General features: G+C 46.6%; 4 protein-coding genes across 5 annotated transcripts; 2 read left to right on the top strand and 2 right to left on the bottom strand.

Moving 5' to 3' along the window:
* The first annotated feature begins 41,048 nt into the window (after positions 1-41,048).
* On the top strand, positions 41,049-44,887 carry LOC109779295 (probable protein S-acyltransferase 7). Its single transcript, XM_020337892.4, has 5 exons — positions 41,049-41,533; positions 42,867-43,049; positions 43,279-43,569; positions 43,737-43,970; positions 44,055-44,887. Exons 1-5 carry the CDS (start codon positions 41,447-41,449, stop codon positions 44,607-44,609), a joined length of 1,350 nt encoding a protein of 449 aa, XP_020193481.1. The 5' UTR covers positions 41,049-41,446; the 3' UTR covers positions 44,610-44,887.
* Positions 44,888-47,003: 2,116 nt separating this feature from the next.
* Positions 47,004-51,864, bottom strand: LOC141027073 (uncharacterized). Its single transcript, XM_073503993.1, has 7 exons — positions 51,830-51,864; positions 50,376-51,723; positions 48,957-49,086; positions 48,178-48,887; positions 47,855-47,998; positions 47,538-47,762; positions 47,004-47,435 (listed from the first exon to the last, which is right to left on the bottom strand). The coding sequence occupies exons 1-7, from the start codon at positions 51,862-51,864 to the stop codon at positions 47,004-47,006; spliced, it is 3,024 nt and encodes a 1,007-aa protein (XP_073360094.1).
* An 8,929-nt stretch (positions 51,865-60,793) lies between these two features.
* LOC109779292 (bidirectional sugar transporter SWEET11) lies at positions 60,794-63,174 on the top strand. The gene is made up of 5 exons (XM_020337888.4): positions 60,794-61,041; positions 61,624-61,660; positions 61,782-62,154; positions 62,259-62,378; positions 62,478-63,174. Exons 1-5 carry the CDS (start codon positions 60,984-60,986, stop codon positions 62,808-62,810), a joined length of 921 nt encoding a protein of 306 aa, XP_020193477.1. The 5' UTR covers positions 60,794-60,983; the 3' UTR covers positions 62,811-63,174.
* Positions 63,175-66,556: 3,382 nt separating this feature from the next.
* On the bottom strand, positions 66,557-70,141 carry LOC109779294 (uncharacterized). 2 transcript variants are annotated; one of them, XM_020337891.4, is made up of 8 exons: positions 69,937-70,141; positions 69,218-69,317; positions 68,862-68,929; positions 67,937-68,009; positions 67,689-67,804; positions 67,506-67,610; positions 67,136-67,235; positions 66,557-67,023 (listed from the first exon to the last, which is right to left on the bottom strand). In XM_020337891.4, the coding sequence occupies exons 2-8, from the start codon at positions 69,299-69,301 to the stop codon at positions 66,847-66,849; spliced, it is 723 nt and encodes a 240-aa protein (XP_020193480.1). In that variant the 5' UTR covers positions 69,302-69,317; positions 69,937-70,141; the 3' UTR covers positions 66,557-66,846. The 2 variants fall into 2 exon arrangements, with proteins under 2 accessions (XP_020193480.1, XP_020193479.1); XM_020337890.3 differs by having other exon boundaries at positions 69,218-69,314; positions 69,937-70,074.
* Positions 70,142-71,183: the final 1,042 nt, after the last annotated feature.

Here is a 71,183-nt window from a genome sequence, read left to right as displayed (position 1 = left end):
ACTTTTTGGAGATTTTTTATGGGCCAGAAGGAAGAAGATGGGCCCTGGTGGCACCTAGGGGGAGTCCCGAGGAGGGGACAACCCACTAGGGCGCGCCATGAGGCCCAGGCGCACCCTAGTGGGTTGTGCCCACCTCGGGCACCCCCCGGACCGCCTCTTTGCTCGATAAATACCCCAAAAATACCAGAACCCTAAAAGCATTGCAAAATATTCATCCAGCCACCGCAGAGTCCAGAACCACCAGATCCAATCTAGACACCATCACGGAGGGGTTCACCACTTCCATTGGTGCCTCTCCGATGATGCGTGAGTAGTTCTTTGTAGATCTTCGGGTCGGTAGTTAGTAGCTAGATGGCTTTCTCTCTCTCGCTGAATTCTCAATACAATGGTCTTTTGGAGATCCATATGATGTAACTCTTTTTGCGGTGTGTTTGTTGGGATCTGATGAACTTCGAGTTTATGATCAGTTATATATTTTTATATCCATGAAAGTTATTTGAGTTTCTTTGATCTATTATATGCATGATCTCTTATAGCCTCGTATTTCTTCTCTGATATTTGGGTTTTGTTTGGCCAACTTGATTTATTTATATTGCAATGGGAAGCGGTGCCCGGTAGTGGGTTCGATCTTACGGTGCTTGATCCCAGTGACAGAAAGGGAACCGACACGTATGTATCGTTGCTACTAAGGATAAAAAGACGAGATCTAATATCAGCCGCAATAGATAGATGGATCTTGTCTACATCATGTCATCATTCTTATTGCATTACTCCGTTTTTCCATGAACTTAATACACTAGATGCATGCTGGATAGCGGTCGATGTGTGGAGTAATAGTAGTAGATGCAGGCAGTAGTCGGTCTACTAATCTTGGATGTGATGCCTATGTAATGATCATTGCCTGGATATCGTCATGATTATTTGAAGTTCTATCAATTGCCCAAAAGTAATTTGTTTACCCACCGTTTGCTATTTTTCTCGAGAGAAGCCACTAGTGAAACCTACGGCCCCCGGATCTTCTTTCTCATATATTTGCCTTGCGATCTACTTTTCCTTTGCGTTTTTATTCAGATCTATTAAACCAAAAAATACAAAAATACCTTGCTGCACTTTATTTTATTTGCGATCTATTATTTCAATATATTACAATTTTCTCCCAACTCCTAGCCATTTCTGGCGCCGTTACCCGAAAGGGATTGATAACCCCTTTAACACGTCGGTTGCCAGTGGATGTTATTTGTGTGCAGGGGATGTTTACGTTTTGTTGCTTGGTTCTCCTACTGGTTCGATACCTTGGTTTCATTACTGAGGGAAATACCTACCGTCGATGTGCTACATCATCCTCTCCTCTTGGGGGAAATACCAACATAGTCCTAGCAGACATCATCAAGGGCCACTAGATCCTTTGGTGAATTATTACCCGACCATTCTTGCATATTCTAAAACATTGAGTTCTTCTCTTGATACAAATTTCCCGTGTCCAGTCGTATCATCTACTTTGGTAATCTGCTTTCGAACATGTATCCCTTGCTTCTGCTATCTATTGTATATGTTCGTATAATGCCCCGATGGGTTGTATATATGCTTCTGCCATCTGTGTGAACCCAGAAACTTCTACGGATCATACTCTACTGGTATTAGGCCAGATAAAATTTCAACACTACAACTTCATCGAAAGCGAGAAGTGAATGGAAGGTTATTCATTGGAGAAGTGGGAGTCGACCTTGAACTTTGTGTTCATGCCCATGGACACGATGTAGACCTTATCATGGAAGCTTCTTGTGAAAATAATTTTCCCCTTGTTATAAGTTCATCTTGTATATGTGATCTGATCATTTGCAATCGTGGTTCCGACCATATTATTCTCCTTTGATTCCATTTCTCAAACAAGTTAAAGAACTTGTCTTATGCATATCAATATGCATGTCCAACTTCTATTGTGAACTACCTTCGAGTATTACCCTTGGTATCTCAAGAATATTACAGAACTGCATTATTACTTATGATTTCTTCATCAAATATTGCTTCTCACCAATTTTAGTTTTTCCCCGGGTTCTGAGTTGTTTGTCATTCGTGGACATCGATAAGTGAATCGAATCCACACTACAATGAAATACCCCTAATAAGTTTTGTTGATGGGAAATTTAAACTCAATCATGTCATTCCTAACCTGATCGGCAACATCGTTATTGTGCAAATTTTAATGTGCTACCTGGTCCTTCTTTCCGGAGCACAATTTTTTGATGATGAGCTAAGCTTATGTCGAGCTTCTTTGTCATATCGTTTCGCCTTGAAGAGCAAGATTGATTCTGAGTTTATGTCGTATTCGTGGTTCCAATAACCTTTCACTTCATCACTCCTTTTTCTTGATGCTATCGCTGATCAATTACATCTTCATGGAACCTCTCGACAAAGTTTGTCGTGATCATCGTCAACCTTTTGACTTCTTCCTATATGTGAATCAAATTCATGATGAGAAATACCATCCTTGCCACTCGATAATTTGTGTTGTCATCGACAACATCCTTGCTTTCCTTCCAACACAGTCTTGGTCATGTTTTGGTTATACACCGAGTTCCCTACTATTCTTGAGATTGTTCCTTGAGTATTTCTTGTGGCCTTCCAATCCAGTCTTTACTTGAAACACCATATCGTTCCTACCCCGAAGCATGACTGCGGTATTTCGAACATCATCGAGAACATTGGATGCGCAATGCTAAATGTTTCTTGATCAATTATCCAAACACCATTGTATGGGTAAACATCGTAAATTTCCTCGCCCCTTTACCTAAATGGTTATTTACTTGTTATCCTGCCATTGATATCCTCCTCTATTTCTTCTTGGAAAGGATATACTCCTAATACTTGTGAATAATCACATTTTCCTTTCCATTGATCTGTTTAATCTGATAAACAATATTTTCCTTTCCATTGGTTTGTTTAACCTTTCTTATAATTTATGTGATCTAAGCAATAATAGTTCCCTGCTTATGTAAACACCTCGTTGTACAACTCTGTCAGTAAGACCTTGTTACTGTTGTTGATGACATTCCGGTAACCCCGGTGGACGAGAAATTTGCCTATTGGTCCGCCTCGTCTTACCGAGCAGGAAAATGGTTCTCTTCGTCCCCCGCCCTTGGTATCGACATTGTTGCCAATATAGCATCCTAATGATTCGAAAAGGCTTGAGTTCATAAATACATACTCGTGCATCATACCTTACCTATTGGTAGTACTTGCAATTGTACCTTCCAGTTACCCATGTAATCATCTAACATTCTACCTTGAGTCTATCATTCTTCGGAATTCCTTACGGAAACTCTCTCATTAAGTATGAAGTTTCATGTAAATTACTATGTGATCCTTGTATCCAAAATACCCTTGCATTTGGCCTCATGTGTATTTCACGAGCCACCTTCCCTCACTTGTTGTATTCCATTCTCAGACGCAATACTTATTCCTGTTGCTCTTAACCCCATTCACACTCTGGGTTGGGCATTGAATGATTGCATACCCGCTTAAAACTTCTTATTGCACCTTCTTACTTTGCTCTCAATGCTTTTCTTGAATATCAAATCGAGAGATACCTCTATGCCTCATTCACTAAGATAGCCCCCAGGTACGTAACATGTGTTGAGCTCCGTCCTTCTCGAGTTTTTCCCCTTATCCTTTTCGTAAGTATGGTAAAGATCCCGAAGGAAGAATGACAACTTCTCGTGATGACCTGAAGCAAAGAAATGAAGACATCAACGCAATGGTCCGACCTCTTCGTGAAGAGCAACCAAGGCTGACAAGACTCATTAGAATTTTGTATCCAAACCTTTCCCCCTTACTCTACCTCTTAAATCTCGAGACAAGATTTCTTTTCGTGGAGGAGATTTGTAACACCCCAATAATTAAGCTACATTGATATTCCACTAATTATGCCATGTCCTCATGTTTTACTAAGACAAATTGCCACTTGATAAAAGTCAAATTCAAATTGCAAGTCAAAATAATATTTCTTCAAACAGGAAAACAAAATTTTGGGCGGTGTTGCAAATATTCCTAAGTAATTTTCGTGATGAAACCAACATCATTGGGATTCCCAAAATGCCCCTGGAATTATTTAAGTGGTTCAACAACAACTAATTGGACCATTACAAAATAAACAAATATTTTAACATTTCAAATGACTTATAACTTTGCGTGCTAGCTCATAATATTGCCTATTATTTATGTGCTAAACTTCATGTGCAACAAACAATATTTGGTACTAAATAAAATGAAAAACAAAAAAGGAACTATAAAATGGGAAAAGATAAAAGAAAAAGGAAAACATGCCCTGTGCACTAGGGCCAGCCACATCTACAGTGCAGCCCAGTCCATCCCACCTGGCCTTTCCCCTACCTCCTGGTACAGAGAGGACAGTGTGGCACACATCCTACCACCGTGGCCGCAGATGTCGTCGTGTCGATCATCCAACGAGCCCCCGAGGTAGATAAGATCACCTCGAGCCCAAGGACAAACCCTAGGCTCACCATTAGTTCCCTTCACATCGCCATCGCCACGTTCGCCTCCACCCGAATCTGCAACCGCCATGACCATCACCGTCATCACGGCCACTTACCTCCCCATTCCCTGAGAGGACGTCCAGAAGCTCCGCCATCATCATCTTCTTCACCCTCGCCTATGGGTTCGAGCTAGGAGGCGTTGTACGCTCGCCATCACCGGTCTTCTTCATCACGGCCGTCGCATCTCGTCGTAGAGCTCCCTGCTTCCGGCCATCCCCGCACTCTCTAACATCGTCCATGAGCTCCATGGTGAGCTCCTCTTTCGATTCCCCTTGACCTTAGCTTCGATACGTATTATTTTCGGCGCTACTCCCCTTGGACAGTGCTCGGCCGGAGCTCCGCTCCCGTGCCCGCTGATGACCCACAAGTATAGGGGATCTATCGTAGACCTTTTGATAAGTAAGAGTGTCGAACCCAAGGAGGAGCAGAAGGAAATGACAAGCGGTTTTCAGCAAGGTATTCTCTGCAAGCACTGAAATTATCGGTAACAGATAGTTGTGTGATAAGGTAATTCGTAATGGTAACAAGTAACAAAAGTAAACAAGGTGCAGCAAGGTGTCCCAATCCTTTTTGTAGCAAAGGACAAGCATGGACGAACTCTTATATAAAGCAAAGCGCTCTCGAGGACACACGGGAATTGTTGTCAAGTTAGTTTTCATCATGCTCATATGATTCGCGTTCGGTACTTTGATAATTTGATATATGGATGGACCAGCGATTGGGTGCTGCCCTTCCTTGGACAAGCCTCCCACTTATGATTAACCCCTCTCGCAAGCATTCGCAACTACGAAAGAAGAATTAAGATAAATCTAACCATAGCATGAAACATATGGATCCAAATCAGCCCCTTACGAAGCAACGCATAAACTAGGGTTTAAGCTTCTGTCACTCTAGCAACCCATCATCTACTTATTACTTCCCAATGCCTCCCCCTAGGCCCAAACAATGTTGAAGTGTCATGTAGTCGACGTTCACATAACACCACTAGAGGAAAGACAATATACCTCTCATCAAAATACCGAACGAATACCAAATTCACATGATTACTTATAACAAGATTTCTCCCATGTCCTCAGGAACAAACGTAACTACTCACAACGCTTATTCATGTTCATAATCAGAGGAGTATTAATTATCATTAAGGATCTGAACATATGATCTTCCACCGAATAAACCAACTAGCATCAACTACAAGGAGTAATCAACACTACTAGCAACCCACAGGTACCAATCTGAGGTTTTGAGACAAAGATCGGATACAAGAGATGAACTAGGGTTTGAGAGGACATGGTGCTGGTGAAGATGTTGATGGATATTGACCCCCTCTTGATGAGAGAATCGTTGGTGATGACGATGGCGATGATTTCCCCCTCCCGGAGGGATGTTTCCCCGGCAGAACAGCTCCGCCGAAGCCCTAGATTGGTTCTACCCAAGTTCCGCCTCGAGACGGCGACGCTTCGTTGCAAAAGCTTCCTTCTGATTTTTTCCAGATCAAAACACACCATATAGCAGAAGATGGGTGTCGGGGGCCTGCCAGGAGGCCCACAAGGACGGGGGGCGCGCCCAGAGGGTAGGGCGCGCCCTCGACCCTTGTGGCTGGCTGGTGGCCCCCTTTGGTACTTTCTTCGCCCAATTTTTTTAATATATTTTAGAAATATTCTCCGTGAAGTTCCAGGACTTTTGGAGTTGTGCAAAATAGGTCTCTAATATTTGTTCCTTTTCCAGTCCAAAATTGCAGCTGCCGGCATTCTCCCTCTTCATGTAAACCTTATAAAATAAGAGAGAAAAGGCATAAGTATTGTGATATAATGTGTAATAACAACCCATAATGCAATAAATATCAATATAAAAGCATGATGCAAAATGGACGTATCAACTCCCCCAAGCTTAGACCTTGCTTGTCCTCAAGGGAAAGCCGATATCAAAAAATATGTCCGCATGTTTAGAGACAGAGGTGTCGATAAAATAAAATACGGACATGAGGGCATCATGATCATCTTTAGAACAGCAACATATAATGCCATATAATTTCTTATGCTAAAGTAACAATTCGTTCACAAGATAAAGCATGAATCAGAAACTTCATTGAAAACTAACAAACCATGATCTCAATCATTGTGGCAATTGCAATTTATCATAACATCGGAAATAGTCAATATAAGAGCCTTTCAGCAAGTCCACATACTCAACTATCATTTAATATTTCACAATTGCTAACACTCACGCGATACTTATGGGTTCAAAGCTTTAATCAGACACAGAGAAAGATGGGGGCTTATAGTTTCGCCTCCCAACCTTTTTCCTCAAGGGTAATGTGAACAATAATACTTTATGACAACCTACATCCGAGTGGATATATATATATATCCGGATTTCTCCAACACATAGTGCTTGCCAAAGGAAAAGGTGTAAAAAGGAAAGGTGATGATCACCATGACTCTTGTATAAGGGTAGAAGATAAAAGTAAAAGATAGGCCTTCGCAGAGGGAAGCAGAGGTTGTCATGCACTTTTATGGTTGGATGCACAAAATCTTAATGCAAAAGAACGTCACTTTATATTGCCGCTTGTTATAAAGACCTTTATTATGCAGTTCGTCGCTTTTATTTCTTCCATATCACAAGTTCGTATAAAGCTTATTCTCTTCGCACTAATACATCATACATATTTATAGAGCAATTTTTATTGCTTGCATTGATGACAACTTACTTGAAGGATCTTACTCAATCCATAGGTAGGTATGGTGGACTCTCATGGCAAAAATGGGTTTAGGGATGTTTGGATGCACAAGTAGTATCTCTACTTGGTGCAGGAGATTTGGCTAGCATAAGAGAGGAAAGCAAGCTCAAAATGTTGGAGGATCCATGACAATATAACTTCTATTTGGATATAAGAAAGCATAACTCATTATGTTGTCTTCCTTGTCCAACATCAACTTTTTAGCATGTCATATTTTAATGAGTGCTCACAATTACAAAAGATGTCAAAGATAGTATATTCATATGTGAAGCATCTCTTTCTTTATTACTTCCTATTAATTGCACAATGACCAAAACTATGTTTGTCAACTCTCAACAAATTTTATTCATCATACTCTTTATATGTGAAGTCATTACTCTCCATAAGTCCAATATATGATCTTTTTATTTCTTTTTATTCCCTCAAGATCATAGCAAGAAAGCAAATCCCTCAACTCAAAACTATTCTTTATTATATATCTCTCGGACTCGATTACATAGATAGAACAAAAAGCAAAACTCAAAGCTAGATCATACTAAAACTTTATTCTACTAGATCAGGATATAACCAAAAGGATCGAACTAAGAAAAAAAATGATAAAGATAAAGATGTGATGGTGATACGATACCGGGGCACCTCCCCCAAGCTTGGCAGTTGCCAAGGGTAGTGCCCATACCCATGTGTTTATATCTCTTTCTTCAGAGGTGGTGATGATGGAGTTGTTGATGTAGCTGTTAGCTTCATTAATGCACCTTTCAGAACTTGCAGTTCTTGGAGCACACGCTGGAGCATATTTGCATTCTTCTAAAAATTGGAGCATGAGTAGAACACTGTCTCCAATTTTCCAATATGGATGCATTGCCACGAGAAGCGAGAACTTGTTAATTTGAATGGTTCCATTTATGCGGGAAATGCAGTACCTTGCAATCACTTTGGCATTATTAGCAGGCACAAGTGTAATTCGACCACGCCAGGAAATCGATCCAGGAACTGCTACAGGGGGCAATTTCTGTTGACATGTAGAATAAAAACCAATTGTAACATATCGTTGAAGATATATATATTTTATGAGCGTCAACATTAAAATAAGACTTTTTACCAGCATTTTGTGCACACAATTGGTCTTGTTCAGTGTGTGCACCATAGGTCTAATTAATCCCATCCAAAATCCAGCGTGCATACGTTGTGCTATCTCTGTCAGATTATCAACATAGTTTATGACATGCTTCAAGTCCTTCCAGTGAAATTTGGTACGCTTAGTAACATACAGATCGTTCACTATGCATCCAACATATCCTGCTTAAAAGGTGGAAAGGTATTATTTATTTAGAACATGGCAGAATAATATATAGTGTGCATAAATTGGTAAATAGAATTTGTTACTGCCTAGGAACGGAGTCAGAATATGGTATCACAATTGGTTGCTTAAATAGTGATCAATTAGTCAGAACAAATACCTCGATTTTGCTAAGTAATATGACAGCATGGAGAAAGTTGAAAGGACACTAACCTCGATCAGACTTTGATCGGCTGATGACGTTGGGGAAGTAAACATCCATGTTAATTAGACCAGGCTGTGGTGCACGCACTAGAATTTTATTGCCAGCTTTCAGTTCATAACACTTCGACATTTTTCTCCAAAGGTCCGCATTAAATTAGGAGTGACCATCTTTATCAAGTTTTACGCTAACCGTCATTGTAAATCCATGTTGTGTTGTCAATATGACATCCTTGGAGTCATCAACAAAGTAAAGCCCAAGATTTCCTTCTACTCCTGTTCTTGCAAAGCAAGGGATGTACTGCTTGAAATGAAAATTAAGATCATAAATTAGATATATTGAAATAACAGAGCAAGATGCAAATATGGGAGTAACTAACAGAACAGATCAATATATAGATGAAAGCAAAGTACAAAAATATAGAATTAAAAATAGATAATGTAACAAAGATTTTATGCAAATATATAGATAATGTAGCAACAGACGGTATATGTTCACAAATATAGGCCATGCCGACCGTGGTAGGTTGAGATTGAACATACCGAGCGCTCCATGAAGTCATCCGAAATGGTGAGATAGAACTTCGTTTCCGACTGGCCACGACCACAGTTGCCCGATTTGTGCTCGCACCGTGGACACATGAATGAACACCCATGAATCAGCTAGAACAAAAATGATTCCACGGCGATTTCCACCGGTTGATTAACAGCGATGGACGGACTGCGATAAGAGATGAGTGAATATTTTGCTAAGTTGATTACCTTCTCCATGAGAAAAATCCCTGGCCCAATCCCGCAGAAAACCTCGGTCGACCAGAGTCTAGAATGTCGGTGCAGATAGGCGGCTGAAAACGGTAGGGGCGAAATCCCGTGCCATTTGGAGCATGACCTACGCCCGCCGCCAACAGTCGTCGAGCTTAGGGTGCAGAGTGGCGGAGGAGTCCGTGGCGAGTGAGTGGGGACAAAGTGGGCGAGGGTTTTCTTTTTTCCTTTTGCATGTGTGAGTAAACACACACGGTTTGCAGAGGCGACGGAGATGAATCGTGTGCGATAGTAAATCACCAAAATTGAATGGGAATCCAAATTTCCTTTGTCCTTCATCCATGAGTTTTTTTCTATGATGAACATAAACCCAGCTAATCACCGTGTTCAAACTTGACACTTTTCCGAGTTCATTTACAATATTTAGGGGATTGTTGAGGATATAGACCTGGGAGTCACCCGCCAGGTGGGCCAGGTTACACTAAGGGTCATTGCCAGAAGCCCGGAGCTAAGTTTCAAGATAATGGGCCAGAGATGGGCTGAGACCCGGCGATGGCTTATTGCCCATAGTTATCATCATTGTTATAGTAGAACTTGTAGTATAAGGCAAGTATTGTTTAGAGTCCGAGCCGGACACTCTTATGAGCCGGCCGGGACTCTACGGGCCGCTGGGTGTCAACCTCCCTATATAAAGGGACGACCCGGCAGCGGTTTAGGGACGACAACAATCTGATCGAGAGCCGGGCATAGCTGTTTAGCTCCCTGGTTATCGAAACCCTGATTAATACCAGGCTTTTACCTTCACCGTAAGGGGCCGAACCAGTATAAACCCTCGTGTTCCTTGTCCCACTTAACCCCTTCAAGCTTCCCAATTGCGATGGCTCCACGACTAAGTCCTAACCCGAGGACATCTGCCGTGACAATTCCACGACAGTTGGCGCCCACCGTGGGGCTGGCGCACGGTGGATTTGAGTTCTTGAAGGGCAGCTTCGAAGGGCTCAAGGGATACGCTGTGGACCGGATGACCAAGAGTCGTCGCGGCAAGCTCTACATCGACGATGCGGACTGGGGCCCCGACGCCGGCTCAGTGGAGTACGGGTACCGGGTCCCCTTCGGTGGAATTCATGTCTTCATCGGCAAGATTGGAGAGCCGGGCCCCGAGCCGGATCTCCGCGCCGGTCTCATCGAAACGGCTCAGCGCGCACGACCCGCCCGGGCCCGGCCTGCCTTAAAGCGCGCTTTTGTGGGATGCATCCACGGAGGGCCCTCTGATCCATCTGGGTCTGGGGATGAGGTGGCCGCCGGCTCTAACGGCGAGTCGGCCGCTGATGAGTCAAACTCGTTGTACCAACTTCAAGATGGCAGGCTCATGAGTTATTCCGATGGCAGCAGTATTCCGGACCTTTTTGAGCCGCCAAGTCAGGTTGGAGTTTTTATGGCTGGTGCGCAGCTTGTTCAGAACCCCGCTTCCGGATCGGAAAACCCGGTGCCTTCCCCGGCTCAGGTGCTGATGGATCTCACGGATAAGATGACGGCCCTGTTAACCGGAATGGTCGACCCGGCGGATCAAGTTCAGCATGATGCGGCGGTGGCACAACTAAAATTGGATCTGATAAAAGCTAAAGAGGACCTTGCAGCGGAAGGGATCAGACTGGCTGCGGAGCGGGCGGCTCTCGATGCCCGGACTCAGCTGATTCAGGCGCAGTCCTTCCAACTCATGATGGATCAGAACGCGGCCAATGAGGTCATGAGAAGGAGGCATCAAAAGGCTCAATCTCGACTCCCGCCGGTTTACGATCCGCGCAACCTCTTCAACACACCGGGTGCAGGGTCTAGTCACCCGCCGGGGGTCGTAGCACCCGGATCTGGACCCCTTATTCAACCACGAGTGATGGGGCCTCCCCAGGGGCCCCCCGCCCCGCCTCAGTATGTGCCAATACCCCCGGGCCATTATAATAACCCGCTGGAGAACATGGTCGCCGCAGCGGCACGGCTGGCGGCTCTGCCCGTTGATGGCGACTCTCCGACGGCTATTGAGACCCGCCGGGTCAGAGAACTCCTCCAGACAGCGCCGACGCAGCAAGAGGCGTACTCCTACAGCCGGGATAGGATCCATTCAACCCCTCGTCTAGGGCAGAGCGCGAGTTACAGCCGGCACATGGTCTCGGCGACCGGCTCAAGTAATGTCCGACGCCATGACCCGCCCCCTGGTCATGGCCCGGCTCATAATGGAGCCTTCTACGTAGCAGACCAAGCACGCCAGGAGGCGGAGCAGGCGCCTCAAGTGGTGGCTTACCAGACCCCCCCGGCTTATCCGACGATGTCCGTTGATGCGGGTATCCCTACTAGAACCGGGGGTGTCCCGTGTTTGATGCCAGCTATCCGTAATGAACGTCTACCCAAGGACTTCAAAGGACCTAGGAAGGTGCCTAACTATACAGCAGACTTACAGCCGGCAGCCTGGATCGAGAGTTATGAGATGGCTATGGAATTGCTGGAAGTCAGCGAGGCGGCCATGGCCAAATATTTCACCATGATGTTAGATGGAACTGCCCGCACGTGGTTGAAAGGGTTACCGCCGAACTCCATCGGGTCTTGGGCTGAGCTGAAAGCCCGGTTCATTCAAAACTTCAAAGATACCTGCAGGCAATCTATGTCAATCGTGGATCTGACTAACTGTAAGCAGCAGGAGGGTGAATCCACGACCCATTGGGTTCGCCGGGTCAAGGAGATCATACATTCATCGGATAAGATGGATGCCGGCTCTGCAGTCTTAATGTTGGAACAAAACTGTCGCTTTGTGCCCCTAAAGATGAAACTCGGGCGGCTTAAGCGTGACTGTACTGATATGGGTACACTGATGGCAGCTCTTGTCAAGTACGCCGATTCCGATGGTACCAAGGATCCCCCTTCAGATGATGAAAGGGCAGGGAAAGGAAAGAAGAACGGCAACGGCAAGGGTCCTCAGTTTAGCTCGGGGAACCAAGGAGGAGGCAAGCGCAAGGCCGATGGCAGCCTAGAGTTTGTAGCCAACACCAACTCTCAAGGTAATAACCAGCGACGCAAGGGGAGGCCCCCTCCCCGAGGCGGCGGGTCAGGACCTTCTCTGGAACAGCTGTTGAATGAACCTTGTCCGAGACACGGTTCTAGAGAGAAGCCAGCGACTCATCTGTGGAAGGATTGTGCTATCATGAAGGCCTTTAAAAACTACAATGGTCCGGGTGGCGGCTCAGGCGCCGGCGGCTTTCATGGCCCGGGCGGCGGGTCAAATTCCGGTCCTCAGAACGGTCAAGGGGGCTTTAATCAACAGTCTGGTCAGGGTCATCAACAGCAACAGGGGGGCTATCAGACCAACCCAAAGCAGCTTAGCGGTGGACAGTATCACGTGTTCACCACTAGTTTGTGCAAACGAGACGAGAAGCTTCACAAGAGGGCTGTTAATGCTGTTGAGCCGGCGGTTCCACGCTACTTACGGTGGTCGGAGCAGCCCATAGTGTGGAGTAGGGAGGATCACCCTCCCCGGGTGGATAACCCGGGTCACCTGGCCTTAGTGGTGGCTCCTCAAGTGGGAGGCTATAAGTTCACAAAGGTACTCATGGATGGAGGCAGCAGCATCAACATCCTCTATTATGAGACTTTCCGTCGTATGGGGCTAGTTGATAAGAACCTCGGCCAGTCAAATACTATCTTCCATGGTGTGGTACCCGGTAAATCGGCTTATCCAGTCGGCAAGATCGAACTGGAAGTGGCCTTCGGTGATGAGAACAACTACAGGGTGGAGAAGTTGACCTTTGAGGTGGTCAAGATAAGAAGTCCTTACCACGCCATATTTGGACGGCCGGCTTACGCCAAGTTCATGGCACGGCCGTGTTATGTGTACTTACAACTCAAGATGCCGGGTCACAACGGGACCATTACGGTTCACGGCAGCCGGAAAGTGGCTCTGGAGTGTGAGGAAGGTGACGCGGCTTATGCAGAGTCTGTTTGTGCCACAGAAGAGTTGAAATTTTATAAAGACAATGTTGACCCAACAGATATGACCTCTCTGAAAAAGCCAACCACGGAGAATGAACCAGCAATGAAGTTTAAATCAGTTGATGAGACTAAACTTGTTGATTTTGTTCCAGGTGACCCGTCTCAGCAGTTCAGCATCAGTGCAAATCTGGACCCGAAATAGGAAGGCGCGCTCATCGAGTTCATCCGTGAGAATAGGGACATCTTCGCATGGAAACCTTCTGACATGCCAGGTGTACCTAGAGAACTCGCTGAGCACACTCTCAATGTTGATCCAAAATTTAAGCCGGTCAGACAGTTCCTTCGACGGTTTAACGAAGAGAGGCGGAAGGCTATTGGTGAAGAAGTGGCCCGGCTTTTGGCGGCCGGGTTCATTGTTGAGGTTTTTCACCCAGAGTGGTTGGCTAACCCGGTGCTTGTACTTAAGAAGAACGGCACCTGGCGGATGTGTGTGGACTACACGGACTTGAACAAGGCGTGTCCGGCTGATCCTTTTGCTCTCCCCCGTATCGATCAGATCATTGATGCTACGGCAGGTTGTGCACGCTTAAGTTTCTTGGATGCCTATTCCGGGTATCATCAGATTAAGATGGCAGTTAAGGACCAGGAGAAAACGGCGTTCATCACTCCCTTTGGAGCCTTCTGCTATGTCTCTATGCCCTTTGGGCTCAAGTGTGCGCAGGCGACTTACCAGCGTTGTGTACAGAATTGTCTCCATAAACAGATCGGGCGCAATGTTCACGCTTACGTGGACGATATTGTGGTTAAGTCCATCAAGGAGGAAACCCTGATAGATGACTTAAGGGAAACCTTCGATAATCTCCGGGTCTACAAGATGATGCTTAACCCGGCCAAATGTGTTTTTGGTGTTCCTGCGGGCAAGCTATTGGGCTTCTTGGTTTCTGACAGAGGAATTGAAGCTAACCCGGAGAAGATCAAAGCTATCACTTCTCTAGCTAAGCCGGCATGTATAAATGATGTTCAGCGCTTGGCAGGTCGCATCGCTGCTTTAAGCCGGTTCATAAGCCGCTTGGGTGAGAAGGCTATGCCCTTATATCAGTTGATGAAGAAAACGGATAACTTTGTCTGGAATGATGCAGCTAATACCGCCTTCAAGGATTTGAAAAAGCAACTGGCAGAGCCCCCCGTCCTTGCTGCTCCGGTTGATAAGGAGCCCTTGCTACTGTATGTGGCGGCAAACACACGAGCCGTCAGTGTGGCTATGGTGGTGGAGCATAAGGAGACGGGTAAGGAGCATCCGGTTCAGCGGCCGGTTTATTATGTCAGTGAGGTGCTTATTGAGTCCAAGCAGCGATACCCGCACTGGCAGAAGCTTGTATATGGTGTGTTCATGGCGAGCCGGAAACTCAAGCATTATTTTCAGGGTCATCCCATCACTGTGGTCAGTTCTGCCCCTCTTGGGGATATTATCCAGAACCGAGAGGCTACAGGGAGAATTGCTAAGTGGGCTATTGAGCTTGGGCCTCATGGCCTCAAATATGTGCCACGCACTGCTGTTAAGTCTCAGGCTTTGGTGGATTTTATTAATGATTGGACAGAATCACAAGTGCCTGAGCAGAAGCCGGATAACACCTATTGGACTATTCACTTTGATGGGTCCAGGCAGCTGGAGGGCTCGGGGGCTGGTGTTGTATTGACTTCCCCTAGGGGTGACAAGTTCCAGTATGTGCTACAATTGATGTTTCCTTGCACTAACAATGCGGCTGAATACGAGGCCTTACTCCACGGTCTTCGGGTGGCTAAGGAGATGAGCTTAAGCCGGGTACGGTGCTTTGGGGACTCAGATTTGGTGGTTCAACAAGTATCAGGCACTTGGGATTCTAAGGATCCCCTCATGGCGGCTTATCGCCGCGAGGTTGATGCCATTGCTGGGCACTTTCAGGGATATCAAGTGGAGCACATTGATCGCAGGAAGAACGAGGCGGCTGATGCTTTAAGCCGGCTCGGCTCTCAGCGAAAGCCGGTGCCGCCTAACACTTTCCTGGATGTCCTATATAACCCTTCGGTTAAGTTGCCTACAGAGGAGGACTTGGCTATCCCTGACCCGGAGGCACGACTGGTGGCGGCTCTTCATGTCATACCATACTGGACAATGCCGTACTTGGTTTATATAACCCGGGGAGAGTTGCCTGAGGATGAAACTTTGGCCAGGCAAATAATCCGGCGGGCCAAGTCAATGATTGTTATCAACGGCGAGTTGCATCATCGCAGTGTTTCAGGGGTATTTCAGCATTGTATTTCCCCTGAGGAAGGTCAAGAGATCTTGCGCGAGATCCATTAAGGGGATTGCGGCCATCATGCCGGCTCAAAATCCCTTGTGGCCAAGGCATTCCGTCATGGTTTTTATTGGTTGACGGCTCAATCTGATGCGGAGGACTTGGTCAGTAAGTGTGATGGTTGTCAGAGGTTCTCCCGATGGGCTCATGTGCCGGCTCAGGAATTGAGGATGATCCCGATCACTTGGCCCTTTGCGGTCTGGGGGCTTGATATGGTCGGGCCTTTTAAACGGTCCAAGGATAAGAAGACCCACCTCTTGGTGGCAGTGGACAAATTCACGAAGTGGGTGGAAGCTGAGCCAGTTAGCAAGTGTGATGTAGCCACGGCGGTTCAATTTATGAAAAAGGTGATCTTCCGCTTCGGCTTTCCGCACAGCATCATAACAGACAATGGCACTAATCTGTCCAAAGGCGCTATGGAGGAGTTTTGTCAACGAGAGCATATCCGGCTTGATGTTTCTTCAGTGGCTCATCCCCAGTCCAATGGTCAAGCTGAGAGAGCTAACCAGGAGATTCTGAAGGGCATCAAACCCCGGCTTTTGGTCCCTTTGCAATGGACGCCGGGTTGTTGGGTGGAGGAGTTGCCCTCCGTCTTATGGAGCATCAACACTACTCCTAACAGGTCTGCCGCCGTTATTTTGTAGGCATTAATGCACATAATTCAAATTCAAACAATTGGTGCTTGACATGTGCACAAGAACGGTCTGAAAAACCCATACTCGTGGTATTTAGTAATTTCTCAAGCCTTTTACAAGGAATGGGTAGAGATTTCAATGGAATGCGTGGCAATAGTCAACCACAAACGCATCATTGACTGGGTTATCAACTATAGAACAATGAAATATGTGCTTGAAAAACATGACGCCTGGCATGGTGCCATGGTATGGCCTCATCGTGCCCAGGTTAAATGCTGAGAAGGTTTGATTTATGTTGACATGCACGCCCTTCATAAATCGAACCATCACCGAGGAAGTTCAATGCTTACGAGAGGGAAATCACCAGGATTGAAGGGAATCCAAATTTCCGTCCTAGTTTGTCATTCAGTTTTTTTCCAACGATCAACATACCGCCTCAACTTCAAATTTGACATTTTTCCGAACTCATTTACCATATTTAGGGGATTATGTGCATTTTCTAGGCATTAATTATGCACATAATTCAAATTCGAACAATCGGTGCATGAAAAGGTGCACAAGAACTGTCTGGAAAACCATGATTGTGCTATTTAGTACATTCTCATGCCTTTTACAAGGAATGGGCAGATATTTCAAGGAAATGTGTGGCAATAGTCAACCATAAATGCGTCGTTTACTAAGTTAACAACTATACAAAAATGAAATACATGCTTGGAAAACATGACGCCTGGTGTGGTGCCATGGTATGGCCTCACCGTGACCTGGTAAAAATGTCGTCATGCACGCCTTTCATAAATCGAACCATCACCGAGGAAGTTTCATGATTTCAGGGGGAAATCACCAAGATTGAAGGGGGATCCAAATTTCCTTTGTCCTTTGTCCACGAGTTTTTTCTATGATGAACATACAGCCTGCAAATCACCGTGTTCAAATTTGGCACTTTTCTGGGTTCATTTGCCATATTTAGGGGATTATGTGCATTTCCTAGGCATTAATGCACATAATTCAAGTTCAAACAATCGGTGCATGAAAGGGTGCACAAGAACGGCCTGGAAAACCATGCTCGTGCCATTTAGTAAATTCTCATGCCTTTTACAAGGAATGGACAGATATTTCGATTGAAATGTGTGGCAATAGTCAACCACAAATGTTTGTTTGTTGGGTTTTAAACAATAGAAAAAATGAAATAAATGCTTGAAAAACATGACGCCTGGCATGGTGCCATGGTATGACCTCACCATGCCATGGTAAAAATTTGAGAAGGTTTGGCTTATGTCTTCATGCACACCCTTCATAAATCGAACCATCACCGAGGAAGTTCCATGCTTTCGAGAAGGAAATCCCCAAGCTTGAAGGGGAATCCAAATTTTCGTCCTAGTTTGTCATTCAGTTTTTTTCCAACGATCAACATACCGCCACAAATGCAACGTGTTCAAATTTGACATTTTTTCGGGCTCATTTACCATATTTATGGGATTATGTGCATTTTCTAGGCATTAATGGACATAATTCAAATTCGAATAATCGGTGCATGAAAAGGTGCACAAGAACGGTCTGGAAAACCATGCTCATGTTATTTAGTACATTTTCATGCCTATTACAAGGAATGAAGAAATATTTCATGGAAATGTGTGGCAATAGTCAACCATAAACGCGTCGTTTACTGGGTTAATAACTATACAAAAAATGAAACACATGGTTGGAAAACATGACGCCTGGCATGGTGCCATGGTATGGCCTCACCATGCCTTGGTAAAAATTGGAAAATGTTTTGCTTATGTCGTGATGCACGCCGTTCATAAATCGAACCATCACCGAGGAAGTTTCATGGTTTCGAGGGGGAAATCACCAAGATTGAAGGGGGCCCAAATTTCCTTTGTCCTTTGTCCACGAGTTTTTTCTACGATGAACATACAACCTTCAAATCACCGTGTTCAAATTTGGCACGTTTCCGGGTTCATTTGCCATATTTAGAGGATTGTGTGCATTTCCTAGGCATTAATGCACATAATTCAAGTTCAAACAATCGGTGCATGAAAGGGTGAACAAGAACGGCCTGGAAAACCATGCTCGTGCCATTTAGTAAATTCTCATGCATTTTACAAGGAAGGGACAGATATTTCGATGAAATGTGTGGCAATAGTCAACCACAAACGTTTGTTTATTGGGTTTTCAACTATAAAAAATGAAATAAATGCTTGAGAACATGACGCCTGGCATGGTGTGCCATGGTATGACCTCACCATGCTCTGGTAAAAATTTGAGAAGGTTTGGCTTATGTCATCATGCACGCCCTTCATAAATCGAACCATCACCGAGGAAGTTCCATGCTTTCGAGAGGGAAATCACCAAGATTGAAGGGGAATCCAAATTTTCTTCATTCTTTGCCCTGGATTTTTTTTCTATGATGAACATACACCCTGAAAATCACCGTGTTCAATTTTGGCATTTTTCCGGGCTCATTTACCATATTTAGGGGATTATGTGCATTTTCTAGGCATTTAGCACATATAAATCCAATCCAGCTATAGGTGCACGGGTGTGATGTGAGGGACGTGGATTGTCGTTCGATTGCGGCGCATCCTACAGTGCGCACACGCGATCCGCGTGGCTGGGGTTCCGGCCAATCATAACGCAACATACAATAGGCTCAATGCACACTGTTTCCGGAAGCGACGGAGAAGAACCGTGTGCGATAATGAACGAGCAAAATTGTAAGGGAAGCCAAATTTCTATTGTCGTTTGTCGTTGAGCTCTTGAATACCACCGCACTGTACGGCTGCCCGGCCCCTCTGTCCTAGAGCTCTCTCCAGGCGCCATCCATGGCACTGCGGTGCACAGTAACTGGTAAGGAAGCGATGGCATCCCGCCGCACCGCGTTCCTCACCGCCCGTGACCGCACACATGGTAAGGAAGCGATGACGTCTCGCCGCGCCGAGTTTATCGCCGCTAGCGGCCAGACAGTTACATGGGCGGACTTCAAGGCTGCCATGGCCGAATGGGTGGTGGATCTAGAGGCGGCCAAAGCCACACAAAAGGAGTGGAAAAGGCAGAAAGCCGTCAAGAAAAGAGAGTCCTGCCGCCGCAAGAAAAAAGAGGCAGCATGCCGTGGTGAGGAGAGCTTGGCGGAGATCGAAGCACGGTGGGCTGCCGCCTACAACGCCGGGAAGGAGAACATCGGCGTCTGGCCAGCATGCCCCGATGGCAGCATGTGAGAAGTAGTTTAAGTTTGTAGTATTAGAGCAACTTACCAGTAGTACTTTAAGTTTGTAGTATTAACGTACAATGTCGGTAAGAGCATCCTTTGAGGGCTTTGAGCGTTGATTAGCATGTGTGCCCGTGTGCGTTTTTTTGCGTTAATCATTAGAAGATCACAAAACACACGGTTTCTATGTCGTACATGTTTGCATTTTTTTGTGTTAATGATCCATAAGTCAGTTACCTATGCGATGTTTCCTATAAACCAGGCGTACCATTGACCAAAAAAATCAACTACACGTGTACATTTTTTTGGAGATGGGATCTGCCAACTTTCTTTTTTCTCGCACACGAGTATTTTACGCACTTCGTTTATGTTGTGTGTTTCCCCCGCCCAAGTTTCAAGTTTCGCAGCGAAATTTTCATTAGGCGCGCGATTTCAGAAGTTATTCCTCCAACCACATGCCCACCCAGAGTATCCCCCCCCCTCGCGCCTCCCCCTACCGGCATCTCAAACCGCCTCCGCCGCAACCACAGCTTCAACCACATCTATGATCTGCTCGGATCCAGTCAGGTAACCCACCGATCTCTATCACGGCCCCGGCCTGATTGCTTAAATGGCACCTGCGAAACATCCTCATGCCTCCAAATCCCCACCGCCAGGAGCTGATGGCGGTCCATGGCACGATGGCCACTGTGCGTGTTGACCCGGAGGAACACCTCGCCTCCGCCGCCACCGCCGACATGATGCAGGCTCTGGCCCAGATGATGTGCCCCCCCCCCCCAGGACTTAACAGGTAAGATCTGACCAGCTAAATCTTACCAATACCACTTGCAACGGCTATGATTTGTATGATTGATGTATTAAGCATGTTCGTGCCTTGTTTATTTCAGTACTGCACACTGCGTGATGTCCAAATATTACCGTGTGCAGCTCAATTTCACCAATACCAGCAACAAACTTACAATACATGACTCAGGATATCACTAGAGATGATGCCCATTTGCTATTTTTAGTGGATGCTAACCCTGTTGTACTTAACATGCATGTCCATGTACTTACGCAGGGTCATAACGGCCGATGCTGTTGTTTGCCGTCGAGGTTATCTGCATCCCATGTCTTACAGTATTTCACATCATTTGTGCAATTGCAGTTTAACTTCTACCATTTACTGGTTGCCTGTAGGTACACATGTCAGTGGCACTGATCCACGCTTCGACCCGGAGAAACAACTCGCCTCCGTCGTCGCTGACTTTGGGCGGGCTCTGGCCAAGATGAAGTGCCCCAGCAACTACCTCTCTGGACTTACCAAGTATGCACTCACCAGTTCAATCTTACCAATACCAGTTGCAACTAATGGCTATGTTCTGTATGGTCGATGTATTAAGAATGTTCTAGTAAACATGCCTAACACGTTTTTGCTACTTTCCCTACCTTTTTATAGACATCTGGGCCATTCTCTGCTCTGGCAGCACCTGCCTTGTGATGTTTAACTATGCCAATTGCATTGTTATCAGTACCGGTTTCAATGTCTATTAAGCCTGTTGCAATTAACAGTTGAATCCATTTTCAAATAGTTGTATTTCAATGGCTACAAACTTACAGAACATGACTTAGGATGCTGTTAAGCCTGTTGCAATTAACAGTTGTATCCATTTGTAATCTGTCCATTTGCTACCCAATGAATATATACTAGAGATGTTTCCCAATTTGCTATTTTTTGTGGATGCTAACCCTGTTGTACTTAACATGCATGTCCATGTACTTACGCAGGGTCATAACAGACGATGCTGTTGTTTGCCTTCGAGGTTAGCTACATCCCATGTCTTACAGTATTTCACATCATTTGTGCAATTGCAGTTTAACTTCTACCATTTACTGGTTGCCTGTAGGTACACATGTCAGTGGCACTGATCCATGCTTCGACCCGGAGGAACAGCTCGCCTTCCCGCCGCTAACTTTGGGCAGGCTCTGTCCAAGATGAAGTGCCCCAGCAACCACCTCTCAGGGCTTACCAAGTATGTACTCACCAGTTCAATCTTACCAATACTAGTTGCAATTAATGGCTATGTTTTGTACGGTCGATGTATTAAGCATGTTGTAGTAAACATTCCTAACACATTTTAGCTATTTTCCCTACCTTTTTATAGACAACTGGGTCATTATCTGCTCTGGCAGCACCTGCCCTGTGATGTTTAACTCTGCCAATTGCATTTTTATCAGTACCGGTTTCAATGGCCATTAAGCCTGTTGCAATTAACAGTTGTATCCATTTTTAAAGAGTTGTATTTCAATGGCTACAAACTTACAGAACATGAATTAGGATGTTGTTAAGCCTGTTGCAATTAACAGTTGTATCCATTTTTTAATCCTTCCCTTTGCTACCGTGCTACTCTTTCGCAATGAAGATATCACTACAGATGCTGTTGTTTTATTACCATTTGCTATTTTTGGTGGATCTTAACCCTATTGTAGTTAACATTGGCTTTCCATGTACTTACACAGGGCTACAATGGGCGATGTTGTTGTTTGCCGTTGAGGTTAGCTGCATCCCATGTCTTGTACACCATCTATTCCTAAATATAAGTATTTTTAGAGATTCCAATATAGACTACATAAGGAGCAAAATGAGTGAATCTAGATTCTAATCTAAACTATATCTATAATTCTATATACATTCGTATGTAGTTCATATTGAAATCTCAAAAAAAATACTTGTACTTAGGAACATAGGTAGTTGTATTCTACATCATTTGTACAATCTCAGTTTAGCTTCTAACATTTACTGGTTGCTTGTAGGAAATATATGAGCGGTACTGATACACGCTTCGATCCCTTTTGTGTATGGGGAAATGAGATATTCATGAACAAGCGTCAAGTGAGGAAACTAAGAAAGATTGTTAGGCGAAACAAACGGGTGATTGGAATTAAGCTCTTTATTTACACTTTGTCCAAGACAACAGTGAACTTTAGGATGGTAAGTAATGTGTTGCCTTTTCCCCTGCCCACAACAAGTTACTCTGTTAGACCTTAGTATCTAATTTTTTTTCTTTTCAGTGGTTTCCGAAGCGATTTACTGATGATTACCTTGCAAACTACATGACCGTAGTGGAGGCAACTAAGGTTAAAGTATATAATTCATGCTACCATGATAATGCTCTAGAAGTCTTCCTGAAGGCGGTGAAGGATGGGCGGGCGATCGTCACAAGGGGTTGGACAAAAGTGGTTCGTGCCTATTGCATGCAGGAAGGCACATTATGGGCATTCCACTTCTTCAACACCGTCGGCAGTCAAAATGATTTACACTTGTCTCTTCACCTTTACCGCCTTTAAATATTGTGGTTCATCATAGTTAATTGCTGCCTAATCCTGTAATTACTGAACATATTGTACTAGCAATTTTTTTATGGATTCGTTGTTGAACCATTGTTCTGAGAATTTAAATTGCACGTTTCATATTTCAAAATTTCCAATTCGAATAATGAATTACAAGCAAAAATAAAAATATACAGGAGCTAATAAAATAATGGGCACACGGTTAGAAAGAAAACAGCATGTGCGATGTAAAAAGAGAAAAAATACATGGAACTTTGCAAACGGTTCTCGCAGTAAAAGCGCTTGTGATGGATAGCCCAATGCCACACAGCTTTCTACATCAAATCGTGTATGATGTAGTTCATAAAAGCAAACAGTTAACCAAGGCAGAGCGTGTGTGATACTTACACCTTTCACACACGAGTGTATACATAAAACTGTGTGGGATGTACATATGAACGGAAACGTTTTCCCTGGATTGACTGTGTGGGATGTACATAAGAACGGAAATGTATTCCTTGGATTGGCTGTGTGTGATATACATACGAACGGAAATGTTTTTCTGGGATTCACCGTGTGGGATGTACATACGAACGGAAATGATTGGGTTTCCATGCCTCGCCCAATCGCACACGGCCCCAGCCTGTGTCCCAGGAGGGCCTATCCCCGACGATTTCTGGGTCATGTGGGAAGGACCCCCCTATCGGTGTCAAAACCGGCAGATCTCGGGTAGGGGGTCCCAAACTGTGCGTCTGAGGATCAAAAGTAATAGGAGACAGGGTCACGATGTTTACCCAGGTTCGGGCCCTCTCGATGGAGGTAATACCCTACTTCCTACTTGATTATCTTGGATGAATATGGGGTTTACAAGAGTTGATCTACCTCGAGATCGTAATGGCTAAACCATAGATGTCTAGCCTATATGATTATGATTGCCTCTACGGACTAAACCCTCCGGTTTATATACACCGGAGGGGCCTAGGGTTGTCCAGAGTCGGTTTACAGAGGAAGGAATCTTCATATCCGAACGCCAAGCTTGCCTTCCACGCGAAGGAGAGTCCCATCCGGACACGGGAAGAAGTCTTCTGTCTTGTATCTTCATGGCCCATTAGTCCGGCCCATGTCCCATAGCCCGGACGCCCGAGGACCCCTTAATCCAGGACTCCCTCAATAGCGCCTCAACCAGGCTTCAATGATGATGTGTCCGGTGCGCAGATTGTCTTCGGCATTGCAAGTCGGTTTCCTCCTGCGAGTACTTCAAAGTAGTCCTTCGAACACAGAAAACGTGTCCGGCTCTGCGAAACAGACACCACACACAACCACAACGGGGTATAATATTTAACAAGTCCCATTTACTGACAACTTTTGTGGCGAGACGTTATGTCCCCTGCCTGGTTATTATTTCGAACCGTCTTTCAGCCTCTCGCTCTAGGTTATGAGACGCGGTCTTTATTGGCACATCTTGCTAGAGCAGAGATCGTGCCCCCTTATCACAGGATTCTTATCAATATGGGCGTGGGTAATCCAACCATGTCGTCTGCACGATCCCTTGGGAATAGGCAAGCTTTAAGGCCCGTGAGGAGGCGTTCGATATCTATCGCCTTTATAAAGGGACACCGACCCGTCCTTCTCCCCCACGCCTACCTCTTCCTCAGCCTTTCCAGCTTCAAGCTCCAGCGCCCAGGTCTCGATTTCTTTCATTGCTACCAAGCCTTCTAGTTATGCCCGGATCTAGCTCTCAAGGCAGGTGGGCGGCCTCCTCGGTCACCGAGGAAGATATCGCGAAGCTCCGGGAGGCGAGGTACCTGACTGCGGAAATCCCCCACAGGATTCCTGCTAAGGGGCAGGTTATCCCTACACCAAAATCTGGCGAGAGGCTTGTATTCATCTCTCACTTCCTCCCTGGGCTAGGGTTCGCTCTCCACCCCTTCGTCTGTGGCCTTATGTTCTATTATGGGCTAGATTTTCACGATCTAGCTCCAGACTCCTTTCTTCACATCTCGGGGTTTATCGTCATGTGTGAAGCTTTTCTCCGCATCCCCCCACACTTCGGCCTATGGCTCAAGACCTTCAATGTGAAGCCGTAGGTAGTCGACGGGGAGCAGGCGGAGTGCGGCGGTGCTATGGTGAGTAAGCTCGCCAATACTATCTGGCCAAAAGGTACCTTCACGGAAACCTCCAACTTATGGCGGCAGGAGTGGTTCTATATCACCGAACCCCGCGGTACCAAATGGGCAGCCACCCCTGCGTTCTGATCTGGCCCTCCATTGCGGCTCGCATCATGGATTAATAAGGGGCTAGACTAGGGATCAACTGATGAACTGCAGATGCTGCAAAGTCGTATCCAGAGCATCCTCAAAAAGGACACCGACCTTATTAACGTGATCCAGGTGATGCTAGTCCGCCGGATCCTCCCGTGCCAACGACGGCCTCTCCGCATGTGGGAGTTCAATCCGGAAGGACCACAGACCCTTCAGCAATTCTTCGGCACCACGCACAGAGGGATGTGGTAACTATTCTTCAAGACTCGGAAGCAGTGGCCGGACACAACCGAGGACATCGGCCTTGACTGCAACCATCTGGAAACCCCGGTAAGCACCCAACTTCTGAACGCAACTTGGTTGATTATCCCATAACGATGTACTGAGAAACCTATCTTTGACCAGGGCTGGATAAAGAAGGCGGAGCGAATTAGGTGTTCGGCTCCACTTCCCGAAGACTCAGCCGATCCTGTGTTGACGAGGATGCTGGCTCCGGCGCCGTATCAAGTGCCGGCGAAGGAGGACAAGAAGAAGGGCAAAAAGGCTGAAGGTGGCCTCCACCCTAAAGGTATACTGGACGCTACGTCCGGGGGGACTGAAGCTCCCTCTTCCGAAGATGAAGACGAAGGGGAAGAGGAAGGCGATATCCCTTCTCCCCACGGGAAGAAAAGGACTGCCTCCAAAGACTTGGAGGTGGGGGCACCCAAGAGAGGGAAGATATCCCTGTCAGATGGTTCGGGTTCGGAAGCCGATGTTATCCTCTCTAGGGACAAGCCCCTTGACGAATCGTAAGTGAACAAGGATGCTCTAGACATATCCCGTTCTTTTCGGGTTGCAAGGGTAACATCTAAACTATATGTTTGCAGTCCGGCCCGCTATCTTCCTCAACAGTCCTCCTCATCGGATGACTTGCCTCCGGAGATGATGGAAAGCGAGACGCCTCCACATGCTTCCTCGCCCCTTAGGGCGGACGACTTCGAGGTGTCATCCCGGAGGATCTCCCCTGATCATCAAGTGGCGCGGGGGACAATGAAGACAGCGCCCGATGGTGATACTTCGGTCGTCAATGGTCCAGGGGGCGCAGCACCCACGGGGAACAAAAGTGAGGGCCCCGAACTATCCGGTCTTCAGCCGAAGATGACTCTAGGGTCGAGTAGGCTTACCCCTTTGAAGGGAGTCCGTACTCCCGCAGCGGCCTCCAGGAATCTGGAGGTGCCGGATATTCTGATGGGCACGTTGCAAAGTGCGTCCATCTCAGAGGAACGTCGTACCTTAATGGGTACGGTAGTTGAGAGGATTTTGTCCGCAAGGAGCGGATTGAATGAAGCCTTCACGGGCCTGCTAAGAGGCTTCGAGGTATGCAATGTAATATCTTAACCGCCCTTTACATGCAAAATGCGCCTGTGTATAGATAGTAGCCCCTGAGACTCTGGCCGGCTTCCACAGGGAGGCGATCAGAGGATCAAAAAGATATGCTCAGGAAGTAACATAATTAATTTGAAAACAGGTTGTTATGTCAATGGCGACCGCCCATCCTGCGGAAGCTGCAGATCTAAAGCAGAGACTTGAGTTAGCGGATGAGGACATTACTCTTATTAACAGGCGGCTCGACGAGGCACTAGGTATGTTTTGGGACAGTCCGCTTATGCATGTATAATAGTATGAGCACGAAGCTGAAAATTATACACTGTGACATGCATAACTTTAGATGGTCCTGCCGCGGTTGAGACCCTTCGGGCTGAGCTTGCTGATAAGTCTCCAACGTATCTATAATTTTTTATTGTTCCATGCTATTATATTATCTGTTTTGGATCTTTAATGGGCTTTATTATACCTTTTTATATTATTTTTGGGACTAACCTATTAACCGAAGGCCCAGTGCAAATTGCTGTTTTTTTGCCTATTTCAGTGTTTTGTAGAAAAGGAATATCAAACGGAATCCAAACGGAATGAACCCTTCGTGAGGATCGATTTTGGAACAAACGCAATCCACGAGACTTGGAGTGGACATCAAGTAAGCAGCGAGGAAGCCACAAGGCAGGGAGGCGCACCCAGGGGTAGGCGCGCCCCCCACCCTCGTGGGCCCCTTGCAGCTTCACTGACCTACTTCTTTCGTCTATATATACTCATATACCCTGAAAACATCGAGGAGCACCACAAAACCCTATTTCCACCGCTGCAACCTTCTGTACCCATGAGATCCCATCTTGGGGCCTTTTCCGGTGCTCCGCCGGAGGGGGAATCAATCACGGAGGGCTTCTACATCAACACCATAGCCTCTCCGATGATGTGTGAGTAGTTTACCACAGACCTTCGGGTCCATAGTTATTAGCTAGATGGCTTCTTCTCTCTTTTTGGATCTCAATACAAAGTTCTCCTCGATCTTCTTGGAGATCTATTCAATGTAATACTTTTTGCGGTGTGTTTGTCGAGATCCGATGAATTGCGGGTTTATGATCAAGATTATCTATGAACAATATTTGATTCTTCTCTGAATTCCTATATGCATGATTTGATATCTTTGCAAGTCTCTTCGAATTATCAGTTTGGTTTGGCCTACTAGATTGATCTTTCTTGCAGTGGGAGAAGTGCTTAGCTTTGGGTTCAATCTTGCGGTGTCCTTTCCCAGTGACAGTAGGGGCAGCAAGGCACGTATTGTATTGTTGCCATCAAGGATAAAAAGATGGGGTTTATATCATATTGCTTGAGTTTATCCCTCTACATCATGTCATCTTGCCTAATGCGTTACTCTGTTCTTATGAACTTAATACTCTAGATGCATGCTGCATAACGGTCGATGTGTGGAGTAATAGTAGATGCAGAATCGTTTCGGTCTACTTGACATGGACGTGATGCCTATGTTCATGATCATGCCTAGATATTCTCATAACTATGCGCTTTTCTATCAATTGCTAGACAGTAATTTGTTCACCCGCCATGAAATATGCTATCTTGAGAGAAGCCACTAGTGAAACCTATGGCCCCCAGGTCTATTTTCCGTCTTATTAATCTCCCGTTCACTAGCTATTTCTGTCGCCGTTTATTTTGCAATCTTTACTTTTCATTCTATACAACAAAGATACCAAAAATATTTATCTTATTATCTCTATCAGATCTCACTTTTGCAAGTGGTTGTGAAGGGATTGACAACCCCTTTATCGCATTGGTTGCAAGGTTCTTAATTGTTTGTGCAGGTACTAGGATTTGCGTGTAGTCTCCTACTGGATTGATACCTTGGTTCTCAAAAACTGATGGAAATACTTACGCTACTTTGCTGCATCACCCTTTCCTCTTCAAGGGAAAACCAACGCATGCTCAAGAGGTAGCACTTGCTCGGGCCAAGGAGCAGGCTAGGGTGAGCAATGCGGCTGCCAAGAAGGCGGCTGCAGATTTAAAGGCCGAGCAGGCCACTCGGCGTCAGTGCGAGGAGAGAATATCTACCATAGAGCGAGAGCTAAAGGATGCCACTGGAAAATGCAAATTACTCGAGGAGGATAACAAAGCCAAGGCAGCCGAACTTGACAAGGCCTTACAAGAGGCGAGAGAAGCACGGTCCGAGTCTAGAGCGGCTCGAGAGGAGATCCGACAAGCTGGAGAGATAGCGGCTGGTAAGCCCTTTCTTTTACAGACTAAATTCGGTGACCCGGAGTATGCTCTGCTTAATCAATTATGGAGTTCAGACACGTTCTTGGACTTGTCGAAGAGTGTCTTCGATGCAGCGCAGTTCTTTGAAGCGCAGGAAGGACGCACTGCGGAGAAGCTTTTCTGGTCACAATTCAACATGCCAGACATCCGGCGTTGCTGAACGAACATATGGCCCAGTGGGCTGAGCTCCACAAGATGTCCAGAGCTGCCATGAAGGACGTCGTGGTCCAGCTATGGCCGGCTGAACCCATTCCGAACAGCTATTTTGGTTTGGTGCAGCGACTTGTCGATGCAGTGCCGCATATCGACGCCGTTAAGCGGTCGACATGCATAGAAGGTGCCCGGATGGCCTTCGCCCGCGTCAAGATGTACTGGGCAAAGATGAAGGCCACCGATGTTGCAGTTAAGGGCCCGCTCAGAGGCAAGGACCATCGCACGCCGGAGCATTATTTGGAAGACGTCCTAGAGGGCGCTCGCTTGATAGAGGGTGAGTGCTCGAAGGATATTATGTTCGAATAAATGTACCTGAATTGTGAGAACAATAATATGATACATTAAGGCTGTGTAATATTTATGCCTTTGCCTGAAAGTTATTTCCTCCTGTGCGGCCGTTTTTTATAATCTGAAAGTTTGCCAGTCGTCGGCTTCGGCCCCCTCGCATATAATACAAGGGTGTTCGGAATAGCACCTGATCACACTTGACCCAACGTCTTGGTCCATAAAGGAGGTGTCAGAGCGGCGAACTAGGCAATCGGACTATAGGGCTTTAACACTTTCACTTAGCCATAGGAGTTTGACAGTGGGACAATGATGTAGCCCCTGGTATGTACGCGGTTATCCGAATACGGGTGCGTTACATAGGTGACCAGAAAACGGTCCTTCGTGTTATACGGAAGAAATCGCAAAAGATTCTAATAAGTCGCCGAGTGGTTGACCAGCTCTCACCGCATCATGACAATCAGTTTTCGGCGTTCTCTACTCAGGTGTTTAACCAGGTGAACCGGGAACACAATCGCAGTAGTTCTCCCTTTACTACCCTAGCCGATAGGATGGAACGTAAGGTAGTAAGCACAGGAGACGGGCAACCCAACTATTGACCAAAGACATGATTCAGAGCTGATGCATATAATGCCAAACTCGTGACGCCGAAGTATGCTGTAGAGCTGTTCGGACTTTTCGGCAACCAATATGTTGCCGTATCGAGCCCCTGGCGATTTGTGCCGAGGTGTGTGCGTGAAACAACCGAAGAAGCAAAATACAGTTCTATGAGGAAAAGCAAGTACTGAAGACGGATTATGTTCACTGGAATCTGATTGATACGTCGAACGTAATCTTACAAATTATAACACCACTACCCGGGCCATTTTACATGCCAGGGGTCGAAGGCTGAGGGAAAAGGCTCTATACAGGTTTTAAATAGAGTGTTTAGTCTACAAAAAATCTTTTGGACCTCCTGTCGCACGTCTGTGCTGCCTTTGCCTCAGCGAAAAGGATTCCCTAAAAGGAGTAATCTTTGGTTATTTGTACGGAACCGAGCTTGGAAAGAGTCCTTGTAGGTCCGTAGGATGAACTGGCTTTGAATCACCTATGGCAAAAGATAAGATATAGTTAGAAAAGAGAAGAAGGTTGTAGGAGGGCGAACCGTATTGTAGGCCTGTCCGTATTGTGCCTCCGCCGATGACCAAGGTATTTTAAGTGCATAATTATGCATGCACGATACGAACTTCACAGGTATATGTGGCGAACGACGGAGGCGGAACTGCTAATCCAGCTGTAAAATTGGCCGGACCTGTGTAATAGAGGCCGGCGGCTTAATGGCCGATGAGATATGCGGCTTGACAGGGCTGCTTTGTACTTTAGCTGCGATTGCCGCGGCATGCTCCTCAGTACGGAGGGAGTGTTCCATGTTTCCGTTGATCGTGATGATGCCGCGTGGACCGGGCATCTTAAGCTTTCGATAGGCCTAGTGTGGGACCACATTGAAACGAGCAAAAGCGGTCCGCCCGAGTAGTGCATGGTAGCCACTACAGAACGGGACAATATCGAAGATCAAGTCTTCGCTTCAAAAGTTGTTCGGCGAACCGAAGATGACTTCCATTGTGATTGAGCCCGTGTCGTGAGCTTCTACGTCAGGTATTACTCCCTTGAAGGTAGTTGTGGTGGGCTTGATCCTTGAGGGATCAATACCCATCTTGCGAACAGTGTCTTGATAGAGTAAATTAAGGCTATTGCCACCATCCATAAGGACTCGTGTGAGATGGAATCCATCGATAATTGGATTGAGGACCAGAGCTGCCGAACCTCCGTGACGGATACTCGTTGGGTGGTCCTTGCGATCAAAAGTGATCGAGCAGGCCGCCCATGGGTTAAATTTTGGCGCGATCGGCTTTATGGCGTAGACGTCTCGTAGTGCGTGCTTGCATTCCCTTTTAGGGATATGCGTCACATACATCATGTTTATTGTCTTTACTTCGGGGGGAAATTGCTTCTGTCCCCCGGTGTTCGGTTGGCGAGTCTCTTCGTCTTCGCTGTCACTAGGCAGCCCCTTCGCTTTGTGTTCGGCATTGAGCTTGTCGGCTTGTTTGAAAACCCAACAATTTCTGTTGGTATGATTGGCGGTTTTGTCAGGGCTGCCATGAATCTGACAGGGCCGGTCCAGTATATTGTCTAAACTGGATGGACCATCTCTGTTTTCCTTGAATGGCTTCTTCCGTTGACTGGATTTGGAGCCACTGAATCTGGCGTTGACCGCCGTGTCTTGGGTTCCTGCATTATTGTTTCAACGCTTGTTTTTATTACGTCGTGGCTTGCCGTTGCCTTCCCTGGCTTCGGAGGTGCCAGGATCGCCGGTGCTATTGCTTCGACGAGAAAGCCAGCTATCTTCTCCCGCGCAAAAGCGGGTCATCAGTGCGGTAAGAGCTGCCATGGACTTCGGTTTTTCTTGGCCGAGGTCACGGGCCAGCCACTCATCTCGGACGCTATGTTTAAAGGCCGCGAGGACTTCTGCGTCCGGACAGTCGACAATTTGGTTCTTTTTAATTAAGAACCTAGTCCAGAGTTTCCTGGCTAACTCTCCGAGCTGATGGATGATGTGACTGAGGTCATCGGCGTCCGGAGGCCGGACATATGTACCTGGGAAGTTGTCGCAAAAGGCGTCTTCCAAGTCTTCCTAGTTGCCAATGGAGTTTTCTAGGAGGATGTTCAGCCAGTGCCGGGCTGGTCCCTTTAATTTTAGTGGGAGGTATTTGATGGCATGTAGATCATCGCCACGGGCCATGTGGATATGGAGAAGAAAATCCTCAATCCATGCCACGGGGTTGGTTGTTCCATCATATGATTCGATATTCATAGGTTTAAACCCTTCTGGGAATTCGTGCTCCATTACCTCCTCGGTGAAGCATAGGGGGTGTGCGGCGCCTCTATAACGGGCAACGTCGCGACAGAGTTCGGCGGACGTCCCTATGCGGTTTTCCTCTCGTGTTGGGGAACGTCCCCTTGACCCGTAGATTGATCTGGTTAGGCCTGCCCTAGTGTCCAGGTCCTGCCATAGGTCGTAGGTGTAGTCCCGGGCCACTGTCTCCCTGCCTTTACGGCGGGATAATGTAGGCTGGTGTCCGGCTTGGGTAGCCGTTCTGTTTCGTCCACGCGGTGGCCGGTCTGGTTTATCAGCTGCGTTACGCGCTGATGTTATGGGCTCCCTTGCCTCAACGTCGAATTGGGGTAACAACTTTCGCTTCGGATAGCTTTTGGTTGGTCGTGCGAGGCCGTATTCCTCGGCTGCCAGGACATTAGTCCATCTATCATTGAGCGTATCATGTTCGGCCTGAAGCTGTTGCTTCTTCCTTTTCAGGCTCCTCGCGGTTGCGATGAGCTGTTGCTTAAAGCGTTCTTGCTCGAGGGGTTCCTCTGGCACGATGAAGTCTTCATCGCCGAGGCTTATTTCGTCTTCGGAGGGCGGCATATAATTGCTGTCCTCTGAGTCCTCGTTCCGGACTGGCTCATTAGGGTTACCCTGCCCCTCCTCCCTATCATCCTGATCGGATGTTGGTTCAATGGGGGCGTCTAGGTCTTCGGCATTCTCCGGAGTGTTATCGTCTCCATTTCCGGTATTGCTTTCTTTGTTGCGGCGTGATTTTGAGCGGCGCCGCTGATGCCGCCGCTTTGGTGGTTTATCAGTGTTATTGTCCTTGATTGGATCCTTACTGCCTTCACCGCCATCCTCTTTTGGCGTATCTACCATGTATACGTCATATGTGGAGGTGGCCGCCTGGCGTCTGGTATGTGGCGGGTTTTGGCTATGTTCGTCTCCGGCATCGATGTCCATACCATAGATGTCTTCGGAGTTACGGTCAAGCATGTCGGTTAGGTCCTCGACAGTGGCTATGAAGTGGGTGGTGGGTGGGACGTACAATTCCCCGCTCTCAGCCCCTAGTCCGGGCTAGGCGTCGTTCGGACGTTGCCCCTCTGTAATGACGAGGGGTCGCATTAAGTCCAGAGCCTCGCTTAACGGCGAGGTTTCGCCAGGGAGAAGAGAGTCCGTGGAGTACGGCGGGAAGGAAACTTCTTGGCCGAGCTCAAACGGTGCTGACTCCGAGGGTTCGGAGCCAGTGTTCGGGGAAGAGTCCGGTTTCAAGATGATTGCCAGTGACACTACTTCCTCCGACTCTCCCGTACTAGGCTCAATAGCCGCAGAGAGTCCGGCGGGCTCGGGAATCCTGTCTTCGAACCTGGTGATGCGCTCCGGATCTAAGGCCAGAGCGAAGGTTGGGGTCGCGAACCCTTGGAAGACCAAGTCTCCTCGGATATCAGCGACATAATCCAGATTTCCAAAACTAATCTGGTGACCTGGGGCATAGCTATCGATCTGCTCTAGATGGCCAAGCGAGTTGGCCCGCAGTGCGAAGCCACCGAACACAAAGATCTGGCCGGGGAGAAAGATCTCCCTCAGGGCAGTATTGTTGTAGATGACTGATGGAGCCATCGAACCTTCTAACGACGACACAGTGGAATTCTCAATGAAAGCACCAATGTCGGTGTCAAAACCGGCAGATCTCGGGTAGGGGTCCTAAACTGTGCGTTTGAGGATCGAAGGTAACAGGAGACAGGGACATGATGTTTACCCAGGTTCGATCCCTCTCGATGGAGGTAATACCCTACTTCCTGCTTGACTATCTTGGATGAATATGGGGTTTACAAGAGTTGATCTACCTCGAGATCGTAATGGCTAAACCCTAGACGTATAGCATGTATGATTATGATTGCCTCTACGGACTAAACCCTCTGCTTTATATAGACACCGGAGGGGCCTAGGGTTGTCCAGAGTCGGTTTACAGAGGAAGGAATCTTCATATCCGAACGCCAAGCTTGCCTTCCACGCGAAGGAGAGTCCCATCTGGACACGGGAAGAAGTCTTTTGTCTTGTATCTTCATGGCCCATTAGTCTGGCCCACGTCCCATAGCCCGGACGCCCGAGGACCCCTTAATCCAAGACTCCCTCACCCCCTATCGCCCACACTCACTTGGCAACAGTTCCAAATATCGTTGCGGAAAGAGGTTAAAAACCGTTTGTATAGCACCGTCGCGTACCAGTGGGGGTGTTCTCCACTCCGTAAATATGAACCAAATTATGAAAGTTGTTGCCATGTAACCTGTGTAAGGGCCTCCTAGGGGGAAGCCCTTCTAGAACCTCTTGGTTTTCATGGTTGTTTGTGGTTCCTATTGCTTGATGAGGACTTGGAATAGCAGAGATGCCCGCCAGAGTACCCCTCTCCGTTGCCGGAGGTTGTTCCTCAAGCGAATCCCCTTCATCCTCCTCCATCATGGCTCCCTCGGCATCCTCCCTTCTAAGTTCCATCTGCATCAACCAAGCATCGCCATCCACGTTGTTGGAGGAGGGGGACGACATAATGCCTGGCCTTGGAAACTCTGGCAGAAAACAGCTCAAAACGAAAACAGGGGATTTTGCCATGGTATGGTGGTCAAAACCTTCGGGAGATTATATAATGAATTTTTATCGACCGAAAGAAGTATTGTGCAAGAAACGGAGTCCGGAGGGCACACGAGGTGGACACAAGGTCGGGGGCGCGCCCTCCACCCTTGTGGTCGCCTCGTGTCTCTTTCGGACTACTTTTAATTTTCCTAATTTTTTAAATATTCCAAAACGGAGGAAAAATGCTATCGGAAACATTTTGGAGTCGGTTTACTTATGTACCACATACCTATTCTTTTCGGAGTCTGAAACATTACGGAAAGTGTCCCTTATGTACTCCTCCGTTGTTATGGTATTAATTATATTGGTCTCAACATTTATGGGATTACCTGAGATATAATGTTTGATTCTTTGACCGTTTACCACCTTCGGATTTGTGCCTTCGGCGTTGTTGATTTTTATGGCACCGGAACGATAGACCTCCTCGATAATGTAAGGACCTTCCCATTTAGAGAGAAGCTTTCCTGCAAAAAATCTTAAACGAGAGTTGTATAGCAAAACATGATCACCTACATTAAACTCACACTTTTGTATTCTCTTGTCATGCCATCTTTTAACCTTTTCTTTAAACAACTTGGCATTCTCATAGGCTTGGGTTCTCTATTCATCAAGCGAGCTCATTAATTTCAAATAACCTCTTCTCACCGGCAAGTTTGAAATCATAGTTGAGCTCTTTAATAGCCCAATATGCCTTATGTTCTTGTTTGAGAGGTAAGTGACATGCTTTTCCATGAACCATTTTATACGGAGACATACCCATAGGATTCCTAAAAGCAGTTCTATAAGCCCATAATGCATCAAGTTTCTTAGACCAATTCTTTCTAGATCTATTGTCAGTCTTTTGCAAAATCAATTTAATCTCTCTATTATGAGATGCAATTTTATGGTTAACATCATACTTAGCAAGCATTTTACGGAAAGCACCATGAATAAAATGTGAACCACCATCAGTCATTAAATATCTAGGGACTCCAAACCTTGAAAAAATAACTTCTTTAAGCATCTTAATAGAAGTGTTATGATCAGCACTACTAGTTGGAATAGCTTCTACCCACTTAGTAACATAATCATCAGCAACTAAAATATGTGTATACCCATTAGAGGAAGGAAAAGGTCCCATATAATCAAAACCCCAAACATCAAATGGTTAGATAACAAGTGAATAATTCATAGGCATTACCTGACGTCTATTAATATTACCAATTCTTTGGCATTCATCACAAGACAAGACAAACTTACGAGCATCCTTGAAGAGAGTGGGCCAATAAAAAACGGATTGCAATACCTTGTGTGCAGTTCTATCTCCAGCATGGTGTCCTCCGTAAGCCTCGGAGTGGCACTTGTGTAGGATATGTTCCTGTTCATGCTCAGGTTCACACCATCTACTCCTTCTTTACAAAGGTGTGGATCATCCCAAAAGTAATGCCTTAAATCATAGAAAACTTTTTCTTTTGTTGGTATGTGAAACTAGGTGGTATAAATTTAGCAACAACGTAATTAGCATAATCAGCGTACCATGGAGTATTACGAGAAGCATTTATGATAGCTAATTGTTCATCAGGAAAGCTATCATCAATAGGCAGTGGGTCATCAAGAACATTTTCTAACCTAGACAAGTTGTCTGCAATGGGGTTCTCAGCTCCCTTTCTATAAATAATACACAAATCAAATTCTTGTAGCAAGAGAACCCATCTAATAAGTCTAGGTTTAGCATCTTTCTTTTCCATAAGATATTTAATAGCAACATGATCAGTGTGAACAGTTACTTTGGAATCAACAATATAAGATCTAAACTTATCACAAGCAAAAACAACTACTAAAAAATCTTTTCCGGTAGTAACATAATTTCTCTGGGCACTGTCTAGAGTTTTACTAGCATAATGAATAACATTAAATTTCTTATCAACTCTTTGTCCTAGAACAGCACCAGCAGCATAATCACTAGCATCACACATAATTTCAAAGGGTAAATTCCAATCAGGTGGCTGAACAATACGTGCAGAAATCAAGGCTTTCTTAAGTATTTCAAACGCTTCTACACAATCATCATAAAAAACAAAACAAACATTTTTTTGCAAGAGATTAGTGAGAGGCCTAGAAATTTTAGAGAAGTCTTTAATAAACCTCCTATAGAAACCAGCATGACCAAGGAAACTTCTTATACCTTTGATATCTTTAGGATACATCATCTTTTCAATAGCATCTACTATAGCTTTATCAACTTCAATACCTCTTTCAGAAATTTTATGCCCCAAGACAATACCTTCATTAACCATAAAGTGGCACTTCTCCCAATTCAAGACAAGATTAGTCTCTTCACATCTCTGCAAAACTGGATCAAGGTTGCTTAAGCAATCATCAAAAGAAGTTCCGTAAACGGAGAAATCATCCATGAAAACTTCAACAATCTTTTCACAAAAATCGGAGAATATAGCAGTCATACATCTTTGAAAGGTAGCAGGTGCATTGCATAAACCAAAAAGCATACGTCTATAAGCAAAGGTACTGAAAGGGCAAGTAAAAGTGGTCTTCTCCTGATCATCCTTTGACACAGGTATTTGAGAAAAAACAGAATAACCATCTAGAAAGCAGAAATGTGTATGTTTGGATAGTCTTTCTAGCATTTGATCAATAAAATGTAGAGGGTAATGATCTTTCCTAGTAGCTTTATTCAATTTACGAAAATCAATTACCATTCTATAACCTATAACAATTCTTTGTGGAATCAGTTCATTCTTATCATTAGGAACAACAATAATACCTCCCTTCTTAGGGACACAATGAACATGACTTACCCATTTACTATCAGCAATAATAGGATAAATTATACCTGCCTCCAGAAGCTTTAGTATTTCATTTCTTACCACTTCTTTCATCTTAGGATTTAATCGTCATTGGTGATCAACAACTGGTTCAGCATCATGCTCCAAATTAATTTTGTGCTGACATAGAGTGGGACTAATGCCCTTAAGATCATCAAGAGTATATCCAATAGCGGCACGGTGCTTCTTGAGAGTTTTTAATAATTTCTTTTCTTCATGCTCTGAAAGGTTAGCACTAATAATAACAGGATATATCTTCTTTTCATCAAGATAAGCATATTTCAAAGTATCAGGTAATTGTTTAAGCTCAAACACGGGATCACCCTTAGGTGGACGAGGATCCCCAAGGACTTCAACAGGCAAATTGTGTTTCAAAATAGGCCCTTGATTAAAGAATATTTCATCTGTTTCCCTTCTTTCATTCATAAACATATCATTTTCATGGTCTAGCAAATATTGTTCTAAAGGATCAGTAAGAGGCACGGCAATAGAAGCAATACCAATAATTACATCCTTACTAGGCAATTCTTTAGCATGGGGTTGTCTACGAAATTTAGAGAAATTAAAATCATGAGACATATCCCCTAAACCAACAGTAACAATATCTTTCTCGCAGTCTATCTTAGCATTAACAATATTCAAGAAAGGTCTACCAAATATAATGGGACAAAAAGCATCTTGTGGGGAAGCAAGAACAAGAAAATCAGTAGGGTATTTTATTTTCCCACACAAGACTTCAATATCTCTAACAATCCCAATTGGCGAAATAGTATCTCTATTGGCAAGCTTAATAGTAACATCAATATCTTCTATCTCAGCTGGTGCAATATCATTCATAATTTCTCGGTACAAGGAATAAGGAATTGCACTCACACTAGCACCCACATCACATAAACCATGATAACAATGATCTCCAATTTTAACAGAAACAACAGGCATGCTAACCACAGGTCTATGTTTATCTTTAGCATCAGGTTTAGCAATCCTAGCAGCTTCATCACAGAAATAAATAACATGCCCATCAATATTATCGACCAAGAGATCCTTAACCATAGCAATACTACGTTCAACTTTAATTTGCTCAGGGGTGTAGGTGTTCTAGTATAACTCTTACGAACCACAGTTGAAGCTTTAGCATGATCCTTTATTCTAACAGGAAAAGGTGGTTTCTCAATATAAGAAGTAGGAACAATAGGATCAACATTATAAGTAATGGTTTCTTATTCAACTTTAATAGGTTCTACTACTTTAACTTCAATGGGAGGATGATATTTAAACCACTTCTCCTTAGGGAGATCAACATGAGTAGCAAAAGATTCACAGAAAGAAGCTACTATCTCAGAGTCAAGTCCATATTTAGTGCTAAAATCACGAAAAGCATCGGTACCCATAAAAGATTTAACATAATCAAACTTAAGGTTTATACCTGACTCCTTACCTTCGTCGAGTTCCCAATCTCCAGAGTTGCGTTTAATTCTTTCCAATAAATCCCATTTGAATTCAATATCCTTCTTCATAAAAGAACCAGTACAAGAAGTATCGAGCATGGATCGATCATTATGAGAAAGCCAAGCATACAAATTTTGAATAATAATTTCTCTTGAGGGCTCATGATTGGGGCATGAATATAACATTGACTTAAGCCTCCCCCAAGCTTGAGCGATACTTTCTCCTGCACTAGGCCAAAATTTATATATATAATTCCAATCACGATGAACGATATGCATAGGATAAAACTTCTGATGAAATTCCAATTTCAATCGGTTGTAGTTCCATAATCCAATGTCATCACATAGCCTATACCATGTCAATGCCTTTCCCATCAAAGATAAAGGGAAGACCTTCGTCTTGACAACATCCTCGGGCATACCTGCAAGCTTAAATAATTCACAAACTTCATCCACATTCCTGCATAAGGATTAGCTAGCAGTTTCTCTATCATACCCGAAGGAATTTCATAATAAATATTATCAGTAGGTGCAGTAGGTTGAGGAGTAACTCTTTGCTCTTCCGGTCGGGGTGAAGATACCCCGAACAAGCCCCTCAAAGGATTATTTTACACATTATGGGCTGTCATTACACATTATATCACAATACTTATGCCTTTTTTCCAGTCCAAAATTCCAGCTGCCGGCATTCTCCCTCTTCATGTAAATCTTATAAAATAAGAGAAAAAGGCATAAGTATTGTGATATAATGTGTAATGACAGCCCATAATGCAATAAATATCAATATAAAAGCATGATGCAAAATGGACGTATCACCCGCTAGCCGCTCGTGTTGCCTGCGCCCGCGCCCGGGGTCCCTCCCTGCAGGCCGAGCCCTTACCTTGCCTAGCCGCACTCTGCCGCGAACTGTGTCGTCTGTGTCCGTGCACCTGTTGCCCGCCGCGATCGCCTCTGCTCGCCGCGGCCTGCGGCTTGCCTAAGCTCCTGCACGCGCCCGCAGGCTCCAGCCAAGCCTCCCTGGTCGCGCCCTAGGCCACGTCCGGCCGCGTGCACCGTCCCCTGTCGCGCTGCTGCTACCCGCGACCGCGCCTGCACACTGCGCTGCCCTTCCTATTGGCCGGTGCCATGGCCGCCGGCGCCCCCTATGTTGCATGCGTGCGTACCCAGCCGGCTGGGTTTTGCCCAGTAAGGCCGACCCTGTTTAGAATTAGTTTAGGTTAGATTAAATTGCTAATTAGCCTAATAGCAAATGACATGTTGGACCTTCTCAGTGAAATACAATTTAATTAAACTAAAGGCAATGAGAGATGGCCTCCACTTTGACCATGTTGACAAGTCAACCTTGACCTGGTCAACAGTCAACAAAACCCCCTGACCCCAATGTCATGCACTAGGCTAGGCAACCCATGGGTACCCATAGCGATTCCACCTTTTAAATTCGAATTAAATAAATCCAAAAATTTCAAAAATTCATTAAAACTTTGGAAATTCATAGAAGATAACCATAACTCGGATGAAAATAATTTATATATGAAAATTGATCAGAAAATAAGACGAATCCGAATATGCCACCCACATACCTGTCACATGCCCCCAACATAGCAAACATGGAACCTTCCCCTCCGATTTGTCTGACCGATAAATGCTTAGAGTCGGGAAAATATTTCCGAATACTTTCCTGCTCCAAAGAACCGAAGGCGGCTGCTCGGTCTGGGACGTCATCTAGTTTATCATAGATGCTGAACCAAATCCTGTGATTTTGTTTATACAAATCCAAAATATTCGTTTAATAAAAACAATAGATAGTTTAATCAATTTACAAATTAAATTCGCGGGAACGGTTATGGGCTGGCCGATTTGACTTTTTGTCCCTGCCTGGAGCACTCTCTCCGTGGTCGGGTTCCTCTTTTGTGGGCCGTGCGTGCTCCGACTGCAGAGATCATTTTGAGACGCCATGGATGCGAGCGCGCCCGGTCAAAAGCGGGCGGGCGACCACGTCCCTGTCGTCCGGCCCTGACCCGACCGGCCGAGCCCGAAGACCTCATCGTCCCCGTCCCCTCCCACCTCTCCTTTTTCCGCCTCGCGCCCGCCTCCGTCCGCGCCGCCGCCTCCGCAGCAGCCCTCGTCGCCGGGGTGACCTCGGTGCGGCGGCGTTGCGTCCGGACCTCTCTCCGGGGAAGGCGAGGCAGGACGGGCCATCATTTGCCGTAGGGGCGGAGGTCGCGTCGGGGGGAGGGTGCTCTAGGGTTTCCTGCCTCTGCGGCGGGCGGGATGTACGTGCCCCGGCCCTCCCGCTCCGATGGCAGCCGAGACGCCGACGAGCAGCCTAGGGTTTACCAGGTTTGGCCCGGAAACAACGTACGTTCTCTCTCTTTCTCCCCTCCTCTGTCTCTTGTCCATCGCCGTAGGAGGGATTTCGGTCTGGATGTACGGATGTACAGATGCGCTCTATGCGATCGCTTAGCTATCTTGAAATTGAGTTTTTCTTTCAAGAGTGTCTAACGTTAACTAGACTAGAAATTTCTTGTGGAGTTAGTCAGAATGGGTTTCCGATAGTCATGTCGGTTTTCGCTCTTGTGCGATGTGAACGTTTGCATTCGAATAAGAGCAAACTCATACCTGTTACTCTGAAATTATCTTTTGACCCGTCGCCAGTTTACCTCGTACTGTGAATTGGAGATTGATAAATGATCAGTACTGGAGGTACTTGTGAGTTACTTGGATGGCTGCCGCTCTGTGATGGCTGTTACCCCAGAGAAATGAAAGTTTGGTTCCATTTGGAAAAGATATTTTGTTTTTCTTTTGTTCATTATCATACAACGATACATCTGTGAAGTAGGTATTTCATTCGGATAAATTCAGGTGAAATATATGTTGAGCAGTACAGTCGATGGATTTTAGTTGAAAATTTTATCCACAGTTTCGATGATTGGTCTTTGTCTCTATGATGAACAGCTAACTCCTTGTGAGTTAGTATATGTAAGGATGCCTATGCTTTAGCTGCAACTGATTTCAATTAGTACATAGGTGAAATGAAACTATGCAAAGTAAGGAGTTGTATGTGTAAAGATGTCACCAATAATAATAAGATTTCTTTGCAATTGCTACCAACGTTGACATGTTCAAGTTGATAACGATGATTTTAGAAAATTTTGTTTCCTGACATCCAAGCCTGCTAGTTTCTCCGCATATTTTTAGTCTTGTGATACTTTTGTTATCCTTGGAATGAGTCGTGATTGAGTGCACTTACAATACTTCTTTCTAGCTCTTAGATATGATGGACCTTGTTCATGTTAATATTTTCATGAGCTTTGTCATATTGTTCAGAAATCACGATAAATTGCATTTTGTTCACTTTTCTGTACATATGGCTTGATATTGACCTATGTTTTCTAGTAGAGCTAAATAGTCAAAATGGTCATTAGTGAAAGATACAAAATTCTTTAGCTTATTAACTTATGATAGCTCAGCTATGCCATCAGCCACTGTTTAGGTGAGCTTCAACTTAAATTCAATAGAAGCTTAAGCTCCTCCAAAGGGTCTACAGCTTGCAGCACTTCACAGGAAAAGCTTTTGTCGCTATTTAGGCTGTACGACTGCTTTGAATTTAAAACATTTAATGTTTGCTATGATTGCTTATTACGACCACATTTGCCGAATTTTGTTGATGACATGCCTTTGCATTTATCAGGAATTCTTCTTGCAAGGGAGGCTTATATTTGGGCCTGATGCGAGATCCATATTTCTCACTATGTCCCTCATCTTTGTACCAGTGGTGGTGTTCTGTGTGTTTGTCGCAAGACACCTCATAAATGACTTTCCTGATCACTGTGGTATCTCAGTGATGGTAGTGGTGGTTGTCTTCACCGTCTACGTAAGCATACTAGTACATCACAATTCTTTAATTATTTATGATTAGAAGCAAAAAAAGAAGAAAAAAAAAGCTACTCCCTCTGTTCACAAATGTAAGATGTTTTGGCAGTATAAATTGAACTGCCAAAACGTCTTACATTTGTGAACTTATTTTATTTTGTTTACTGTCTCGTACATAGCACCGGCCATGGTTCTTTGTAAACACAACTGAGCTTCTTTTCCTTTTCTAGGATTTGACGCTACTTCTTCTTACATCTGGTAGAGATCCTGGTATAATACCTCGCAATACTCACCCTCCTACACCTGAAAGCATCTATGGGAGCAATTATATTAGAGGTCAAACACCGCTCCGTTTGCCTCGGACAAGGGATGTTGTTGTAAACGGAATTAATGTGAAGGTTAAGTATTGTGACACCTGCTTGCTTTACCGACCGCCTCGATGCTCACACTGTTCTATTTGCAATAACTGCGTGGAACGGTTTGATCATCATTGCCCATGGGTTGGCCAATGCATTGGGCAGGTAAGTTTGGAGATTTGTAACAGTTTGTAATGTATCCTTATTTTGCAAAAGCATGTTGCTTGGGCGTGCTCATAGGTATTTCAAGGTTGCTCTTTGTGCAGACATTTCTGATTGTAGGATTTCTGCTCACTCAGTTGGTTCTAATCATAAGCATATATTTGATGCAGCGTAATTATCGGTTCTTCTACATGTTTGTATTCTCCACCATGTTAATCTGCCTCTACGTATTCGCCTTCTGTTGGGTGTACATAATCAAGATTAGTGATGCTGAGCAGTTGTCAATTGGGAGGGCAATGTTAAAGACACCAGCCTCAGTTGTTCTGATTGTCTACTGTTTTCTTTGTGTGTGGTTTGTTGGTGGTCTGTCTGTCTTCCATTTCTATCTGATGAGCACAAACCAGGTAGGCGTTGGTTTATTTAATAACCATCTCCTATTCGTAGTACTTGCAATTCAATAGTTAATCGTATACCCATTTCCTTTGTAGACAACTTATGAAAATTTCAGATACCGCTATGATCGGCGGGCTAACCCCTATAACAGAGGTATTCTGAACAACATTCTAGAGATATTCTGCAGCTCTATTCCTCCTTCAAAGAACAATTTCCGGGCAAGAGTCACAGTAGAGCAAGGTGTAGAACAAGCACGATCTTCATCTAGGGATTTCATGAGCCCCAACATGGGCAAGGCTGTTGCAGATCTTGAAATGGGCAAGAAGCCAGCGCCTTGGGATGAACCCAGGACGACAGCCGATGTTGGCGACTTGGAAGTAGGTCTTGGTGGCATGTTGGATGAGAAAGAGGGCAGACTAACCCATGCATCCCCAGATGTTAGCCGAGATGAACTTTCCCTGGAGCTTGTGGAAGGCCGGGCAGGCATGCATTCAAGGCATTCAAGCTGGGATCCTAGAGCTGAAACCTCGGAGTCAGTGAACAGCAATTCTGTGCAAACAGCCCCTACAGAGGAAGCTAATGGGAGCGGCCATGTTACTACGAGCGGCGCATTAGCAAGCACAAACGGAATGCCACAGATGAACATTTGAGCTCTGCGTTGCAGTGCGCCATCGATCATGTTCTGAATGGAGCACCATGTGTTTACCAGTTGTGGCAGGATAAGGTCCTGGACGTGTGTAATTCAGAACAGACTTCCCGTTGCTTTTCCGGAGGTGCATCAGACCGTTCAAGCTTCTGTTGTTGTGTGTTTGTTGTGATAATAGCTCAAGCTCCCACCCTTCCCGGGTTTGGGTTGATGATGTATCTGCAATGCAGTTGTGTGTATATATATATACAAATTATGGGACAGTTTGTGTTTGTTTTCTCATGATGTGGCTTGTCAGACTGCCATCCCCCCAACCCCCCCCCCCCCCCCCCCCCCTGTTTGACTGAAGGACGTGAGGCGTATTTAATCAAGATTAATTATCTCGGAGTGTAATCTGAGCTGTGTTGAATGGCAAGTGAATGTAGGTGTGCAGATTTGGAGTACGCTCCGACCCTCTTTAGTTCGACTAAATGAGTAAAGTTTCAGAATTCACATCACTTTTGAAAATCTAGTCCATTTGATTTGTTTCTTGTCGAGCTGCATTCAATATTTGCCAGGGAGAGGAAATTTGTGCCCTTTGTCTGCTTGGAATAAGGATGTTGCTCAAAAATTGCTCCCGAATTACCACTACTACTTTGCAGACGGGTTCATTGGGCATATATTCTTGGTAGGTATTCTTCCTACGCCCTAATCAAACAGCGCCCTTAATCGAGCTGGCCAGCTACGTATGCTTTGAACTTCCAAACAGGGCTATTGCCAAGTCTGCTGGCTGTCTGGCCCTGAGGCCTAAGCCGTCGCAGCAGACAGACGTGCGGGCAAGAACTTGTGTCACGAATTCCGCCGTGTTGCCGTTCTTTTTAAATAGTTTGAATTGCTTATCACACGATGTCCATGTTGCCGTTTTACGTCCACTGGAACGGCAAATCAATCCAAGTCCAGATGCCCAATAGCCTCAGCACAGCAATCAGCACACATGTGCAGGCGCGTTTCTCGTCTCGAGCCGACCAGGCAGGCCAATATGTGCAGACGATGCGACAGTGGCGCTCTCTCACACCATCCATCCTAGTACTTGGTCGCCTTGCCGTGCCCTCCCTGTGTGCCATTTCCCATCATAGCCTCGCGTGCATCGACATCAAAAATCAAAACGGTGGGTGGCTCCAATCGCATTTAGCAACTGGCAATAGGGCTGGAATCTGAGCCGAGTCGAGCCGGCTCGGCTCGACTCGCTAAAGCTCGTTTCGTTAACGAGCTAGCTCGACTTGACTCGTTACTATAACGAGCTCAAATCCAAGATTGGCTCGACTCGTTTAACTCGCGAGCTGGCTCGTTTAGCTTGTTAAGCTCGTTAATGCTATGAACATAAAACCTTATGAATATGATAAAAATGATTACTTGGGAATGTAAAATGTACATATTAAACAGGTGCAATGTTCACAAACAATTATAAGCATGTACGATCTTAACTTACAATTGGTAGTACCATCAAGACAGTACCATGTACATGACCATTAACCACAAACAATTATACATGATCATAATGATCAGCAAGTTAGTTACATATAATGACCAAACAATTGTAATTTCCTTGAACGTCTAGGCGTTGTGTTGTGTGCCTGGGGCGCATGATGCTTGGATGATCTTTTGTACCGAGCCTAACGAGTTACACGAGTACTCGTGAGATCGGCTCGTTTAACTTGTTTTATAAACGATCTTAAACTAAAGCTTGGATCGACTCGTTATTCTTCGAGTTCGAGTCGATCCGAGCCGAGTCACGAGCTACTCGTTTAGCTCGCGAGCTTCGAGCTTTTTTTCCAGCCCTAACTGGCAATACCACATGGCTGCCGACCCGGCCGTACGCATGCATGCATGCATGTAGTAGTAGGATATGTATGTTGACACATTTCAGTATGTTTGTTTACTCATTTCAGTTTGTATGGAGTTTATATTCAAATATCCCAAACATCTTGTATCTCTCTAAATATAAGACTTTTTAAAGATTTGAATGCGGACTACATACAAATGTATATGAACATATTTAGAGTGTATATTCACTCATTTTGTTCTGTATATAGTCGGTATTGAATATCTAAAAAGACTTATATGTAGGAACTAGGAACATAGGGAGTATTATTCTCGATGAAGTGAAGTGAAGCGAGTGAGAGGGACCGGAGGTCGGTCGAGAGCATTGCAATTTGCAAGCTAGGTAGGTGAGCTAGGCGATCGATCAAGCATGCTGGTGCAACTGAGAGTGTGTTAAACGTAGGTTTGGGTGAACTGGCTCAACCCTCAAAGGGGTGGCCTATCACATATATATAATGATGATATACAAGTCCAATACCAATAAGGTATGGTTTACACAATAGGGCTACAATACGAAGTCTAACACCCTCCCTCAATCTCAACTCACTCCTGAAGTATCTAGGAGGTTGAGATTGCGCCTACAGACCTCAAACATGGGAGAAGGTAGAGGTTTGGTGAAGATGTCCGCAAGTTGATCTTTTGAAGAGATAAACCTGACTTGTAGTAGCTTCTGTGCAACACGTTCCCTCACAAAATGATAGTCAATCTCAATGTGTTTAGTCAGTGCATGGAACACCGGGTTTGATGACAGAAACGTAGCACCGATGTTGTCACACCAAAGGACCGAAGGATGTGGCTGAGCAACTCCTAGCTCTCGAAGTAGGGACTCAATCCATATAAGTTCAGCAGTTGCATTGGCAACCGACTTGTACTCAGCTTCTGTGCTGCTGCGGGAAACAGTGGCTTGCTTGCGTGCACTCCAGGCGATCAGATTAGGACCCAAGAACACAGCATGTCCCCCGTGGATCGCCTGTCATCTGGACACCCAGCCCAATCAGCATCAGAGAATGCAGAAAGAACTCCGGAGGAACTGGGGCGCAGGTGAAGACCAAAGGAGACAGTGCAGACGCACATAACGCAGTATGCGCTTCACAGCAGACCAGTGTACATCAGTGGGAGCATGAAGATACTGGCACACCCTGTTAACCGCAAAGGAGAGATCAGGACGCGTGATCGTCAGATACTGCAGGCCACCAACAATACTCCTGTACTCAGTAGCATCCTCAGGAGAGAGAAGAGCACCATCAGCAGCAGAAAGGGTGTCAGTGGAGGACATGGGCGTAGGCGATGGCTTGCACTTGAGCATACCAGCACGGCGCAAGAGATCAAGAGAGTACTTCTTCTGGGTGAGAGCCAAACTGCCACGAGACTGATGAGCGACCTCAATACCCAGGAAGAAATGAAGTTGTCCCAATCCTTAACTGCAAAATCACGACCAAGTGCAGTCACAAGAGCATCAGCAGCCGTCGGGGATGAGCTCACCAGGACAATATCATCCACATACACAAGGAGGTACATGGTCACACTCGGTCGCTGAAAAACAGTGAAGTATCAGCCATCGAAGGAATGAACCCATGAGTGCGTAGAGCTGAAGCCAGGGGAGCATGCCAGGCACGGGGAGCCTGCTTCAATCCATATATGGCCTTCGTCAGATGACCGAGATGATGAGGCTGAGTGTGATCAACAAATCCAGGTGGCTGCCGCATGTAAACCTCTTCTTCAAGCAATCCATGAAGAAAAGCGTTCTGCACATCAAGCTGGCGGAGAGACCATCCGCGAGAAATTGCTAGAGACAGAAGAAGTCGAATAGTGGTAGGCTTGACAACTCGGCTGAATGTATCCTCATAGTCCAGGCCCTGACGCTGTTTAAAGCCCTTAGCCACGAGGCGCGCTTTGTAGCGCTCAATGAAACCATCTGCATGTTTCTTCACCTTGAACACCCACTTTGAATCAATGATGCTGACGCGAGACGGAGGGGGAACAAGTGTCCAGGTCTTATTCTTCATAAGAGCATGATATTCTTGTTCCATAGCAGCCCTCCAGTGTGGAATACTCATAGCGGCTTGATAACTGCGTGGTTCGGCGGTTGGATCATCAACAGCATGAGCCAGGCAAGCAGCAAGATAGGTGACCGTGCCATCGGTGCGCTCCATGGGACGAACAATGCCACTGCGGCTGCGAGTGTGTGGACGCCGCGGGGGAGCAAACACCGGGGCCGGCGGGATGTCCGGAGCAGGTGAGGCTGGTCCAGGGGACTCCGGCGAAGAAGAACCGGGTGACGTCGCGACAGCAGGCCAGTCGACGTAGGCCCCGGCGGCGTGTGAGCCGCTGCAGACCCGGGCGAAGTAGGCACCAAGGACGCCCGCGCGGATGGCGAGGGCGACGATGGAGGAGAGTCCGGGCGAGGAGGTGGCGACGGAGACTGCTTAGAGGAGGCCGTCGCAGGCTCTGGCCCGGTCATGGTAGCCAGCATAGGCTCCGGCCCAGGCACGGTTGGAGATGGGCACCCGGTGCGGGGTCGAGGGCGGGAGGCGGTGCATGCACCGGCCGATCGACGTGCACCACAGGCGACGTAGCGGGTCCGTCAGGGAGGAGTTCCAGGCGAGCTCCACGTCCAATTCCTGCACCATGATTAGGTAACAACACAGGCGAATATGCAACATCTTCAAATTGGCCAGGCATAAGAGGAGATGAATGCATAGAAGGTGTTGTGGTGGATGACTGAGGCATGGCAGAAAAGGGGAAGACGGTCTCATCAAAAACAACATCCCGAGATATGTAGACTCGATTGGTTGGGACATGGAGACACTTGTAGCTTTTATGGAGAGAACTATACCCTAAGAACACACACTTTTTGGAGCGAAACTCAAGTTTGTGATCATTATAAGGACGAAGATGAGGCCAGCAGGCACACCCGAACACCTTAAAAAGGTATAGTCAGGAGTTTCACCTAAGAGAAGCTCAATCGGAGTTTTCATATTAAGAACACGCGTAGGTAATCTGTTAATGAGAAAACATGCGGTAGCAAAAAGCATCACTCCAAAAACGAAAGGGTACAGAAGCATGAGCAAGAAGTGTGAGTCCGGTCTCAACTATATGGCGATGTTTGTGCTCAACAGCGCCATTCTGCTGATGTGTATGCAGGCATGATAAACGATGAGAGATCCCAAGCTTATTAAAGAAGGTGTTGAGGTTGCGATATTCGCCCCCCCCCCCAATCTGATTGAACATGGATAATTTTATGCTTGAGTAGACGTTCAACATGCAATTGAAACTATATGAATATATCAAACACATCAGATTTGCGCTTAAGAAGATAAAGCCAAGTGAAGCGACTATAGGCATCAACAAAACTGACATAATAGTTGTGACCACTAACAGATGTTTGTGCCGGACCCCACACATCAGAAAACACAATTTCAAGAGGGTTCTTTACTTCTCTAGTAGATGAAACAAAAGGTAGCTGATGACTCTTGCCTTGCTGACAGGCATCACACATGGATATCTCTTTATTGCTAGACACTAATGGCAGCTCACGACGGTGGATTATGTGGCGAACGATGGGTGTGGCGGGGTGACCAAAGCGAGAGTGCCACTGGGAAGGCGACACACGAACACCGCTGAAGACGCACGGGGCAGATGGATCCTCCAAACGGTACAAGCCTTGGCTCAACCGGCCACTAAGCAGAACGTCCCGGGTTGCTCGATCCTTAACAAAAAGATTAAAAGGGTGAAATTCACATAGGACATGATTATCAAGGGTGAGCTTAGGGACAGATAAAAGATTACGAGTTACCGAGGGTACCCGTAAAACATTACGAAGATGGAGCTGCCTAGAGGGATGACTAGTTAAAAGAGATGCTTGGCCAATATGAGAGATGGGCATACCTACACCATTGGCGGTGTGAACCTGATCGTGCCCGTAGTAGGGCTGGTAGGTGGAGAGTGTGTTGAGCTCGTTCGTCATGTGATCCGTGGCGCCGGTGTCCATGTACCAGGCTGGATCAACAGGGTAGGATGGTGTGTATCCCTGCTCAACGCGCGGGTCCTTGCCCTTGGCGGCGATGTGGGCAGACGGGGCGGCAACGATGTGGGCAGCCGGGGTGGCAGCGGGAGGACCAAAGTCTGCCATGGCAAACTGGCGCTCGTTGCCCTTGCCGTCGTTGCCGATGCCAAGGAAGCTCCTCTGAAAGCGGCGGTGACACTTGGAGGCGACATGGCGTTCACGACCACATAGCTGGCACACCACCCTAGTGTTAGGGCCCCCACCCAGGGTCGATGCAGGGGGCGGGGCTGCCTTGCCAGGTGACGGGGCAGGTGGGCGCTGGCCACGAGAGGCCCAGAAGGCCGCCGGCTGGGCGGTGATGGTGGCGGAGGAGCGACGAGCCTCGACGCGTTGCTCGGTGAAGAGGAGGCGTGAGTAGAGCTCGTGAGGAGGCACCGCTGGCTTGGCGTTGTGGACGGCCTCGGCAAGATTGTCGTAGTTGGCGTCGAGGCCTTTGATGACGAAGTCGGCGAACTCCTCGTCGCTAAGCGGCCGACCAATAGAGGTGAGCGTGTCCGCCAGCACCTTCATCTTGTTGAAGTAGGTCGTAGCGGAGGAGTCCATCTTCTTGATGTCGGCGAGTTCGCTGCGAATGGCCATCGAGCGGGAGGTAGAGACCTGGGCAAAGGCGTGCTCCAGGGTCGTCCAGGTGTCCATGGAGGTGGCGGCGAAGAGACAAAGGCCAGCGACCCCGTCGCCGAGGGAACCCTGGATGGCAGAGAGGATCGCCTGGTCCTGCTGCACCCACATACGGTGTTCCGGGTTGATGGCCGGGCCGTGGACGGTAGGGATGACCTGCGGAGGACACGGTAGCGAACCATCAACAAACCCGAGGAGAGACCGGCTGCGTAGCAGCGGTAGGACCTTGGCGCGCCAGAACAAGTAGTTGTCCGGCGTGAGTCGGATGGCGATCAAGTTGTCGAAGTGGAACGGCCCGGTGGGCGTGATTGCGCCAGCAGCAGGGACGATTGGCGGCGGAGCCGCGACAGGATCCACGACCGCGACCGATGCCGCGGGTGGCGGCGCGGGGACGATCGGGATCACGGCCGCGGGTGGTGCCGTGAGCGAGGCCGCGGGTGGCTCCGCAGGCAGCGTCTCCCCCGAGGTCGCGGGATGACGGCGAGTGTCGAGGAGGATCCAGAGGAGGCCATCGCGGGCGGCAGCGGCGCGACTGGTGCTGAGGCTGTTGCGGGCGGTGACGGTGGGATCGGCGCTAAAAACAGGGAGCCGACGGCGGTGGTGCCGAAGAACGGAGGCACTGACGGAGCCAGGGGCGAGGTGGGAGGTTGAGGAGGGCGACAAGCGTCGCGGGAATAGACCCGGAGCTGGCGGCGCCTGAAGCGGAAGCGGTCATGGCGCCGGCGGCGGCAGCCCTAGGGTTTAGGATTTTGGTGCGGCGGCGACGGCGGGTGGGTTGGAGGTGGAAGACCTAGGTTAGACTCGATACCATGTTAAACGTAGGTTTTGGGGGAACTGGCTCAACCCTTAAAGGGGTGGCCTATCACATATATATAATGATGATATATATAAGTCCAATATCAATAAAGTATGGTTTACAGGCTACAATACGAAGTCTAACAGAGTGAGACTGAGAGGGGGATGCGTCAAGCATATGCATATTGGAGGCTGGCATTGGTAGTGCCTGCAGGCCGCCGCGGTGCATGCATGGTGCCCTCCAGCTCAAGTGACAGGCAGGCCAGCAGCTTTCGTTATCTCTAGATAGATAGAAACAATTACGATCCGAACTCAAGTACGGCCACGTTGCCATCCAAGACGCATACATACACGGGAACAAAAGCGAATTTGCGGCCGTTAGTGGCGATAGATCTCATCTCATCTCATCTCAGGGCTAGTCTAGTCAGAGTGATGTATAGAAGCATAAGCGCCAAGACATGGAGTGAGCTAGTTAGTGAGCAACAGCTACCCTACCCTACCCGGCCGGGTATGTGATTCTGTGCCCGAAACCGCCTGCAACTTGCCTAGTCGCCTCCTGCCCGGCGCTACCTCAGCTCCAACGATCCACCGGCCGGTGCACGCGTAGCTGGCCGGCCACCGCACCGTTTCCTAGCTCCATCGACCCCCAACTAAACTGCAGTCTATACCGCCCCGCTCTACTCTCCACGCACACTGTTTTCTTTTCCACCTTGCCACTTGTACCGGGGACGGACAAATGTGCTGCTTGCCCTGCCCTGCCTATGTGCGCCGTGGGGACAAACACTAGCAGGATGTTGCCTCGGAATGCAGGGCCTGCATGTCAGTCACTGTCCACCGCCTCGGTGTAAACTGAGCAATGTCCCTGTCGTTAGAGCATGTATTTCTGCGACCGCTCTAAACGTCAAAACGGCGCATGCCAGTGGGGCCAGCGTGTCAGCGACTACTAGGAACGGTGGTTTCTGGGTATATATGCATCTAACCGTTGGCTCTTGCACGAAAACGCTAAAAATGGTGCACACATATATATGTGGATTGCCTATTGGGGAAGAAGACTCGGAGCTGAGGGCGCCAATGGCCGCATTTTTGCATGTGGAGTCTGCTTCGTCCCATTCACCATTTTGCGGCTGTGATGTTGACGGCACTGAATGCTGACAATATAAGCTTTATTAATTTGTCCTTCTACATTTCCATCCTGCTGAGCCATATGTATGGTAGCGTACAAGTCACCACACTAGCAAGAAACAAGGTGCAGCTAGAGCTAGAGCTAGCGGGTTTTGCCATGGAGACGCATGCCGCTTTTTGGCAAGAGCTAGAGACGAAGGCAGAGCACCATGTCCTTTTTTATTTCATTCTTTTGATAAAGGTTACATTTTTTCCTAATGGAACCTTTTTTTTATTAACAAGACACACAAGGCGCCAAGCCCGAAATTTGATGCTTCGTGGGTTTAGGGTACAATACAATCACGAAAACTAAAAGGGCACACATTTATGGACGTTGAGAAACTCATTTCAAAACAAACAAGCAAAAAAAGTTGGGAACTTTTTGCCTAAGACTCTGGCTTGCAATTTCCAGGAAACTTCCCTTGGGCATACCTTTGCATGCCACGATGTGACGGGCCACAAAATAGGCTTTGTCTTTGTTGCGCATTATCATGGCTATATATATTGAGAATCTTGCTGAGGCATATGTGACACGTGCCCAAGTGCATCACCGAATTACTAGCCGGAAATCATCATGAAAATAATGGGTTTCCAGCAAGAGATTGAAAACGAAACACGAATTAGTAATATACATGAAAATTTTGCTTTATTAATTCTTCAAGATTTTCTTCTTTGCCATCACAAAAAATAGAATTTCCATTTTTATGGAACCATTAGGGTATTATGGAAATACTCCCATGGAAAATGCATGCAGTACGAAGAATATGTTTCATCAGCATGTTGTTCAGGAATACTCCACATATCATGGTAAAACAAAAGTAGCCTCAGCTACTGTGAAATTGTTTTCGACGGATGTTTTAAAATTAGAAACAAAGATGCATGTGGAAGGCGCACACTGAATTTCTACCTTTAGGAGCTAGGGCAGGTAAAATCAAAAGGTACAAACTCTCGACGTTTCCTTAAAAGAGAGACCTCACTCCTAATCTGAAAATGACATACTCTAACTGAAGTGTTTGCTTGTAATTTTGGATATCACATGGACAAACATTTATACTAGTACTCCGAAACGAGACCAAGGCCTTTTTCAGTGGGGTGATTTCTCTCAATTCATATGAGAACCGAACCCTTTTGTACTATATAAAATTAACGTGCTCCAAGATCTATCAATAAAATTGAAACTGAAGAGCTACCCCCTCCCACAGTACCATGTATGCATTCTAGGCAATGGACTTGTAGTACTGCTGTTCCAGTAGAATTGGGAGCTCCATGATTGGTAGGCCAAGCAAGTAAAAAATATATTTCTACCGTCTTGATTATTCCTTTTGGCGTTGACTAGAGGAGGCAACTGGAACCTCGTACGCCGATCGACGACATTGAGGCAAGCACTTTAATAATTCATTCACCACTACAGTGGCCACCTAGGTTACAGCGCACAGGAGATAAGATATGACACAGAGGGAAAAAAGATTCAAGTTATCGAGAGCCCTTGGCACCAACTTGCCATTCTGGAAGAACCAACGGCCAGATCGGCTGCATGCATATTGGCATGCCGCATGCACACACACGGGTCAGAAAAGTCTAGTGGTGCTGAAAATAACCATCAAAATTCACGGCAAAAACATGCCATTTGATCACCTCAGTGGTACTGGTGCTGGTTTTCTTTGGGTGCAAAGGGCATAGCAGGATCGCTGTGTCCCCTTCCTGCTGTCTGGGTCTATGCGTGAAAGCTAGCCAGGGTTGTAAAGTTAACAACCACTTTGGTTCAAATGATTGTTGCAAGAATTTTGGAGCTTTACTGACAGTCATCAGAAATCATTCTTTCGGGTGGGCGGTTTAATTTGTAGGACTATGATTCATATGAATTTTGCTACTGAAGTCTCGCTCCTACTCCCTCGGTTCACAAATATAAGATTTTCTGAATCGAATGTATATATACACGTTTTATTGTGTTTGTTCACTCATTTCAGTCTGTATGTAGTCCATATTGAAATATCCAAAACTTCTTATATTTATGAACGGAGGGAGTACTATGTTTGCCGATTTCTATTGACTCAAACGACCCCTCGGAACTCGGAAGGATTCGATGCATCACCACCAAGCGATGCTATAGGGAGGTAGTAACTTGCGCGACACAGATTTATGCGCGAGCCATCGGATATATATACGCGCTCTTTTTGCAAGATATGGTTCGTCGATGTGCTCGTCTCACTGGCCCCCCGGCTGAAGGTGAAATGCTACTACAGAGATGAGGTGAGAATGAGATAGAAAGGGGGAAAGCTAGGCCTAACCCCTACTGCTGCAACCGCCACTAGTAAAACCCGTCCGGTGCATGCGCATTGTTTTGGGGGCTGACCACCCAAGTTGCCCAACGTCCACCCCATGATCTTGATCGTGCGTGAAACAAGATTGGGAAAATGGGCACAGCATTACGGGCACTAGCATGCAGTAGCAGGCCACCCTACCTACCCAGCTAGGTTAAGGAGATCTGTACTGTCTGCTGTCTGCTCTTTTGCTTGATTACTATCCCAGTTTGAGTATAGTAGAAATTAATTTAGTCCGGTTCTGGTCCTTTCCATCCAGGAAAACAACAAAGAGCTTTCGCCACATTTACCCGTCACCTCCACCTCCAAGGAGAAAAGCGGTAAAGTTTGTTACGGTCACCCCAGACTTGCAGCAAAAACGGCTGCTGTCTCTTCTTAACCATATACTCCCTCCGTTCCATATTACTTGTCCCTGATTTAGTACAAAGTTGTACTAAATCAGCGACAAGTAATATGGAACGGAGGGAGTATGTCGATCGATCCCAGCTTGATTGACACCTGTGCCTGTCCATCATGCACTTATATATAGCTCAATTACTTTCTCCGTTCCTAAATATTTGTCTTTGTAGAGATTTCGACAAATGACTATATACGGAGCAAAATGAGTGAATCTATACTTTAAAATATGTCTATATACATCCATATGTGGTAGTCCATTTGAAATCTATTTAGGAACGGAGGGAGTAGTTGCTAATTCACACGGCTGTACTGTCCTCCATAGGTTTGTTATGTGACCCATAGCCAGCTACATATTTAGATGTCCGGCATGCATCAAAGAATCTGTCCCTGGTTCCTTGTAAGAATTTAGCACCACTTGAGCTTCTCCACTAGTTAGGAGCATTTAATGTGTGTAAAACATGCTTTGATGGAGCTTCTTTATTTGAAATGTGACATGCAACTTTGTGATCAACCGGGTACGGCTTCAATAACACAAAGCAAAATATAGCATACATGAACTATTTCCAACAAGTGCACGCCCATGGGAAAAATGTCAAAAGATTCTTAGCAGAGAATGCTGGTGCGCAGAGCTGGGCTCCCGCCACCTTGAGTTGTTCGTACCACCACAAAACCACGCGCATTTAGATGCGTGTTGCAGAAAACGTAGACACTTGAGGAAATGGCACGGGGGACATGGTGATTATGCATAGATTTGCCCTTCTTGAACGAGGAGTCTGCGGGCCGGCTTTGGTCGGAGCAAAGCTAAGCGGGCGGGCATTGGTGAAATGCAGTACCCCACTATGCAACTGTAGGAACTGCACACCTTCAGTTCAGTCTCCCAGTTCATGATGCATGGGGGCAGATGTAGTCAGAAAGGACAGCAGCGGAGAGAATATTGACATCTACATCTGGAGAACATAGGCGATCGTCAAAAAATAGGTGATATTCATACTCTTTGGTCTCACATTAGTGATTGTTAATTAACTAACCTTTTTTAGGAAGACAACATGTAACCGTCTTGAGTACAGCCTGAAGGAGCTGAAGGTTCAGAGAGGCATGCTTACCTTTGGTAGCTTTGATGAACACAAATCGAGCATAGGAGCTTCCCAATGGACTAAGAGGGTGTTTGATTAGGCTTAGCTTTGGGTTTTGTAGTTTGGCTTATAAGCCAAAAAACACTTCCTTTTGTGCTTTTCGCTCTGGTCAAAAGCCAAAAGCCAGAGCCAAAATCACATAAATCCTTTTTTGGCTTATATAAGCCAAAATCTAAATTAAGCCGAACCAAAAGATTAGTTGGCTTTCTTCTTCTTTTTTCTAGGGTAAGATCAGTTAGCTTTGTTTACAGCACATTTGCACTGAGGTCAAAGTAGGTGCTGTCTAGAATTTCTCCACACCTAGTTGCAATATTTGGACAGGATAAGATAACAGAGCTTGCCACCTACTGGCTGTCTCTTAGCATGAATTTATATATGAATGCCTTCTGAAGCAACTGCTAGGTAATATTGGCATGATAAGAACTAACTGCCCACATCTTCACTAAATTTGATGCTGAGTGATGCCACAACCTGACGAGACATGGAGTCCAAGCAAACACCACATCTCAGCATCTTTTTTTCTGTAATTGGATGTTGGAATGCTGCCATGGGCAAGAAACAAGAAACTGAGACCAGCAAGTTACTTCTCATCATCGGCCAGATCAATTCTAACACAACAATGTATGCTCAAATTTCTGTTGGTTGTGGTTTACAACTACAAGCTACCAAATTTGCTTCAAGAAGAGGTGTCGTTGTGAAGTTGCGTCCATTGATGGAGTTTTAGTGATAAAATCAAGTAATTGTATAGACCAAGTATTTGGAACAGGTAAATGTTGGAGGCCAGCTATGTGTCTACTTATACGGCACCTCTGAGCAGATCTTTCTCCTCGGCCTAGCTGGCTCTATGAAACATAAATAGCAGTAGACTAGCTAGTAGCATGCATTCCTGTGGACAGAAGGTGGTCTAGTTGAACAAGTGTTGCTAAATATGCCCCTAAGAAAAATTTAGCATTCATGTCATGTACACCTGGAGCCTGCTTGAAATTTCCCCCTAGTTTTCTCGGCATTTACATGGTCCTCAACTCCTCATGTTGCATGATGACAGTGTTTGCTGCCTCAAGAGCTCAAGAAAACAGGGACCGTACCAGATAGGAAAGACGGATCCAGAAAGTATGCAGTACAAATGCAAACTATTCCAAGCCAGTACAATAATAATGTGATGCACTTCACTTTTGAAACTAGCTGACGTGAACCTGAAGGGGCACAAACTCTGCATTCCAAGTCTCTTGGAAGAAAAAAGGGAGGCACCGCTAGTTTCTTGAGTCCTGACCTTTTGTTTCTTTTGGTCAAAAGAAGCCTGTCTATTAACATCAAATAAAATTCAGTAACACTAACAATAAACTCTGGGTTTTGAACCGTCCGCATACTTCAAATGGACTTTTCATGTACTCCCTCCGTCCCGAATTACTTGTCGCAGAAATGGATGTATCTAGAAGTATTTTTAGTTCTAGACATCCATTTCTATCCAATTCTGCCATAAGTAATTCGGGACGGAGGGAGTATATCATTAAGCCTTTTCCTCTACATTAAGTAGAAACACTTCAGTCATATGTAATAATTACAGTTGAGCGATGAAATCCTTTTAACCCCGCAAAAAAATGTAATAATTGCAAGTGCATCCTTCAAACTGATACTACTCCATGTATTCCTGCAAGTCAAATTTGCACTCCGTAATCCATATACAGTATTGGTAACAAAATTATCTTCAGAAATGGTATCCCCAATTGATTGCAAGCAATCCCGGCTAACTGGTAGTGTGGATTCACATGGTTTCCTAGAACTCTTTCATAGCTAGCTGATTACTTGGTGGAGGACAATATGTGCGCTACTATTCTTGATCAAGTCACTTTTCAGTGTATCATGTTTGAGCTCACCAATGGTGATGTAGTCAACATATATCTCTTCTGCTCCTGTCAGCTAAACTGTTCATACCGAGGGCTTATGTATGGGTGATCATTCTTTTCACTTTCTCTGTATCTTGTACCTTTTGTGAACCAAAAGATCTTATTGGGAACTGGGGAAGAAAGTGAATATATTAAATTTGTTTTATTACTTTCTTTAAGATGGTCGTCAAGGATATATGGGACGAATTCCCGTCGGTGTGACACCATTGGGAAACACACCTCATGAACATTGTGAGGGAAAGCTGACAGGAATAACTACACTTTCATCACTGGAAGCCGACATCTTTTCTGTTCTAAATGTTCCGCTTTTTTCGTAGCCTCATACACCAGCTTGGTGAGCCAAGAGCACCAAAATCCTGCAGATTAATTAATGCTGGCTAATCTCTTACGTGTTGGTTGATTGTTAATTAGATTTCAGAATTCACTCCCTTCTATAGCAATTCCTAACTTATGGAATGGTGGTTAATTCAATTAATTCAGGGCTAGCAAGAAATCAATGACGCGGCAACAAACTGACAGACCCCTGTCTTCCAGGCACTGTTTTCGCCTATGTATAGATCATGATTGCCTCTTAGAGCGTATTCATGGTTTAGCTAGGCAACTTGTTAGTTAAGTTGTGTAGTGAATAGCTTGGAAACTTTTACAATGACTAGTTAACAATATCAGAGGAACAACAAATATTGTGAGTCGAAACAATTAATGCAGCACATATGAGAAGGCCCTTTTATAGATGTATACATAGGCATATATATTCTTTACTACTCCCTCCGTTCACAAATATAAGATGTTTCGGATATTTCAATATGGACTATATACAGACTGAAATGAGTGAATAAACACAATAAAATGTATGCCTGTTTTATGAAACATAATGAGCGACTTAATTAATGAAAATATAGTTAGGATGTGTTACATTGTAATTTTGCCTATGTGACAGTCTAGGAGTCTGTCCAGCATGGAGCACTGCGAGATGCCTCACACACATAGCTACATTTTTACTCCATTATCAAATGAATCTTTCCCTCCTTATCACACAACTTTCCAAGACCAGACACACGTTTTCAAAACTCATTTTGCCTGCGTTCCAAATGCAGCAAACGTTCACAGAGGGGAGAGGGAGACAGAGACAGGAGTAGTTATTGAAATAGCCATCAAGTATAGTTACCAAATGTGTAAGTAAATCTCAACATCACCCAACTACATCTCCTGTAGAGGTATCACTAACACTATAACCAACATCCGTCCCTCGCAACCAGCGGAGCGTTTCGTGAAGACACCAGCCTGCCCGTGTCACATCAACTGCACCGCTGATGATGCACTAGAGAAACTCATGAAAAAACCAAGAAAGAAATATCTCTCCATATTAATACAGCAGTAAACAAGGTTTAAAGCATTCGCAAAAAAAAAACAAGGTTTAAAGAAGCTGATTTTCCTTTATATGGACAAAGAATGATGATGCTTTCAGTTTTGTCGACCCAGCCGATGCGTACGAGTACCAATACCAATTCAACGAGGCTAAACAAGAACCAAGGGAACCGGTCCGGCGGTCTGTCCACCGGTTTTCAGCAAAAAAGGAAAAAAAAAGGTGGAAGAGGAGCGAAGCCGGGCGCCGTGCGATACGCATGCATCGTTCGTGCGAAGGTCGAATCGCTCGCCATTTACTTTTTCTCGTAAAAATAAATGTACCATCTTTCCAGGACTAAACCACGCAAAAACGAGATACAGACACGTTTTCAAAACTCATTTTGCCTACGTTCCAAATGCAGCAAAATGTTTCACAGAGGGGCCGGGGAGGGAGACGGAGACAGAGTGGTAGCTGGTGCGTTCACAAGGCCGGGCAGGCTGATGCGGCCAGGAGTGGCTGCTGTACTGTACAGCACCAGCGCCCGTCTATATAAGCCAGCGCCCGTCGCCGAGGCCAAACCACACAAGCAGCAGTCGCATCTCCTCGAGAGCTCGCACTGATCCTTGTGTCACCGGGAAAGGGAGTAGGAGAGGGGACTCTTGGCTCCGGGACACTAGTTCTTGGCTAAGATCTTCTCCCTCCCTCCTTTCCTCTCCCTCCAGCTGATACCTTCACTAGCTAGCAGTAGCCGAGTCTTCTTCGCCGTCGTCGTCGCAATGGCTGGGGGCCTCTTCGACATGTCTCACCCGGCGAGCGCCCTCGCCGGCATCGCAGGTACGTAATCCATGGACAGATGCAGTTTCATTCGGTGTTTGTATGTCATTCGGCACAGCACACCTCTGGTGCTTCCTCTCTTCCTTGTTGAGCAGTCTGCCAGCTGTGCATTTATCGCAAGATCCATCGTCTAGGTTGGTTCGTGCATGCATAGGGTAGGGAAGCTAGCGCACAATTCTTCATCCAAAACCCCACCACCTCCCAATTCTAGCAAGAACACATCCTCGGTTGCTGACAAACAACAGAGACACGCACGGACACAGATCGATCACACCTAAAAGGCTAACCCCCCATCAATTGTGCGTGCATTTCGTAGTTAATGCATTTGTCACCAACAGCTCACAGTGCACTCTCTATCGATCTCCCTGCCAAATTCCCTTTCTTTTCTTGGAATGGCGATTGGTTGAGCGGCGACGGATGCGTGCTCTCCCCTGCAACTTCCTTGCCGTTGGTTGCACCCGCGCACTAAATAAATTAAAAATGAACATTCTACTACTAATTATAGGTGCCAAAAGAACTAATTAAAGAATGCCACTGACAAAACTAACGGCGTCGATTTTCCTCTTCCTTGATCTCGTGCAGGAAACATCGTCTCCTTCTTCGTGTTCCTCGCGCCAATGTAAGTATATATCTAACCAGCTGCTAATTCCCAGCATATTGATCTTTGACGTACGTACGCCATTGATGCATGTGGTGATGGCGTTGAACTGACGATGGGTGTCGCGTACGTGCGGGTGCAGGGCGACGTTCCTGCAGATCTACAGGAAGAAGACGACGGGCGGGTTCAGCTCGGTGCCGTACGTGGTGGCGCTCTTCAGCTGCTCGCTGCTCATCTTCTACGCGCTGCTCAAGACCGACTCCCCCCTCCTGCTCACCATCAACAGCTTCGGCTGCTGCATCGAGACCGTCTACATCGTCGCCTACCTCGTCTACGCGCCGCCCCGCGCCAGGCTCAGGACGCTCGCCTACTTCTTCGTCCTCGACGTCGCCGCCTTCGGCCTCGTCCTCGTCGTCACCATGTACGCCTTCGCGCCGGCCCACCGCGTCAAGTTCCTCGGCAGCGTCTGCCTCGCATTCTCCATGGCCGTCTTCGTCGCGCCGCTCTCCATCATCGTACGTCGTTAGCTAAGCCGCCCCGCTGCCTCTCTCTCTTCTGTTCTGCTTTGATCGTTTTGGCCGGCCATGCATGACAATTGACATGGCAATATGGCATGCAGGTCAAGGTGATCAAGACCAAGAGCGTGGAGTTCCTGCCCGTCGGCCTCTCCTTCTGCCTCGTCCTCAGCGCCGTCGCGTGGTTCTGCTACGGCCTCTTCACCAAGGACCCATTCGTCATGGTATGCCACCTAGCTAATTACTCTCTAGCTACTTGTTCCCTTAACCTGGCATTGCTTTTTGAGTGGATGGATCTCTGACTCTGCCATGCGCGCATGCAGTACCCGAACGTGGGCGGCTTCTTCTTCAGCTGCGTCCAGATTGGGCTCTACTGCTGGTACCGCAAGCCCAGCAACGCCGTGCTGCCCACTACTACCGCCGACGCCGGCAACGGCAATGGCGGCTCCGCAGACCAGCCGCAGGTGCAGGTGATCGAGCTGCCCGTGCACTCCGTCGCCATCCTGTCCGTGGGCCCCGTCCCGATCCTCGGCGTGCACAAGATCGAGGTCATCGCGGCAGAGCAGCAGACCGTCATCGACGTCAAGGACGCCGCCAGGGCTGCCGAGGTCGACCAGCCGGAGGTCATCGAGATCGTCCCCGCCCCCGCCGTGTGAGACAGACTTCCACCCCACCCCACCCCACCAACATCGACGACGACACACGACACGAGCATGCATGACACGCCACACGGCATGCATGGAGATGGAGAACTGATGGGTTTGGTTAATTAAGTAGTTAATTATTACTGAGTAGTATCATCGTACTGCAGGGTGCGCGCGCGTGTGGATTACTTACTTTAGTTAATTTATTATTACTGGATTGTACTGCGTGGCGTTAGTTAAATTATTACCTTCAGGTGTGTGCCTCGATCTCTCTTAATCAGTAGTAGTCCGCGTTGGTGCGGTGACAATAATAAAACACGACCTACTACTTGTGCATGTTGTGATGCATGCATGTGTACTGGTCATTCATGCTGTATATTGCAGTCTCTCTCGCGTCTCAGACCTTGCCTGATTTGTGTCATCCATCGATCGATTCATCAATAGACTGCAATATGACAGTATATTAATTATTACTATGATTGATTAATTAGCTTGGCTGTCTCTTTCTACTTATACTGTTTACTGGCTCAGCCTACTAGTAGTGCCTACTAGAAGTCGGCCTACCAAAAGCGAAAAGTGCAATGGTTGATCAAGCAAACAGTGGAATCTAGAACACCACAGCTTAGCACAATAAAGACAAGAATTATTTCACAACACATCCCGCACTGAAACAAGCTCCAAGGAACCGGGCCTCTACTGCCTCAAAGTTCCTGAAAATTCACAATTGGAGTAGGATTTAAACGGTTTCTTGGAACAACCCAAAGGCAGCTCTTAGAAATGTGGGTGTAGGTTTACTGACACCAGAAACAGTCATCTCCCGCCTGACCTTATCGGGTTGCAACTGCAATGCGATACAAAGACATCAAAGAGAGTTTTTGATAAAAAATGCCATGAACAAAGAACCGTGAGAAAGCTACGGAGGCAGGGATCATGTTAAGAGTCCGGTCAACTGTGACTTCTCTACCTCCTTGTCAACAGCTAGTGTTTTGTAGACAACGGAGGCATGCTCCTTAGATCCATAAACAACTTCATAACCACTGTCAAACAAAAATAAATAGAAGCACAACAATGTACAAAAAATCTAGAAACCACCTACACCAGCTTAAAATTAGCGGGCAGCAGAAAGAAGGCATTTGCACAACAACACTGCAATTTATCTGTTGCATTAATTTCTGATGATACATACTGTATATAGCATCTCAATTCTCAAACGGTTTCCTTGGGAGGCATTGACCCTTATTCCTTGCTCCAGGAGAGGCGACTAGAGTTCCCCCTCCTCCCCTCCTGCCCCCGCTGGCCGCCGGCCTAGCCCCCCGCCACAGTCCCCTTCCGCCCCCTCCTTCCCCCCTCCAGATCTGCCTCGCGCCGCCTCCTCGGGAGGTGGCCGGGGCGGAGCTCGAGCAACTCTCCCGCGAGCTCCCTCCTCCCCCGTCTCCCCCCGCTGCCGCTGGCAGACGCCCCCGGCGCTGGCCCGGGTGGTGCCGGCGGCGGCGGGCCTTCTTGTCCCCGCACGCGCGTGCTCCCTTCCCGGGGCAGGGAGGCGGCGGCGGTGCTCCTCGGTTTGGCTGCGGTCCGGCGGCCCTGCGGCGGTGGCAGGCGTGGTGTCGGCGCCGCTCCTTGGCGGCGGGGCGGCGTGGTGGAGCTGGGTGGCCGGCGTCGCGCCCCCGGCCAAGATCTGGGCCCGGCGGGCCCCATCTGGGTCCTAGCGGGCCGCCCCCCTCCCCCCCCCCCGGCGTGGCCTCATTGTCTGCGGCGCAATGAGGACGAGGTGCGGCTCGGATGTGGGGCGGCGGCGTCGACGGCGTGCCGGTACAGTGCGAGGGCGGGAGCTTTACGGGCCTACGAGGGCTCGGCGGGCCTGGTGTGCTCCTGCTATTGCGTCCGGACGGCTACCGTCGCTGACGGTGGAGGTGGGGCCCTCCCGCATGCCGACGGTGTTGTTGCCCTAGTCCCGGCTCTGATTCTTCGCCGTGCTGTCCTCACTTCGCGGTGCCGTGGTGAGACGGCGCTGGGGCCTCAAGACCGCGTTGGCGCAGGGTGGTGGTTGGTTTGGTGGCAAGCTCCGGAGCGCCCGAGGTGCGGGTTGGGATCAGGGGAAACCCCTGTCGGCATGGCTGACTCCGGCGCGGTGGCGCCTGTGGGTGCCACCTGACCTTCCGGGAGGGCGTCGGGGGCTACCCTTCCTCTCGCCTCATCGTGTACCGGGGGAAACCCTTGGCAGCAGCGTCGTCATCGTCGCGATCCTTCTTGAATGTGTTGATAGGTGCCGGCGCTTCGGAGTCTTGGAGCCTAGTGGAAGATCCCGGCGGACGCAGCAATCGCGAGGCTTCTTCGTTTTTGTTGATCCGCCGTTGTCGGCATTTGTTTCTTTTGCTCTTTCTCTGTCGTTTCTTTTGGGCGTGACTGTGCTGCTTCCGCCCCAGCACCTATCCCTATATGGTTCGGTTGGTTGCTTTGTAATACAAAGTGGGGGGAAACCTTTTTTCGATAAACGGGCGACACCGTGAAGGCAGCAGTGCACAACGTATATCAAGTTGATTTCAGTAATTCAGATTCAAAATAGCCACAAGAACAAATGCACACAAGTTTTCAGTAGATTTTGGCATCGACCATTGAGGTATCCATTGTTTCAATTGCTTGTCCGGCGTGGAGGGCTGGCTATTAGGATTGCGTTGGGTATTCAGAAACGAGCTAATATTGATGATATGCATGGTAATTGGACCAGGATGGTCACTAACCCCTGTATTTCTCACTCCTGTCTCTGGGATGGGAGATGTAGGTGGGTGATGGTGGTGGCTTGTTGTACATGTAATACAGAAATTTAAATACTGTACAAGATAGTATGAGGCCTGTCCTTTACCGCTCAGAAAAAAAAGGATGGTCGCTAAACAGCTGAGATCGTAGTGGGAGCAGCAGCTGCTTGTAGAGCTACTTGGCTCTCTACTAGGAATGATGTGACGTCAGATCGCCAAGCCATTAACCATCGTGATCTCAATCTCCCGTGCCATCTTTTCAGCTTTTTTGCCTATGAATGAACTAGCGGCAGCTAGTCTCAGGCAATCCATCAAACACCACGCGTGCAAGGTGGTAAACTTGTAGTACTGATACAGCAGCCAGCACTTGGCAAACTACACAAATTTCTGCAAGCCACGAGCAGATCATGAGCTGACTACAACAGTCGTCACCACTCACCAGGCGAAGCCCCACCACCACCAGGACCGGGAGGAAGAGGCTGCGGCTACCGCATCAGCCATCGCGGCCCCGGGTTGTCGAACTCGAACCACCCTTCGTGAAATACGTGCGCCCGTAGTCGGCCCTGGGCGACCTAGGACTAGGAGCCCGAAGTTTCACTCGCCGGCGCCGGCGGGTGCCGTGCGTGTCGCGAGCGCCCAGCTCAAGTGTTCGATGGTCCTGGAACCGTTGTATGCTCTGCCCCTGGGCCTGGGGTACAGAGTCGACGTTTGGCCATCCTGTGCCGTTGGATCCAAAGTTGTGTGGCTAGGATTGAAGCTGCCGAGGGAAATGTGACGCATGCAATGAATTCTGTACACTGTTTGAGCAGAAACATGTGCATTGGTATGCTGAAAGTAAACGCAAGGCTTTAGATTCTAAAAAAAGCAAATTTTATGCGCACAAATTGTTTCTTTATCTCCTTACAAAGTACTCCCTCTGTTGCATAATTCTTGTCATGGTTTTAGTTCAAACGGAGGGAGTATTGTATGTGTGTGTGTGTGTACAACACAGAAAAGTCTACATGCTTTTAGAGCAAAATTTATAGATTCACATTTTCATCAGAAGATGTTCATCAGCAAAAAACATTTGGTGTTTCCAATCCAAAAGTAACGGCGGGCAACAGCACCTGGGTGCACGGTGAGCCGATGCATTTTCCAAATGGGACATCTTTTCTTCAGCAAACTGCATAACGATGGTGAGCAGCAATGCTCGTCTCCGTCTGGAACATAGCATGTTCAAGTTTATCTTCGTAAAAGGACTGTTTACAAGACTGCAGTACTATCTTAACGGCTACTGGTGACACGCCATGGCGATATCAGGTGATCCGTATGAGCAGAACCACCATGACAAACATGCAGGTCATCAGAAAGATGAGCAACCACTGGAAGCAGGTTGTCTTGGAGGCCAGCGAGTAGACCTCCGAGGCTCGCGCCGTTGCACGACCAGTGCTCGCCAGGCTATGCTCCACGGCTCTCTCGGTGGAATCGAGGATCTGCATCACAAGTACAAAAGCAGGTGAGCATTCTCAGTAAACATCCAGCAGAAATGGAACTGAAGTAACTTCATGCAAAAGAAGACAATGCCAAGGCAACAGAAAAGGCTACCTTCTCTGTATCTTGCACGGATTGGTTCATTAAAAGGCTACTCTCCTTCAGCTGGCGTGCTAAGTCAACCATTTCGTCAGTCAGATCTTCTTGCAGCTTCCTGTGCAGTTAGGAGATCCAACAGAGTAAGAGGGTAGCCAGTATATTTAGTTGTTCATCTTGTACGACCCTAACTTTCCATGCTTAGTCCTTAAAACATCAAAAGAAATGGGTAATCATAATAAAATATAGCACTGGTTACAGCTTTCAACTTTTCATAGCAGCAAAATCAGCGAGACCAGTCAGAGACTGAGGTCCAAAAGAATAATGAGAGCATTAAGCCAGAGACTGAGGTCCAAAAGAAACTTGCAAAAAAAAAGGGGGGACATACCTATGCTTCTCAATATGAGCCTGAGCTTCTGCATCCAATTTAATAGGTGCTCCAGTGTCTTTTTCTTTTCTTTCATGACTGCTTGGTCCAACCTCCATCTGAGCCCTATTTAATTGCATTCATTAGTTTGTTAGTTATTACTGTAAGAGAAGTCAAAATATAAAAGGACCAAATATCACTTACGTCGATCTCCTTCGCAATCCTGATGATAAGGATATTGGACTCCCAACCTTTTCTCTTTCTCTTTCATAAGAGTTGTCTTGCTCTCTACTCTGATCAACCAGATTTTCATTTTCTGGCTGCATAAAAAAAATATAGTATTGAAAGTGCATCTAGAAACTACATTATATGAGCAACAGTGGTATGCACCGTTACATGTAGAGGTATTTAGCATATCGATATAGATATGAATCAACATGATAAACACATACCACTAGAGAAGCAAGCGTGGCAGCTAGTGCTTCAATCTTTTCTGAATACTCACTCAGCTTAGCTTTTGAAATACTGAATCAAGAAGGAAGTCATGAATGAACCTGTTCTGATCATGGGAATGCACGCGTAAAGAGAAAAGGATAACTTGCTTTGCTCCGCACATGACTATCAGTATAAACTCGCCGATGAAAAGGCAGGCAGTATACCAGACATTCTCATCACCAAAATGCAGGCCATCAAATGGAAGAAAATCATGAAAGTTTGTAGTTTGAACCTTCATGTAAGATTTCTTTTGTCAAGCAAGGAGAGTATCTTTACAGATAGAGTATCCAGATTTCCATGAATTCAAAAGAAAAAGAGTATCCAGATTTGTGTGCCTTTATTGAGTGGAGAAGCATGGGCCCTTTTATACTGAACAAGAATGGTACATCTGGAGGCCAGTCAGTGTACACAGAGAAAATTCAAATATGTAAGCGAAAAGCTATAGTGGCATTCGTCATGAGTTCCTATCAAAATTTGGGCCCATTCCTATAACAACAGTACAGAGAGGTTGAAGTGCTGAAACACACGATCAATGAAAGCAAGCTGGCAGCAAACTGTATTCAATGACTAACAACCACTAATCCTTTACCTTAATAGGAAATACATATAAATGGATGGCGATACTGATACAGATGCATTCGCACGATTTAAGTATTGGTACCTTGGAAGGACACACTAAATTCATAAACTAGGAGCAAGAGTGCATTATAATTTAATATTAGACTACAATCTTGATGGTTACGATCTTGTCATATACCGGCTGTATTTCTTTCTATAATTCTGGATCCTCAACAAATGCTAGCTGGAACACAGGTTGCAGCTTGCAGGCTATACCACCATCAACATATTAATTCCCCAATAGCACACAACACTATACCATACCTTGATATTCCTTCTGGTGTAATTTCAGCTCCAAGCTGCTCCAACAGCTCCCTGGCTGTGGTTATGTACTGCAAATGGAGGCTGTCAGTGCCAGTACATGATTCAGCCAAACTGATAAAAATTTGAAGTGAGGATATCCATTAGCTACCACCTGTTAAAGTTGAACAAAAACAGAATGAAGCAAGCAAATTCCATCAAAGAAACTTCCTTATACTCATTTTAACAACAAGGATCCAGGTGGAAGCTATATCTTTCTTCTCCTCCATTTAAATTAATTACGGAACATTGTCTGCTCCGATGTTGAACAGAAATTAAGAATGATACAAATCTAAGAAGATTAGAGGAGCTACACTTACATGGACAAGCTTAGCCTGATTCTGCTGGCGGGGGGCCGCCTCAAGCAGCCTTTTCAGGTTCACTTCCACCTTGCTGAACACCATGATTAACTAATACCTGCTGGATTATTTCAAAGGGGGCACATTGTGATATTACATAAAACACACAGAACAAACAGATTTCCGATTAAATTGCTTCCAGTATCAGCAATCAGACTAGTACTACAGGATATTCACACCCGTAATGGTGGCACTAACACTGCGTTCGGGCCTCCGTACTGAATTGGTTTCAATTCCAATTCAGTTAGGAAACTGCAATGGACTTGGAAAATCTAGTTGAGTAGCAAATGCTTTGTTTGTGGATGGAGCGATGCTGTTTTGAGGCCACTGGACTAAGAATTTATAGATGAAGATACGAGCCAGGGAAGGGGAAGAAGGGGATCCAAGGAAGGGGAAGGAGAAGATGGAAGAGGAGATGGGTTCCGGCGGCCAGAATAGACGGGGAGGCACATGAGGGCCGCTGCAGGCATTGGAGGAGATGGCCTTCCGTGGCCGGAGATGGGCGAGATGGAAGGCCTACGCCGGCCAGAGAGATCCGACTGCCGAGGGAGCTTGAAGGCGGCGGCCGTCCAGGTCAGGGATGGAGAGGAGGAACGCTGCAGGAGGAGGGAAAGAGGCGGCTGCCGAGGAGTGAGCCGCCGCCGGATAGAGGAGGAGGGCCGGGGAGTCGGGATGCATACCTGCGCCGCCGACCGCCGCCGCCGCCGCCGCCTCCTGAAGCTTTTGGTCGCGCGGGGGACGGAGCCAGGTCTCTCGCGGGGCTTGTGTCTCCAATCGTTTTGTTTCTTTTGCGGGACTTGGCCAATTCAACCGAAATCGGAGGCAGGAAGGTCTGTATCGAGGGAGGGCTGCGCAGGTGAGAGAGATTTCAGTCTGTATTCCACCCGTTTCAGTCTGGACGCTTCGGTGCCATCGAAACAGTTGAATTGGTACCTAGTATTAGTACTAGCTAATACTCCCTTCGTTTTTATTTACTCCGCATATTAGTTTTGGTCAAAGTTAAACTTTACAAACTTTGATAAAGTTTATAGACAAAAATATTAACATATACAATAACAAATCAATATCATTTGATTCGTTGTTGAATGTACTTCCACATCATATAGATTTGTTATGCTAAATATTTATATTCATTTTTATAAATTTGGTCAAACTTTACAAAGATTGACTTCAGTCAACTCCAATATGCGGAGTAAATAAAAACGGAGGGAGTACCAAATCCAACTCAGAGGGTTCAATACAGAGATTCAAGCGCAGTATAACAGATATTGGGGAACGAGAATTCAGGCTCTATTAGCAATAATCTCAGAACTTCCTGGTTCTCTTCCATGGCGGAGTTATTACTGCTGGAGGGGGCACCGCCGCTGTGTGACAAATCGGCAAAAGCTTCGACGCCGATCATCGCCTGCCATGGCCGTCAGAGCTGTTGCTGCTGTGACGGGGAGCATCTGCGCGTGGCGTCGGATCTGCGCTTTTGAGCTGAGCTGCAATGGAGTGGCGGGGCGCCACTGTGACGGTGAGCCGGAGTTGTTACTGCTGCAGGAGGCACCGCCGCGTTACGACGAATCGGCAGAAGCTTCGACGCCGATCACCGCCTGCCATGGCTGTTGGAGCTATTGCTGTTGCGATGGGGAGCATCTGCGCATGGCATCGGAGCTGCGCTTTTGAGCCTGAGCTGCAATGGAGCGGCGCGGCGCTGCGACGGTGACCACAGCAAGTGGCCGACGAGGGGCACTACAAATCCGGCGATGTTGCCTTGTAACTATTTGGGAGCATCGTCGGTGTTGCAATGTAGCAACGCCGGGCCGCCAGCCGGAGCTGCAATGAAGCCTCGCCGGAGTTGCAATGGAGCTTCGCCGGACGCGTCGGTGCTGCGTTGGAGCTCCGCCGGCGCTACAATGAAGCTTCGTCGGACGCGTCGGTGCAG

The sequence above is a fragment of the Aegilops tauschii genome, chromosome 7 (genome assembly GCF_002575655.3).
Source record: "Aegilops tauschii subsp. strangulata cultivar AL8/78 chromosome 7, Aet v6.0, whole genome shotgun sequence".
Taxonomy (NCBI): Eukaryota; Viridiplantae; Streptophyta; class Magnoliopsida; order Poales; family Poaceae; genus Aegilops; species Aegilops tauschii.
Note: the sequence above shows the minus strand (reverse complement) of the source record. Positions and strands in the feature narration are given on the sequence as shown.

Coding starts and splice junctions, on each gene's coding strand:
- LOC109779292 (XM_020337888.4), top strand. CDS start 60,984: ATGGCTGGGGGCCTCTTCGACATGTCTCACCCGGCGAGCGCCCTCGCC. Junction 61,042..61,623: donor CGCCCTCGCCGGCATCGCAG/GTACGTAATCCA, acceptor GATCTCGTGCAG/GAAACATCGTCTCCTTCTTC. Junction 62,155..62,258: donor TCGCGCCGCTCTCCATCATC/GTACGTCGTTAG, acceptor TATGGCATGCAG/GTCAAGGTGATCAAGACCAA.
- LOC109779295 (XM_020337892.4), top strand. CDS start 41,447: ATGTACGTGCCCCGGCCCTCCCGCTCCGATGGCAGCCGAGACGCCGAC. Junction 41,534..42,866: donor AGGTTTGGCCCGGAAACAAC/GTACGTTCTCTC, acceptor TGCATTTATCAG/GAATTCTTCTTGCAAGGGAG. Junction 43,050..43,278: donor TGGTTGTCTTCACCGTCTAC/GTAAGCATACTA, acceptor TTCCTTTTCTAG/GATTTGACGCTACTTCTTCT.
- LOC109779294 (XM_020337891.4), bottom strand. CDS start 69,301: ATGGTGTTCAGCAAGGTGGAAGTGAACCTGAAAAGGCTGCTTGAGGCG. Junction 68,930..69,217: donor ATCAGGCTAAGCTTGTCCAT/GTAAGTGTAGCT, acceptor CTCCATTTGCAG/TACATAACCACAGCCAGGGA. Junction 67,611..67,688: donor GGATTGCGAAGGAGATCGAC/GTAAGTGATATT, acceptor GCAATTAAATAG/GGCTCAGATGGAGGTTGGAC.
- LOC141027073 (XM_073503993.1), bottom strand. CDS start 51,864: ATGACCGCTTCCGCTTCAGGCGCCGCCAGCTCCGG. Junction 51,724..51,829: donor TCAGGCGCCGCCAGCTCCGG/GTCTATTCCCGC, acceptor CCCTGTTTTTAG/CGCCGATCCCACCGTCACCG. Junction 49,087..50,375: donor CCTACTACGGGCACGATCAG/GTTCACACCGCC, acceptor ATCATGGTGCAG/GAATTGGACGTGGAGCTCGC.